The sequence below is a fragment of the Arachis hypogaea genome, chromosome 6 (genome assembly GCF_003086295.3).
Source record: "Arachis hypogaea cultivar Tifrunner chromosome 6, arahy.Tifrunner.gnm2.J5K5, whole genome shotgun sequence".
NCBI classification, from domain to species: Eukaryota; Viridiplantae; Streptophyta; class Magnoliopsida; order Fabales; family Fabaceae; genus Arachis; species Arachis hypogaea.
Genome location: NC_092041.1, coordinates 106,023,732 through 106,084,679, shown reverse-complemented (window position 1 = coordinate 106,084,679; position 60,948 = coordinate 106,023,732). Strand labels below are relative to the sequence as shown.

The 60,948-nt window shown below is 33.2% G+C and overlaps 4 protein-coding genes across 6 annotated transcripts; all 4 read left to right on the top strand.

Annotated features, from left to right (window-relative positions):
- Positions 1-926: 926 nt before the first annotated feature.
- On the top strand, positions 927-2,720 carry LOC112697369 (hydroquinone glucosyltransferase). The gene has a single exon (XM_025750508.3). It carries the CDS (start codon positions 1,029-1,031, stop codon positions 2,478-2,480), a length of 1,452 nt encoding a protein of 483 aa, XP_025606293.1. The 5' UTR covers positions 927-1,028; the 3' UTR covers positions 2,481-2,720.
- A 7,178-nt stretch (positions 2,721-9,898) lies between these two features.
- On the top strand, positions 9,899-16,266 carry LOC112697368 (ABC transporter B family member 11). The gene is made up of 13 exons (XM_029287671.2): positions 9,899-10,090; positions 10,218-10,596; positions 10,682-10,736; positions 10,962-11,137; positions 11,254-11,475; positions 11,555-11,793; positions 11,896-12,421; positions 12,573-12,846; positions 12,926-13,752; positions 14,264-14,530; positions 14,623-14,886; positions 15,202-15,495; positions 15,838-16,266. The coding sequence occupies exons 2-13, from the start codon at positions 10,252-10,254 to the stop codon at positions 16,183-16,185; spliced, it is 3,837 nt and encodes a 1,278-aa protein (XP_029143504.1). The 5' UTR covers positions 9,899-10,090; positions 10,218-10,251; the 3' UTR covers positions 16,186-16,266.
- Positions 16,267-19,481: 3,215 nt separating this feature from the next.
- LOC112697367 (uncharacterized) lies at positions 19,482-22,966 on the top strand. Its single transcript, XM_025750506.3, has 8 exons — positions 19,482-19,619; positions 19,704-19,873; positions 19,959-20,021; positions 20,134-20,153; positions 20,264-20,308; positions 20,836-20,897; positions 21,688-21,824; positions 21,930-22,966. The coding sequence occupies exons 1-8, from the start codon at positions 19,532-19,534 to the stop codon at positions 22,104-22,106; spliced, it is 762 nt and encodes a 253-aa protein (XP_025606291.1). The 5' UTR covers positions 19,482-19,531; the 3' UTR covers positions 22,107-22,966.
- A 635-nt stretch (positions 22,967-23,601) lies between these two features.
- Positions 23,602-33,576, top strand: LOC112697366 (inactive LRR receptor-like serine/threonine-protein kinase BIR2). 3 transcript variants are annotated; one of them, XM_072197530.1, is made up of 3 exons: positions 23,602-24,150; positions 24,247-25,634; positions 26,395-26,696. In XM_072197530.1, exons 1-2 carry the CDS (start codon positions 23,823-23,825, stop codon positions 25,611-25,613), a joined length of 1,695 nt encoding a protein of 564 aa, XP_072053631.1. In that variant the 5' UTR covers positions 23,602-23,822; the 3' UTR covers positions 25,614-25,634; positions 26,395-26,696. The 3 variants fall into 3 exon arrangements, with proteins under 3 accessions (XP_072053631.1, XP_072053630.1, XP_025606288.1); XM_072197529.1 differs by lacking the exon at positions 26,395-26,696 and adding an exon at positions 33,320-33,576 and having other exon boundaries at positions 23,603-25,634; XM_025750503.3 differs by having other exon boundaries at positions 23,603-25,634.
- The last annotated feature ends 27,372 nt before the right edge of the window (positions 33,577-60,948 follow it).

Genomic DNA, 60,948 nt, shown 5'->3' with positions numbered 1-60,948 from the left:
CCTTTGTTCTGTCCAAACCAAGGCAAGTTTGGGGGCTATGATACGTCACCACATACCTCGGCCGCCTAAAAAGCTCGGAACGTAAACAAATAAGATCGGGCCCAGTTATTTGAAAATAAGAAACGTGCTCAACAAATTTGATCACCAAAACAGAATAAGATAACCAACCTATAAACTCGGACTAATCCACAGCAAACGGGTAAAACAACGTCGATAAAGCTGAACTCATATTCTCGGCTAAGGATCAGGTTCTTCTCCCAGTTTCATATTTATTTTATATACTCACTGAAACTTATTACTAACTTGAACGTCAGAATATCTTTTACAAGTATTCTCACTGCGGTGTTCAGTCCTGGCCGACGTATAGCTCTCCCACTCTGACGACACCCAACCCAAAATCACTATAACTCGACTGCCCTAGTGCACGAACGTATCAGTAACTAATGCTAATTATTTATTTTTTATTCTTTTAAAAAATTTTAAATAAATAATTATTAATTAAAATTGTTTAAAATCGATTGATTAAGAATTATTTACCAATACTTTTTCATTACAAAATTGCACCATTTTAATGCAGTTCACCCACTATACTAAGCGTAAAATAGTGATTCTTTACTTAGGCTAAATTTAAAAAAAAAATATATATATATATATATTAAAATTTATTATTATATATTTTTTACATATATATAATTTAATTTTTTATTATATATTTTATATTTCAGTATATATACTACACTAATACTGATTTTGTCGAGTGAATTTGAATTTCTTAATTTGTGTTCGACATCTTGCCGATTTTAGCCATGTGGGCGAAGAAAGTGGAAATGAAAATGAACTATACCTCATTTGAATAACATGATATATGGCTGTTCAATTTGACCTGTCTTGTTAAATAGTAATGAAGTCAAGTCAACTTTGGCCTACCACTATCTAATGACCAGCTGAAGTCATACTCATATATATGTATGTATACATCAACTTCCCCAAAACCTAAACTAAGCAATTAAATAAAACAGATCATATCCATGGCAAAAATAACTCATATAGCAGCAATCTCAATTCCAGCGTTTAGCCATCAAGCTTCCATTCTCGAGTTTTGCAAGAGACTCGTTCATCTCCATCCCAACATCCATGTCACCTGCATCTTCCCCACCATTGATTCACCTCCTCCCGCCACCATCTCCCTCCTCCAATCTCTTCCTTCTTCCACCCCCGTTGACCACATTTTCCTCCCTCCAATCAACAAGCAAGACTTACCCCAAGATGTTCCCCCCGCCGTTCAAATCCAACTCGCAGTGTCCCAATCCATGCCTTCTTTCCGTGCCACACTGCACCAACTGCATTCAACCACTCCCTTTGTTGCTTTGGTGGCAGATACTTTCGCAAGCGAAGCTCTCCAAGTAGCAAAAGATATCAGCCTCAACCTCTCAGCTTACATTTACTTCCCTCCTTCCGCCATGACGCTTTCATTGTTCTTGCATCTGAAAACTTTGCACAACCAAGTTTCGTGTGAATACAGGGATCACAAAGAACTCATTCGTATTCCAGGTTGCATCCCGATCTACGGTCACGATCTCCCTGAGCATTTTCGTGATAGATCCAGCATCTCTTACGATCTCATTCTTAGATTGTCCAAGAGGTTGTTGTCTCTTGCTGATGGTTTCTTGGTTAACAGCTTCTCAAAGATCGAGCGAGTAACCGCCATAGCCATAGAAGAAGAACTCGGAAAGAAGAACACTCCTGTTTATCTTGTTGGGCCAATAATACAAACTGGGCCCAATAGTGACCCAAATGGGCCTGAGTGTGTGCGGTGGCTTGATAACCAAAGGCCCAATTCTGTTTTGTATGTTTCATTTGGAAGCGGAGGCACTCTGTGTCAAGAACAGGTCAATGAGATGGCTTTGGGTTTGGAGCTAAGCGGTCAAAAGTTTTTATGGGTTTTGAGAGCGCCGAGTGATTCGGCTAATGCGGCTTATCTCGGTGCTGAAAACGTTGACCCTTTGAGTTTCTTGCCACGTGGCTTTCTGGAGAGAACCAAAGGACAAGGGTTGGTTCTTGTAAATTGGGCCCCACAGACACAGATCCTTAGTCACAGTTCAACTGGTGGATTCCTTACACATTGTGGTTGGAATTCTACACTCGAGAGCATTGTGATGGGAGTGCCAATGATAACTTGGCCACTGTTTGCGGAGCAAAGAATGAATGCTGTTCTGTTAACTGAAGGCCTCAAAGTGGGTCTGAGGCCCAAGTTTAATAGCAATGGCATTGTAGAAAGAGATGAGATTGCTATGGTGGTAAAGGGTTTAATGGTTGGTGAAGAAACAAATGGGATTCGACAAAGAATTCGTGAGCTCAAAGATGCTGCGGCAGATGCATTGAAGGAAGATGGGTCATCTACAAGGGATCTTTTCCAATTCGGAACTCGGTTGGAGAACCTTAAAAGAGGTCATCAGACATTTGATGGATTAACTTCGTGAAAGAAAACTCTTAGAAGGACAATCGTAGAGTTGCTCGGTATTTTGTTTTCTGCCGGCGGCATAAGAATTTGGAGTTATTATCTATTAGTAATGGCTTTTGAAAAATGATTCTAGGAAATAAAGAGTAATCTCCAATGTTAATTTTAATTTTAATTTTATTTTAAATTTTATAAGATAATATATAAATATTTGTAAAATTATTTATTATAAATAATAATTATTTTAATTTTAATATATAAATTTTATATTATTTTTAATTATTTTATTAACATAATTATATAAATAACATAATTTAGTAATTTTCCATTAAAGTAATATTATATCTTTAAAATAATATCGATTTCATTTTATTAATGAACTCTAATGCAAATTTTCATTTGTTGAGTTAAAAGAAATAAACACACATTGATAATGACCAACATGTTAATTAGGTTAATAACCCAAATAAATTTCTGATGATGTAGTTCAAATATACAGGCCCAAACTAATGAAACCTATTGCACTCAAGGCTGTTGAATGGATAATAATCCACTAACCAAGCCCAAAAACTTTCAAGCAAAAGAGAAGCTACTCGAAGTTGTGAATCAGACAAGTTATTGACCAAAAAAAAAAAGACAAGTTGACTTCGGGTAAGCACACGAAGAAAGAGAATGAGCTTCAGTCTTCGTTCAAACACCAGAAAAAAAAAAAGTTGATCAAGAAAGCAATGTCCAACCAAGTTAACAAAAAATATGTTAAATAAGTTTAGAGATTAAAAGTATTTTATTTTCATTTGCATGCAAATTAATTGCTTTACATCTATTTTTACTCTTTACACCACCATTTTAGGTAACAAAAAAAAGTAGTGGTTGAATATTTTTTTATTGTAAATCAAAGGCTTACATTGTTTCTTAGAATTAAAGCATATTCTTAAAAGTGTAGATTTGGAACTTTACTGAGCAAGTCATTGGCTGCTGGAATCTCTTCCGTTAAGTCAAAATCAAATTTTAAATTCTTAATTTTTGGGGCTAATTGAAGAAAAAGAAGAAAAGATGACATGTGATTCAAGAACTAAGAAGTTGACTTTGAAAGAAACTCTAACCAAGACTTATTTCAAGTATAAAAAGGAAAATATTTTTCATTAGAGTTTAAGGAGAGAGAACCTAAATTGAGAAAAGAGTGAAAATTTTACAACAGAATTTGATGTCTTGGAAGCATTGCACCTACACTAAAGAGAGCACTCCACCAAGATGAAGAACAATGTTTTGTGTTCAGATGTTGGATTCTGCATATAGAATCAAGGTTGTGAATCATCATCTCCTTCATGATTTACTGTTTGTATTTTCTATTTCAATGTATATCTTTCTTTGTGTTCTGTGAGGTAAAAGGCAAGAAAGTGAGACATTGTGAAAAAGTCATAGAGTTTTAAGGTAGAGTGATATACTTGAGAGAAATGTTAAGAGTGATTTTAGATTTCTTTTGGTTGTATTCTGTTTTGTATCAAATATCTAAAAGGTATTCCATGTTAAGTTGGGTAAGCACTCAATGTGTCTAGTTTAAGTAGGTACATAACCAAATCAAGTTTATGTTGAAGCTTAATGTGTCTCAGATAGGATTATGTTGAGTTCTAGAGAATTGGTATATGTAATACTTGAAAGCTAGTGAAAATTTAACCAACGTTGTGGTGAAGACTGTATGTAGGTTGTATTGCACAAGGTAATTGAACTATATCACCTTCTTTTATGCTCAATTCTGTTTTTCTAGTTTTATGAGACAAAACGAAATTGTTTCCTGCATCATCCGTTGCGCAAACTAAACAGAAGTCAAGTTTTAATTTCTGGTTTTAAGGCTTAATTAATCAAAGTTAAAGAAGGTTAGAGATTCAACTCCCCTTCTCTAAGTCTTCTAGAACTTTCATAATTCTAAATCAATTCACTTCTTAAAAATATTAAAAGTGATACTCTAAAAGCTCTCTATTAGAGATGCTCTAAAGTTAATAATGTAATAAAGTGAGAGATTTGTTATAATACGTTTGAGATTAACTCACATATAACTCGTCTTTTTTTTTTGTCATAGAACAACACTTCAGCCTTCTTCAATATGATAATGTGGATACTTATAAAAGATATATCAATACTTAAATGGTGCGGTCTATGGTAACTATGGTTGTTTGGTGGCTATAATGGCTAATTCCCTTGAACCAATTTGTAACTGACATGTGGATAATAGAACTTCGTTGACTTTTGTTTTGAGGTTCTTAATAGCGGTAAATTAAACAAGATAAATATAACTTTATTTGATTGATAGGATCCAACTCAATCCGTTGGCCCGACCCAAAACAATATATCCAACCCATATGCCGACCCGGTTCTTCTTCTTCCTTGAAATGATTCCTACGCACCACTCTATGGTTGGTGAAATTTCCTGAGGTTGTGACCGGAGCTCCGTCACATTCTGGTTCCATAACCTCCGCCATACCTTTCGAAGGGCGCCAATACTGCGACAGAAATTTTTTAACCACCTCCGCGGTGATCGCCTCTGCACCTCTTCGTCGATTCCATCCGCCGCTGCTTGGAGCATGATCCCTAGGATTCCCCATCTAGCTTCCATCTTCTCTAACCACCATGTTTTTTTGCTGTCATAGATTCCAAGTCTCTGTTCCTTGCTTGGTGTGGCCTGGATGAAGTTATTTGTTGAACTTCGCCACCATCTCTTCCTGTTACCCCTTCTCTCTAGTTGAACGTCATCATTGCTGCTCCATGGATCTACTTTCTCCGTAATACTCTCCTTGGCTCCTCACCACTCCGATCCGTCGATTCTTTTTCCTCGCTCTTTGAAGGCCGTTTTTCAATCCGATTCCAAAGACAATTTTACCCCCTCATACATCATCTATTTCTAATGTCATCCATGAAATAATTAAAAATGAGTTTATCATACTTAATCTCTAAACTCAATTTAGCGCTCCATACAAAACATTCCATTTGTCAATATATCATTAGCCAGTTAATTCATAGCCACCTGTAGCCACCAAAAGCACGGCCACCAGAGATACCACCTATTTAAATTAATATATATTCAATAAAGGTATTTAAAGTTTAGAAGAAAATTGAGTTCATCTTTCTTATTTCTTTGTCTTTTTTTTAGATGTAATAATCAAAGTTCTCAAAATTAAATTGGTCATCGAAATATTTTAGTTATTAATTTATTAGTTTAAAAATTTAATTGGTTCAATCGTAATTTAACTATAATAACTAAAATATAATAAAAAATATATAAAATTATAAATAAACACACATAAATATAAATATAATTTAAAGTAAATTTTTAAAATACATAAATTCAAAGTGATAAAAATATTAACCCTAAGTAACTTATTATTATATATTTATCTTACGATAAATAGATAGTCAGACAGATACCAAGCTATCTATCTATTTTTAATACTTGAAAGTACATACTTGTCCGTTTAGAATATGCTTTGCCACATGTATATATCTTTTGAAATTAGTAACGAATAGTTCATAATTTCATGTGATTGATATAATATGTTTCATCAGGAAGAGGCATCCATCACGACAATTAGCATATGTGTAGGAATATATGCAGGAATCTAACTGTGTTCATATTTTATAATGTTTGAGTTGCCTTTAATGCTCCAATAATTACAAACGTCATTTGTCCAATTGTCATAGTCTTCTTATAATTAAGTAGATAGATGCATATACTAACAGAAAATAACTAATATAAAGGGATTAAATAAAACATTACTTATGAATTGTCACATCATTAGTTAGATGGAAGTATTTAATTAATTAAGTCAACAATCATATTTTCGCATAAACAAATTAAATGAGTTTGTGCAGAGGCCGGCCGGCAATGAATTAATTAGATAAATTAATAATTAAAGAGACTCATAGTCATTGCAAACGCATCAAGGAGAAGCACATGAAGCAACACATTGATGGGGAGAATATTATATATCATGCTACTACGCCATCCTAATGTTAGAGAAGACATTACATTATGTGCATTCTCAAATAATACGAAGATAAATCAACCTGTATTGATTAAGGAGTCAGATTAATTTTTTTAAGTTAAGATTTCTCTTTGATTTTTAAAAAATTATAATTTAATTGTTTATTTTATTTTGATTAATATAGTAATATTTTTTTAAGAATTAAATTTTGTTTTTCATCTTAATAATTTTGTGTAAATAAATATTGAGAATTCAAATCTTATCTTATATATATAGTAATTTGTTGACCAACAGCAACAATTTTTTAGATAAAACTTAAATTTGCAACAAATTTATTTTTATCTTATTAGATTAAAAAATGTCGTAAAATTTTTTTATATAATATAAACCTAATAAAACACCGTTTTTGTATAAGATCCCCAATCTTAAAAAACCGGATGCATGCATCTATATATACATATAGTTAGTATCAACTAGTAGGGTTGATCCTTTTGTTAGTGATAGTAATATCAAAGATGGAATAAGTTTATTATTATTATTATTATTTTTTTTTTTTTTTACTTTCTGTTTTTTTGTTTGTACTATTGTTTCGTTCTATCTTGATGTGTAGAATTTTTTCTGCTAAAAGAAAAGTTAGTATCAACTAACACCCATTTAAACAAAGTTATACTACCCAAAATGCTTTATAAAAATATATTTAATTAACAATTTAATTATTAAATCACTGTAAAATAATATAAAAAAAATCATCTATCCCAAATTTTATTGAAATAAATATTAACAAACATGTAATTAAAGAACTAGTTTGTATATGTATTCTGAACATATATATTGTATTAACTTTTTAAGTATATAAAATGTATAACAAACAATTTTAAGTTGACATTATTTTATTTAAAAATAATCTATATACACACACGCGCTTCTACATAAATACACTCCACATGGAACGTTTATAAATAATTCTGGATATATATATATATATATATATATATATATATATATATATATATATATATATATATATATATATATATATATATATATTGTGTGTGTGGAGAATAATAGAATATACTTATACTTAGGCATTTAAGTTAACTGACTTGAAAAGTTATGTGCTATATATCATATATGGATTAGTTGGCAAATCAATGAGCAGATGGTCGTTAGTCATAAACTCAATATTTTAAACAGAAAATAATTAAGCATATATAAGACAACGTACGAATTAAAGAAAGCATATAACCATAGTTTAAATTTATGAGTCGGCAAATCATCACTTATTACATTTAAGTCATTCAACAGTTTTGAAATATGGTTCCTAACAAATTAACATGCATTTGTGTCTTTTTTTTTTCAATATTTTATAAATAAGTATATAATTTTTCAGTTGAAAATAACAAAAGAATCTAACATAAAAAAAATGTTAGGTTATATGTTTTATCATAAGTACGTAGCTCTTTTTGAAGAAAATGGTAGGATTTTTGTTTTCTAAGTGTAAGTGCTTAGGTGGATATCAAATAACTACCTCTAAAAAATTTTTATTTTCTTTTGCGTGTTATCCCTAATATAAACCAATTTTTTTTAAAACAAATGCTAACATGTGTCAACCAAGATGCATAAATATAGAGATATATTATACAAATATAAAATACGAAAAATGTTAGATTGTCAATATTTATTTATATTTAAACTAATGGAGGTCACTCAGATAAAGACGTCTAAAATATATTTTTTTAAAGATATTTTTATGTTGTGTTTTAATTGATTTCTGTATAATTTATTCGGTGTTCCTCATCACATATTATTAAATTCCTCAAAAGATTTTCTTTCCAAAAATAATAAAAAACATTTAATTTGGACTAAAACAAAAAAGGTAATATATTAATTATTAGATTTTTTTTAAAAGATTATTTACATAAAAAAAATATATCACATTCATCAATATATATATATATAACAAGCTCAAACCTCTTAAAATTTTTATAAATAAAAAAATAATTAATTTATATTCGTATAATATATAAAATAATTACTATATTATTATTATATTATAGATTAAGATTCACTAATTTAAATTTTCTTTTTATTTTTAATATAAGCATTAAAAATAAATAAAATTTTTATAACTAAATATAGTGTAACAAAATATATATAATATTAATTAGTTCTTAAAAAATTCTAAAAAATAGTTTCTTTCATTTTAGTAAAATAACTATTTATTAAAGTAGACAAATTAATTATTTTCTTCTCATATACAGTTTTTTTAAGACATAAAAGTAATTAATTAGGATATTGGTTAAGATAATTAAAGTCACTATTTCATTAAATTTTTAATTTAAAGAAAAATCATAGTTAATTTTAGTATAGAAATTTCGAATTTGAAAACATTGATAAAAATTATGTTGAATTTTGATTTATTTGATTCTCATTTAAATTAATCACTACAAAAGTTAAAGTTCTTTTTTGAAGTTATATTCGAGCTTTAATCCGATTTTTAAAGTTTTAATTTACTTAGTTTGATTTTTTAACTTAGGTATCCGTGACTCATATTAGGGTTTTAAGTGTTTAGTTGAAAAAAGGTAAAAAGATTTCAATTGTCACATCAAATAGTCGCTAGAATGTATAATGTAGCAGTCGCTAGTCCATCTCAGCATGTCGTTAACGATTTTATGAGACATTGACAAAAATAAGATTAGGAACCAATATGAGTCATAACTATTAAGTTGGGAGACTAAATTGAGTAAATCAAAATTTTTGAAATTAAATTGAAACATAGTTGTTAGAACCGAATCAGTAATCGAATCGATCAAGCTACTGATTTACTGGTTTACTGGTTCAACCGATAAATTACTGATTGAACCGATAAAACCGGTCTCACGTAAGTATAAAATATAAAATAATTAAAAACTTAAAATTAAAATTTAAAATACAAATCTTCACTAACATTTTATGAAGATTCAAGTCTCAACTTCTAAAAATAACTAATATAAAAAAAATCATAAAATTTTAATACTATAATAATATCTTATTTTGAAACAATAAAAAAATAATTAATTCACAAAACCTATATTTGAAATTCACAAAACTTTAGGCTTGAGCTTGTTATATATATATTGATGAATGTGATATATTTTTTTTTATGTAAATAATCTTTTAAAAAAAATCTAATAGTTAATCTATTATCTTTTTTGTTTTAGGCCAAATTAAATGTTTTTATTGTTTTTGGAAAGAAAATTTGTTGAAAAATTTAATAATATGTGATGAGAAACACCAAATAAATTATATAAAAACCAATTAAAACAGAACATAAAAACATCTTTAAAAAAAGACGTTGTGGCCTCCTAAACTAATACTCATTTAAGTTAATATCTAAGGATGAAAAAAATACCCTATCATGAAAAAACTAATACTATCATATTTTTATTCAATATATGAATAAATCAACTTACCTTGAAGTCTTAAACTATGTTTGTTTCACTGTCTCTCATCCTGTCACCACTTTACTCCAAAAGCGTTGCTCAACTTCTAATCATTGATGCATTTAAGTCATTGGTGATCGTTTATTTCATGCAGCCTCTTTTTTATTCTAGTTCTCTTCTGTTCTATTCTATTCATGAGGAAATATCTTCCGTTACCAGAAGTGTTCTAAAAGGTTGGTTTCATAAGCTAGTTTTCATTGCTTGCTCTAGAAGTTGAGCAGCACAAACTACAGCGCTGCTGTCTCGTTCTCTGCTTTTGATTCTCCGGCATTGATGTTGTTTTCATGCTTCTTCTTGTAGCTTTTTTCCTGTTTACGAATAACAGAATTCTTCCATGAAGAAAGCGGAAGGGGAGAGTAGTTTAGATTTAGACAGTGATGTTATTGCATCTGAGATCAAAGCAGGATCAGTAAGTGATCCACTGGCCGAGGCGGTTCGAGGAACCATTCAAAATGATTCAGAGAAGAGAAAGGGCAAAGATGAAGCGAAAAACACAATCCCCTTCTACAAGCTCTTCTCTTTTGCAGACGCTTTGGATTATGCATTGATGATTGTGGGGACAATCGGTGCTGTTGGAAATGGAATGGCAAACCCTTTGATGACCGTTGTTTTTGGGAGCTTAATTGATGCATTTGGAGGCACCTCAAACTCCCAAAAAGTTGTTCATGATGTTTCCAAGGTATATATAGCAAAGTTTTGTTTTGTTTTTCAACTTGTTCAAGTTTCTGGAAATCAATCTCTTACTGATATAATTTTGTGCTCAGCTGGCTCTCAAGTTTGTATACCTGGCTCTGGGTTCCTTTGCAGGATCCTTTCTTCGTAAGTACTACTTTGGATTCGTGCTTCATATTTTTTTTTTTAAGGAAGGAGCTTAACACAAGAGTGGAATATTATTACAAACTATGAAAATAAAATATTGTTTATAAAAGAATTCAAACTCTGTACTCAATAAAAATGGTACTCAATTCCTGTTATAGTACGTTAATCTTAGGGATATTAATATCCATAACTGACATTCTTTCATAAATATATGGTTTATGACAGAGGTTTCTTGCTGGATTGTCTCTGGGGAGCGACAATGTGCAAGAATAAGAAGCTTATACCTGAAAACAATTCTGAGGCAGGATGCCGGCTTCTTCGACACGGAAACCAACACCGGCGAGGTTGTTGGAAGGATGTCAAGTGACACTATGCTAATTCGAGAAGCCATGGGTGAGAAGGTATGAAGGAGTGAGTCTCTGAAACTGACTATCAAACACAATACTGAGTCTCTGTCTGAAACAGACGCCACCTAAAAGTTTCTCATTCATCATTGTCTTGCCACTTGTTATTATAGGTAGGACAGTTTGTACAGTTAGTGGCATCGTTCGTTGGAAGTTTTGTCATAGCGTTCATCAAGGGATGGCTTCTTACCCTTGTTTTGCTGTCCTGTATTCCACCTCTTGTTCTTGCTAGCGCCGTCATGAGCATCGTTATTGCCAAAGTGACATCGCGAAGACAAGTAGCATATTCTGCAGCTGCATCTGTAGTAGAAGAGACTATTGCTTCTATCAGAACTGTATCATATAACTACCAACCTGAAATTGTTTCTTATTCTTCTTTATATTGTATAAATAAGTCATGAAGATTGAATGCAGGTTGCGTCATTCACGGGCGAGAAGCAAGCCGTGGCTAAGTATAATCAATCATTGTTGAAAGCTTATAAGACTGGAGTTCAAGAAGGAGTGGCTTCTGGATTGGGATTTGGTTCCATTCTTCTCATTGTTTTCTGCACTTATGCCTTGGCCATATGGTATGGTGGCAAATTGATTTTAGACAAAGATTATACAGCAGGGAAAATTATCACCATAATTTTCGCAATTTTGACAGGATCTCAGTAAGTTTCTCTCTTATGCTTTAGAATCCTAAACTGTCACTCTTTTTAGCTCGATTTCAATGATGTAAACATAACATTTTGCTCTTTGACATGACTTCTTAGTTCTCTTGGACAGACCTCTCCTAGCATGAGTTCGTTTGCAGCAGGACAAGCCGCAGCTTATAAGATGTTTGAAACGATTAATAGGCGACCTGATATCGATGCTTACGACACAACTGGCCGGCAGCTGGATGATATTCGAGGCGACATAGAACTGAGAGAAGTTGGCTTCAGTTATCCGTCAAGGCCGGATGAGACTATATTCAATGGATTCTCTTTGTTCATACCAAGTGGCACAACTGTAGCTTTGGTAGGGCAAAGTGGGAGTGGAAAATCAACCGTTATTAACTTGATAGAGAGGTTTTATGATCCGCAAGCTGGTGAAGTTCTCATCGACAACATCAATCTCAAAGAGTTTAATCTGAAATGGATAAGACAAAAGATTGGCCTAGTTAGCCAAGAACCTGTTCTGTTTACTTGCAGCATCAAAGAAAATATCGCTTATGGTAAGGATGGTGCGACTGATGAAGAAATCAAAGTAGCAGCAGATCTTGCAAATGCTTCTAAGTTCATAGACACGCTTCCACAGGTGAACTACTAAGCAGCTTCTAAAATATCAAGTTTTTGGCAATTTAGTATATAAAAAATGAAAGCAATATATGCATAGTTCCATAATAAAAAATACCATGTCCATGTGAAAAATCAGCCACTAAATCAGTTATTATGGAAAACAAATGTAGGGACTGGACACGATGATTGGTGAACACGGAACTCAGCTCTCTGGAGGTCAAAAGCAGAGAGTTGCAATAGCAAGAGCCATTTTGAAAGATCCAAGAATTCTACTTCTTGATGAAGCTACAAGTGCACTTGATGCTGAATCCGAGAAAACAGTGCAGGAGGCTCTAGACAAAATCATGATAAATCGAACCACTGTTATTGTAGCTCACCGCTTAAGCACTGTTAGAAATGCTGCCACTATAGCTGTAATTCATCAAGGAAAAATAGTAGAAAAAGGTATTAAAAAAAAAAAAAACTTGAATTTCAAATATTCTCATTTCTACAGAGTTCTTATACTTTCTTGAATAATAATCAGGTTCACATTCTGAGCTCACTAAAGATCTTGAAGGAGCCTACAGCCAACTCAATAGATTGCAAGAGACTAACAGTGAGGCAGAACAGAATTTTTCTGTTGAAACAGAAAACCTTGAATCTACTACAAATTCTTCAAGGCATTCAAGTCAACGGTTTTCTTTTAGAAATTCCATAACTCATGTATCCGGCGTTGGAAACATCAAAGACGATAAAGTTGCTCTTGCAGAAGACACAAACTCAAAACAACCTCCAAAAATACCGATCCGTCGCTTAGCTAAACTAAACAAGCCTGAGATCCCAGTCTTGATACTAGGGACTATAGCTGCAGTGGCCAATGGCATCATATTACCCTTTTTCGGGTTCATGGTTTCAAAGATGGTCAATATTTTCTATGAGCCTGCGGATGAACTCCGCAAAGATTCAAGATCTTGGGCGTATGTTTTCGTGGCGCTTGGCGTATCAGCGTTCTTTATCAATCCCTTGAGGTCCTACTTCTTTTCTGTTGCTGGTGAAAAGCTGGTAAAAAGAATGAGACTAATCTGTTTTGAGAAAATGATTAATATGGAAGTTAGTTGGTTTGATGAAGCTGAGCATTCAAGTGCTGCACTTGGATCAAGGCTGTCCACTGATGCAGCGTCTATTCGAGCTTTGGTTGGCGACGCACTCGGATTAATGGTTCAGAACATAGCTGCTGCAGTTGCAGGCCTGGTGATTGCATTCCAAGCAAACTGGCAGCTCTCTGTTATAATTCTTGTATTGCTGCCTATATTAGCACTTAACGGAATTCTTCAGATGAAGTTCTTACAAGGATTCACTGCAGATGGAAAGGTTTGTTCCTAACTCCTTCTAGATATAGTCTCTTTTTGCCTCATGCTGGAATTCTAGATTTCTTTGTCATAAAAATCTGATACTATATTATGATACTACTGTTCACAAAAATTTAAGCTATTAAGTAGAGGTATAGCATGGTTATATTATCTAACAATGATATATAATAGATATAACCTTTAGAATGATAAAAGCACAAGAGAATAACTGTCTCAGTCAACTAGTACTTTTCTTCTTAGCTCCAAGTTTTTGACATAAAATCAAAAGGTCTAAAATTTTATCCTTGTCACTCTGCTAAATAAGCTGAATATTTTGTGGTGAAAACTCATATGCGGTATTCTTTCATATGAAGTTAATAGTTGAGAATCATTAGATGATTTAACATATTTGACTGAATTGTCATTTAAAGATTCTTAACTATCAACTTTACATAAAACCGTGTATTATCACCTGCACTTCAAGTCCAAAAATGCGTATCAAACATGATAGATGCAAAAGTATGGCTGTACAGAAATTATACGAGGAAGCAAGTCAAGTAGCAAGTGATGCTGTAAGCAGCAGTAGGACTGTGGCATCTTTCTGCGCTGAAGAGAAGGTGATGGAGTTGTACAAGAAGAAATGTGAGGCACCGATTAAGGCAGGCATAAAGCAAGGGATAATAAGTGGAGTTGGTTTTGGGTTATCATTCTTGTTTCTGTTTTCAGTGTATGCATGTAGTTTCTATGCTGGAGCTAAACTTGTAGGGGATGGTAAAGCATCTTTCTCTGATGTTTTCCGCGTAAGTCTTTCTGTAAATGTTCAATTTTCCAACCAAACGGATTGGATAAGTCTTTCTATACATCTATGATTTTTGGTTTTTCTGATTTTCAGGTCTTCTTTGCCCTGAATATGGCTGCTGTGGGGATGTCTCAAACTAGCACCTTGGCCCCTGACTCAGCTAAAGCTAAAAGTGCTGCTGCTTCTGTGTTGGCCATTATTGACAGAAAATCAAAAGTAGATCCCAATGATGACAATGGTCTGATTCTAGAAAACTTGATGGGAGAAGTAGAGTTTCACCATGTCACTTTCAAGTACCCCACAAGACCTGATGTTCAAATATTTAGAGATCTTTGCTTGACTATTTATTCTGGCAAGGTAAATTTACAGTTTGGAAAAGGGTCGCACTGAAAGGATATAATTTAGTCAATCTAAACTATAAAGCAAACAACTAACTTGGGTTGGTCGAGTGGTCAACTCACTCGTCCGCTTAAGCTAAGTGTGGGGCAGCAGACTCTTAAATAGAGCTCAGATCCGTGACGGATTAGTCCTTAGCTATAAAGCAAACATTAGTAGTTGATTCTACCAACAAAAGTTTATGTATTTTCTCAGGATTAATTTCAAACGTTTGATAGCTTAATACAGAAAGAAAGAATTAACTAACAATTTTGTTTATATAAATGAAAATATCAGACAGTTGCGTTGGTTGGTGAAAGTGGAAGTGGAAAATCAACTATGGTATCACTGTTACAAAGATTTTACGACCCAGATTCAGGTCATATCACACTTGATGGAATAGATATCCAGAAAATTCAAGTTACATGGTTAAGACAACAGATGGGCTTGGTAAGCCAAGAGCCTATTTTGTTTAATGATACAATCAGAGGCAACATTGCATACGGAAAAGGAACACATGCAACAGAGGCAGAGATTACAGCTGCAGCAGAAATGGCAAATGCCCACAAGTTCATCAGTAGTTTGCAACAGGTAATAAATATATTACAGTAACAACAATACTGTGCTCAGTCTATCCTAAAGGAATTTGTTAGTATTGCATGCCAATTTTTGAAAAAATGCATAATTTTATTTTTATGTATGTAACATCTATACTTACATACCTATTGAATCTGAATTATTCAATCATTCTAGGAGTAATTAATGAATGTGAAATAAGATAAACAATAACTAAGAAATGCAAAATAAAGTAACTTTAGGCTGCTTTATGCTGATTTTTAATTGTTCCCAAACATCATTGTTCTAAAATATAGTACTCAACACCTTAATAATACTTATTTCTATAAATAACACAACTTTACTGAATATATGCAGGGTTATGAAACGATTGTGGGGGAAAGAGGATCAAAACTATCTGGTGGACAGAAGCAGCGCGTGGCAATTGCAAGAGCAATAGTGAAGAATCCAAAAATATTACTACTAGATGAAGCCACCAGTGCCCTGGATGCAGAGTCTGAAAAGGTTGTTCAAGATGCACTAGATAGAGTAATGGTGGAACGAACCACAATCATAGTGGCTCATAGGCTATCCACTATTAAGAACGCAGATTTAATTGCAGTGGTTAAGAATGGGGTCATTGTAGAGAAAGGAAACCATGAAACATTGATCAACCATGGTGGCCATTATGCTTCTTTGGTAGCATTGCACACAAGTACATCATAATGTTACATTCCTTTCAGTTTTTTCCATGTTACGTTTACTTTTTGTGATGTATAAGATGCTCGGGAGTCTTTTATATCTCAATTAGGAATCAGACCTGTGTAGTGTATATTAATATGCTCAGGAACCATGTTAAAACTATCATAGGATTTGCACTATGTTAAAACTATCCTATAAAATGTGTAAATAATCTTTTAGAGGTAACTAAAATAATAATTGATGAGATTTCCTTAAAAAATAATGTACACAACTCTTAAAATAAAGAAATTGTGTTATAACAAATTTTATAATATAATATAATGATTGTAGTATAACAAAAATTAATTCTGTCAATTTATGTTTTATATATTGAAATATTTGTCTTACTAAGTATTATTCTTAATAACAAAAAATAGATAAGTAAATACAAAATTAATATATTTATGGATGCCCAAACAAAGCTTGACTGACATAATTTCTACTTCACAGTTCACTAAATACATTTTCAGTGAAATAGATCAAGCAATGATTGTTATTGATGATTGGTGATATGCATACAAAAAATTAATTATTATATTTTTAGATATAAATATATAAGATGTTTAACTCATTTTTATTTTTATTGTGTATTTATAAGTTAATATGTATTTTATATTAATACTTAATTTTTTTGTATATATGTAATATGATTGTATATTAATATATAATATATTAAATATATTCTAATATATGGCTCATATCATATAGGTAGATAGGAGTAAATTCTCAAAGTAGTTTATGAGATTGGCGTTATTTTTAGAAGAAATTGATCTTTTTAATTTTTTTTTCACTTGAGAGGGTAAATTATAAAGTGTGATCTCTCAAACTCTTACTATTAATTTTATAAGTGGAATCAAGAAAAAAACATAAGAGAAAAAATATTAAAGAGTTAAAGATCACATTTTACCTTTTCAATTAAAAAAATTGACAGGATTAATTCCTTCTCTGAAATTCTAATAGTACTAACTACGTCTTTGAGATTGACAAAACTATACCACGTTGATCTCTAACCTCTTTTCGACGATGCAGTGACGTGATGATCTTGACTTTTAGTGACACATGTCAATCTTATGATTTCACCATGTGTAACTATATGACGACAAGTCAATCAGTGATGCGAGCTAACGTGGATAGTTATACTACGTGTCACAATACTATTTTGTCACATGTTGTATTGTGTTACGTGTTAAAATATTATTTGTCCACGTACTATCTGTTATGTCATTTTTGCAGATGCACTAAATTGATCCTGACTTTGTACTAAATAATTTTTTATTCTCTGAAATTAAATGTCGTACACCAAATTAATCTATTCACCAGTTTTTTCTTATTTTTTTATAAGCTCAAAATTCTTAATATATGTAAAAGCACCAATGTTAGTTCTATTTTTTACAAGCTATTTTAAATATAAGTGTTTTTATAAATTTTAAGAGTTAGTTTTAATCATACAAAGTCTTTTTATAATAATTTGATACTGATATATTTTATAATATATAATTATGTTATTTAATAAAAGAATTATAAAATTGACTAAAAAATATTTTTTATTTTAATCCAAAATAGTGTATTTCATAGGAACAAAAAAAATTGATTTTGATTCTTAATTTTGTTAAAAATACATGTATTTTTAGACAAAAATAAAAATGTATATTTAATCAATCATATAATTCTTTTGTTAAAATAATATATTTATATATTACAAAATTTATCTATATTAAATTATTGTAAAAAAAATTTATACGATTAAAATTAAAATCTTAAGAACATTTTATAAAAGCACATATATTTAAAAATATGTAAAAAAAATATAATTAAAATTAGTGCATCCAAAGATATTGAAAATTTTAAATTTACAAAAATAGAAGAAAAAATTGGTAATGAGACTAATTTAGTACACGACATCTAATTTCAAAAACTAAAATTAATCACTTCATGTAAAGTTAGAGACCAATTTATTGATAACATAGAAAATGACTCATAGACAACTAATATTATAACACATGAGAGGAGCTGATACTACTACAATATTTTAGATCTATGGCCATGACTTTTTTTTTTTGTGTTACGGTTATGGTTACAATTTTTTACCATGACAAAAAAAAAAGCTATGGTCACAGTTTTTAAAAAAATGATGGCTTAAAGGGGTCTATAATTACGATTTTGGAGAGTGATTTAAAGGAGTTTATGGTAACGAGTTTTCAAAAAAATGATAACTTAAAAGAGTCTATGGTCACGATTTTAGGAGGTGACCTAAAAAAGTCTATAGTCACAATTTTGAAGATGACTTAAAAAGATCTATGTTAGCAGTCACATATATTATCACACTATTTAACTAAGTATATATTAATAAAATTTATTTATTTAATGTGTATATTAAAAATTTAATTGAAAATAATGATGTTACATAATTAAATTATTTTAATAATTAAATTTAATTAAATTAATCTAATAACTTAAAATTAATAACCAGAAATTTTTGTTAAAAAAAAAGAAAAACATAAAAAAATAATTACAAAATAATTTGTCAACTAGCTAAGAGTAATTCTCCAGCATCTTTAGAGTTATAAAAATTTGTTAAAAACGGTGTGTTTAGTCAAAAATAACTTTTTATAACCAGTTTTGGATTCAAAATTTTTCAAATAAAAACTAATTTGATAATTTAAAAAGAATTAGGTCACATTGTCTCTTGTTAGATTTTGATAATTGTCAAACATCTGATTAGGGCTGGCTACATGTATTTTATCTATTTAAAAATTTAAAGTAATTAACTAATTATTAAATTAATTATTTAAATTATTAATTTAGTATATTTATTTTTAAACAGTAATATTATAAAAACTTAAAATTAGAAGAAAAAGAATAATAAAATATTTATTTTTGTTTATATTATTTTAGTTTTATTAAAAATTTGATGATAATATTATTTATAATTTTATGTTAAAATTTTTAAAAATTATTATTTTTAATTTTAATTTAAATATAATTTTTTATTTTTTATTAATTTAAATAAAATATAAAATGATTGAATTTTATATTTATTTAAAAAAATTAATTTTTGTGAATATAATAAATAGAATAGAATAGAATTTAAAATTTTAAAATGCAGATATAATTAGAATTAAAAGATTTTCAATTTGTAGATAAAATATGGTTAAATTTAAAAAAAAAATTCAAGAGTTAGATAGAGTCCAAATCTTACTTGATGCTACCCATTATCAGTCTTAATAAATTAATTAAAAAGATTAATTTAAAATCCGCTAGCGCATATAAGATTTAAGTTTGAAATTTTCATATCTAGCATAAGGGTTAGAAAACTTACCGAAGAAAAGCAATGTCCATGGCGGGAACGGAAAGGGATCATCCACAGAAGCAACTCTTGAGCCTCATCCGCAATTTTGCCTCCGAGAAATCTCAAGGAGGTATCTCGCTTCCATTTCTACTTTCCTGAACGAGTGCCGAACAACATTTATCATTTGAATCTTTCCGTTCATTGAATGGTGAAGAACGAAGGGTAGTTACTCTGAGAAAGCAAATCGAGAAGCTCACTTCTGATTTGAGCGTTGTTAACGTGGAGCTTGAAGATGCTAAGCGATGCAAAGAACTCACTGAGCAGGAGATTATAGGTTTTGAAGTTCAATTTTCCATGAGTGAAGCTTCAGCTCAAACGCTCGAGGTTAGTTACTTCTCCGTGTTTTATCGTCGCTTTTGGTGGAATTTGTCGTTATATTTGTAAATTGAACTCGAAATTGTGATGTTAGGCAAGGATATCTCGAATTCAATATGAAATCTCTGCTCTGAGATCTGAAGTGGAAACTCTCAAGGTACTTAGAACTTAATCTATTGTTCATGTTATGTGTTCTTGTGTCTAAGGTTAATCTCATTGAATTGAATTGAATCCATGTCTTCTGGAAATTGTGCCTTCTGTTATGGAAGATGGAAGAAGCAGCTTTACGGTAAGGAATTTGTCATGCTTCACTACTCATTTCAATCATTTTGGAAATGGAAAGGTTGCTTTGATAGGTTTACAAGTTTTTCAGGCTTGTTCTCTTACCTGATTGTGCAGTGAGCAATTCATCCACAGCATGCTTGATCTGAATGCCAAGATAAGGTCTGTCTGGATGATGAAACTATTATGCATCAGTTAAAATCATTATGGGAGTTGGGGAAAAGGTATCCTAGTGATTTGTTCCATTCTGTGTCCTTCAAAATGTTTGCTAGAATTTTTGACTACCTTCTGACCTTAATGCTGCTGATCTTTGGTGAGGTTGCTTGTGAAATATATGATATGGTTATAAGTGTTATTAGCTCTCATAAATTTTGAAATAAGATTATATTGTGAATTATTGTATCCTCATAACATTATAACAGTTGTCCAATCCTTTGGCCATTTAGTATCTATAACAAAATGGGTGCATGTATCTGCGACAGAAATATTTTTCCTTAAATGCCAAAAAGGCATCAAATTCCTCCTAGGCAGCCCCCACATTTCCAAATAATAACAATAATAACTTCAGATGCATGGTTAAGAATATATTGAATTTTGCCGGATCAAAAACTCAATAAGACATGAGTCAATCTTTGATCTGAAAAGTCCCAGCTATGTCTCTAACATCCAGTCACTTATATCAAATGCAGGAGATTTCATGAGAGCATCATTAATTGTGATATTGAAGCAGTAGATTGTGAAGCTTATACAGGTTTAATGATTCTTTTAACTGCTAGAGTTGATAATTGTTGGCCTATTCTTGTAAAAATAGGAGATCAGAAGAATTAGGTGATAACTTTTATGAAAGAAAAGAGATTACTTATACTGTTTCCATTCCTTCTGGCAAACTGAATAAATTTGTCTACCCATGATTAAATAGTGTCTTTTCCAGCGTTGATTTCAATACCTCAACCACTAATTTCATTTACTAATAATTTAGTATTAACACATCTCTTCTACGCTCACACTTCACATGTGTCTGACTGGCTGCACAAAAGTAAGAATTGGGAGGGGTTAGAGGATTACACTGGGAGACGATATCAGGCCTAAAGAAGGGATAGTTGCGAGTGAGGAATAGGTAACCATTGGAAGCAAGCTGGAGAGAAAGCAACCTATTAGTAGCAAGCAGGGTTTCCGGATGCAAGTGAGATAAAAACAATCATGGTGTCATTGTTTAGATGTAAAGGAACAGAAAGGTACTAATGTGGCTATGAACAATCTGAGGGAGGGGAATTTCGTCAAGAGGCTCAAGCTTATTCATCCTGATAATTACCTACATGCGTTTTTTTATTCATATTAACTTACTAGGTCGTTTATTTTTACTTTCAGTTTCCCTCAGTTTCATTACCAAATCAATCTACTATCTGTGTATCAGAACTTGCTGAAAATGATTATTGGAAATACGTTTGGAATGGTTACTCAATATGGAGTGTATTGATGTACAAACGGTTTAATTCAAATGCGTGTGTCTAGAAACTGAGGCTGCATTTACTTCGTTTTAGATGCACCACAAGTGAATATGAAAGAGAATGAGAATGATGATGAAATTGTTGCTCTTGAAAGTATGCTTTCGGATATACTATCTCAAACAACTAAAGAGGATGAGGAATACCGAGCAGAAATCGAAACTCATAAGAAAGTAAGTTGAGAATCACCTGTTGGAAAATCCAGGTTCCTTCCTTATCAATATCATGTCTTTATTTACCGCTGTTTCACGGTTTCTTAAGATAAGTACAACGTGCAGGTTCAGCAGGAACTGCTTGATTGTGAAACAAAGGTGTCTTTATTGAACACCATAGTCACAGAAACAAGAGCATTGCAGGATCTAACCATATATCCTTGTGAATATTCAAGTCATATAGTTGCTTTTTTACTCTGTTGTGCGCAGGTTACACAGTACATACTATATAAATTCCGTTGAAGATGTATGCGCCATCTGTCAGATTAATGGTTATGGTTTGTGGTTTATGGTTAATCATATAAATTCTCTTTAACTGATTGGCATGCTCTGCTATTATTAGCTATAGTTTGAATATGTCATGTTGAATTTAACCAGAGAAACTATGAAGGGTATTAGCTAGAAATCGAGATTTTCACCATCTAGATTCTTTTACGTTCTGTAAATTTCTCCCAAAAATAAAAAATAAAAAAGAAAAGTAAGAAGAGAAATAAAATAGAATCAAATTTAGTAAATTTATTAGAACAGAGTAGTATGTTCAGTTCTACCTCATCTGCCCCTAATTATTCAATACAATGTGCTGGTTCTTGTGATCTCAGTATTATTATTCATGTTGATATAATATTCCAATAGAACAAATTCCGTTGTGTCCTTAATTGAACACAAGCAGACTTCAACCTTAGAAGCTACATACAACACACTTGTCGAGGAACTTCAAAGAAGATGCATTTGTCCTAGTTGCCATATGGACAATTTGGAAGCTATTAGTGCACTTCTTCTGCCAGATGAGGATAAGTGATGTCTTTTAGGTTTTCTAATTCTTGACCAAACACCTGGAAGTGTTATCATCCCGCTGCAAATGCAATCATGCCGAACTTTGTTTGCGTTGCACTTGGTAAAATTGAACCTTGCGTTCTGACTAAGCCAAATGAAGTACTTTCTTTATTTCTTTCCTGTTTTTTTCATTTTCTTTTTCTGTTTCTTGTACACATATGCGAAAGAAAATTTTGGAACACATTATTCTGATGGTTCCGTTTTATATTGTTTCTCTGTTGATTGCATTTGCTAGGGAACTATAATATATAATCTGCAATTTTATATCAGTACTCCGGTATTCGTTTGTTGTTGGCTAGTTGTTTTAGACTTGTAGCATTAGAGCTAAGACTCCTTATGTCTTATACAGAGAAGTTCTAAAGTATAAAATGTTACTCGTTTTGTTTTCAGAATTTAAATTACAGACCAAATTATGAAAAATGTCTTGAAAAGATTCAAATAAAAATAATATAAAATGACAAAGAATTTCAAAAGACAGTATGAATTTGATAAAAAATGTCAGATTTAACAATTTATATTTTCTTTTAATAATATCGTATCGTATTAGATAAACAAGACGACTTGTATCAAAATGGACTCTTGTAGAATCTTATGTATTATAAGATATAATAATAAAATAATGATATAATGAGTAATTAATTAATTATTCTTGGAATGAAGAAAATTAAGTTTCTTTGTTCCTTTCCAATGCTTAAGACTGACCCCAGTTATGGGTAGAACTAGCTTGAGGAACAAAACAACGACAGTGTCCAATAAAATACTAACCAATTCATGGTGAGCGGAGCAGAATAAACGAAGCGGGTCAAACACACTCTCCAATTAAACAATTGGAGTCAAAATAAGCTGTTTGTTAGATATCCTTGTCAGTTACTATTCCTAATCCAAAAAATCAGAAAAGAAAAAGAGCAAAACGTTGAAAACAAACAGTCCCATCCCATTCCCATCCGCACTTTCTGCTCTAAAACGAAACCACTCTCTCCTCCTTTCTTTTTGTTATTTCCTCTTACTTTTCCTTTGCCACCAAACGCGTCGCAAAAAGCTAATGGCATCTCGGTCTCCCTGACTTTCCCTTCCCTTAGTTTCCACACCGCAAAAAAAAAAAAAAAAAAAAAAACTAAGGTTTCAATGGATCTGAAGAACTGCTTCTTGCTACTCTTGTTGACGAGCTTCTTGGTTTGTGGTTGTTCGCAGGTTGAAGACGACGTGACTTGCCTGAAAGGCTTCAAGGACTCTCTGAGTGACCCTCAACAGAGACTCGCCAAGTGGAATTTGGAAAACAAGACAGCCGGTTCCGTCTGCAACTACGATGGTGTGTCATGCTGGAACCCGCAGGAGAATCGTATTATTGGTCTTGATCTTAGTGGGATGAATCTATCCGGTAAGATTCCGGAGTCCATCAAGTACTGCAGTAAGAATCTTCAGAAGCTCGTACTTGGATCCAACTCGCTCTCAGGTTCGATTCCTCCCAAGATCTGTGATTGGTTGCCGTATTTGGTCACACTGGACCTTTCTAACAACGATCTTTCTGGTCCTATTCCGGCTGCGTTAGAGAATTGTTCTTACTTGAACGAGTTAGAGATCTCCGATAACGACCTTTCGGGTCCTATTCCCGCTGAAATTGGGAGCTTGGTGAGGCTGAATAAGTTCTCGGTTGCTAACAATCATCTCACCGGCGCGATCCCTGGCTCTCTTTTGCGGTTTGGGAAGGAAGCCTTTGATGGGAATAGTGGGCTGTGTTCCAAGTGTGGTGGATTGAGCAAGAAGAATCTTGCCATTATTATTGCTGCTGGGGTGTTTGGTGCTGCGGTTTCGTTGTTGTTAGCTTTTGGGTTGTGGTGGTGGTACCATTTGGGATCGAGTAGGGATAAGAGAGGGTATGGCATTGGAAGCACTACCGATGGTGGTGATAATTGGGCTTTGAGTTTGAGGGGTCACAAGCTTGTTCAGGTTACTCTGTTTCAGAAGCCAATTGTGAAGGTCAAGTTAGGGGATTTGATGGCTGCAACTAATAACTTTAGTGCTGAGAATGTTCTTATGGCGACGAGGACGGGGACTACTTATAAGGCGGATCTTCGCGATGGGTCCACGCTCGCGGTGAAGCGGCTCAGTAAGTGTAAGATTGGGGAGAAGCAGTTTCGGATGGAGATGAATAGGCTAGGCCAGGTTAGGCACCCGAATTTGGCTCCCCTGTTGGGTTTCTGTGTGGTGGAAGATGAGAAGCTTTTGGTTTATAAGCACATGTCAAATGGGACTCTCTATAGCTTGTTGCATAAGAATCGTGGTGTGTTGGATTGGGAGATGAGGTTCAGAATTGGATTGGGCGCAGCAAGGGGCCTCGCGTGGCTACACCACGGGTGTCATCCTCCAATTATACAGCAGAATATCTGCTCCAATGTGATTCTTGTCGATGAAGATTTTGATGCTCGGATAATGGACTTTGGGCTTGCCAGGCTGTTGCAATCTGATACTAATGAGAGTAGTTTTGTTAATGGGGATCTGGGAGAACTTGGCTACGTTGCGCCGGAGTATCCGAGTACAATGGTTGCTTCTTTAAAAGGGGATGTTTATGGTTTTGGAATTGTGCTTCTGGAGTTGGCTACCGGTCGAAAACCTCTCGATGTCAACAATGTAGAGGAAGAATTTAAGGGTAATTTGGTGGATTGGGTGAACAAGCTTTCTAGTTCAGGTAGAGCAAAGGATTGCATTGATAAAGCTATATTTGGAAGGGGACATGACGAGGAGATACTCAAGTTCATGAAAATAGCGTCTAGTTGTGTAGTTCCTCACCCTAAGGAGAGGTTGTCTATGTTCGAGGTTTATAATTCCTTGAAGAGTATGGCAAAAGATCACAGTTTCTCTGAATATGATGATGAATTTCCATTGATCTTTGGTAAACCCGGAAATGAGAGGGCTTAGCTGCGGCACATGTATTTTCAGGTAGTTTTTATTATCCTTGTATTATATGATACAGTCAACTATTTTTCTGTTTGCTTTAGCTTCTTGGGCTTCTTGAATGAAATATCTGTTTGTTGTAATGAACAAATTGTAAAGTAACTCCCAAGATATTTTGTATGCTTCAAAATTTGAATCACCTATTAATAAAACTATATAAATCATCGGAGGTAGACACTCTTGTGAAGTCTGGAGATGCATATATAGAGATATATAAACGGAAATGGAACTCTACTTGTTTAATTGGAGCATCTTTGATATGTTTCGCAACCTACTCTTCTTATCCGGAGTCTCCTAAATTGCAGAGTCACTAGGAAGCTTAGCTTCAATGGCGAAAATCATGTATTCATATTCATATTCATGTTGAGTTCTGTTCCGTATTGTCATTTGCTGAGCCATCCTAGAAAGAAACAAATGATATTTTATCATTCTTATGTTGAGTATTTGTAATAAGCTGAAAAAAATAAATAAATAGATAAGACGATGGGATCCACTCCTAGATATTTTTCTTCTTTCTCTAATCCTAGTCCCACACTCACTCACCGCTCACCGCCACACACACCCTCTCTCGAATTTGGATAATCTAAATTTTTAATTTTCACTTTACAGAGTAAAGTGTGATCTCTCATTCTTAAATAGTTTCTCTCTCATATTTGTTACGTTTTTTGGTCCGTGGTGTTAGCCATTATGTAGGGCATTTGAACTTATGAAAGATTTTGACTATACTTTTGGGTTCATAATATAGCATATTCGTCACGAGGACAACACAACGAAAGCGATACTGAAGTCACAAGTAGATCAAATACAAAAGCTAACTAAAGTCATAATGGGGGCATGAGAGGGTTCTCGAAGCACTGTTGATGGAACAAAGGAAATATTCTGCTGTTGTTAAGGAAGTCAAAAGGTGCTAAAGACTCAAATGGGTGTTCATCCAAAATCCAATGTATGTGAAAGGATTTTAATCTCCTGCATTTGTTCATCCAAATGGTGGACAAAATAATTATCTTGCTCCTTTTCATTTACCCATATTCGATAAGTGTCCTAGCATTTTCGTTTGGTATGTCCAATATTCCTACACCCTGTGCATTTCCTCTTGCATCCATTGCTTTTGCCTTTGGACACTTTAGGCACCCTTTTTGTCCTCACCCGCACTGGGTCGTGCGGGTCACGAATAAATTTTTGATAATCTTTTGTGTGATTGACTTCTTTAGCATGTCTACATTCACATTTGAGATCCTTACAAAGCTCCCGAATTTCCTTCATGGCATTCTCGAACAAATGAAAGTGTTGCACGCCTAGAAAAAAAAGCCAGTGACATGCAGTATGCAATGCACATGCCGGAGCAAGAAGGAACTATCACCTCCATCGTTTGTCTTATCCACATATTCCTCCAATGCTTTGGCATTCCTTGTCCAGCGTTTCATAATCAGCTGCTCTGGGATTTATTGCAGATGCTAATGCTTCATGACGATAAATAGATGGCGACATGGGTATCCATATTTCATCCAACCCTCACACCCATACTTGACCCTTCCCATATTTCGGTCAAACAATACTAGAATAACTCTCGCAGAAGATTCGTACTCTTCCAATGAGTATACTCTCGTGTTCAGAGATATTCTTATCCGAACCAAATTAACAACCGCAACACGTTCAATCTCCCTTTTTATGTCCGCAAAGACTTCTTTCGTATCGATCAGTGCAGTGAACCGCTCTATTGCATCCAGGCTAGTCGTCATTACTGAAAAAGTGTCAATAGTTTTGAACTGGGCTAGAAGCTCGTTATTCCAATAATCCCGCACCATTAGTTCCAGGTTCTGCACAAGCTCAAGAATAGTATGCTTCAACTGAAGGAAATTCTTTACCACAACATTCGCATCGAGATGTGGTCCTAAATCTGGCACAAAATTTATTCTGCAGATACGCATTCACCCACATCTCCTTCTTACCAAACACCTACCTCGCTCATAGGCTATCTTGAAGTTTGAACTCTTCAACCGCTAGGTCCCACTCAGTCAGGAATTCACGAATCTCAATGTTCGTATATAACCATCGGTTAAATCATGATCGGAGCAACGGCTTCTTCACGTTGGCTATAATATTTTTCTGAAAATGCCATGCACATAGGCAATGGGTTGCCTTTGGGAATACTAAAATCATGGCTTTACGCATGGCCTCATCCCCATTTATAACAACCACTGATGGCTCCTTCATGCACATCACCTCTAACATGTTCTGCAATATCCACTTATACGAATCAAATGTCTCATCCATTACTAAACCAAAACCAAAAATGGTGGTCTTCCTGTGATTGTTGGCCTCTGAAAAGATTACCAATGGCCGCCTATACTTGTTCTTCTTGTATGTTCCATCGAATGCAAAGACATCTCCAAAGTACTGGTAATCAACTCGGCTACCCCCATTGGCTAAAAAAAAATTGTCTAGCATTCCATCATCCGTCAAACTGTACTGTGCCATGGTTGTTGGATCCGATTCTATCTTACCTTCTAAATATGCAAGTGCAACTTTTGCATCGCCTTTCGCTATCGTAACACACCTTCTTTTATCAATGTGATTATAAGAATCATTCTTTAAGAAGCTAACCAAGGAATATCCTCCAGCCATCCTGGCCATATATCGTACAGTCTTCGCTATTGAAATTTCACACTCGTTCAACCCATTTATCTGAGCTTTGGCGGCATCTGTGAGTGACCGATACTTTACAATCAAATGCACAATGCAACTAGGAGTCAACTTATGATTGTGCTTCTTATCAATCTTTCTTACTCGCCACAAAGAAGCACTCTTGTCAAAGTATATAGAGAACTTCGCCTCGCAATTAGTCCTCGTTTTCGGTTTGTGAACCCTCGTCCTATCCAACTAATTATAGTGCTTTGCATCTCCCAAACCTTGCCTATTGTAGAAGAACCTCCGCCTGGTGACAATACCATCCTCATCCTTCTAGGAATCCCCTTTCCTAACTCCAAAGCTCTGATATTTTCCAAACTTCTTATAGATTTCATACACGTCCTCATCACTGCTAAATACCTTCTTTATTATGTCTTCCACATCTATCTCTTCAACGTCGCCAAATTCTCCTATGTCTCGGTAGAAAAAATCACTCTCGGTAATATTGAGAGTCGTATCTTAATCCACATTCTTCGAACCATTTCTGGTACTTACATTCTCTTGACAAGCATCATCATTATCACACATCTTGTTGGTGGTTCCATATGCATATTTCAAGACAAAACAAATCAAGAAAAATACTAGCAACACATCTCACTTAAGTCATATTTCGATTAGACAATACATGAAGCCACTAACAACAACATAAATGCTATTTCCAAACAAACCTATTCTAATGTCCATCATCCCTACTTAGGTAGCATGCATAAACTTTTGCAATTAGAGTACACTGAAATATTAGGAGAATAACAAGTTCTCTGCATCAAATTAGCCTTTTCAAAAATTTCTATCACCTTTAAACTTTCTCTAATAACATCCTATACCCAAACAGATTCAGACACAAACCCACTGCTTTAGCAAACTTAACACTTGCCAAATTATCTACATTTACACTATCCATTTTCACTATCAAAATAAGTCCACTGATTTTGTTTCTCCATACCAACGATATTTAATTGAACCACACCAATCATTGCTAAGAATAAAACTCCATACTTTCCTGTACATACGTTACATACCGAAATAAAATCCCCCATCAAATTATTTGCCAAAAGTATGCCAGCAATTCAAAATTTATTACATCCTTAAATGACATAACTTTCGATTAGACAATACATGAAGCCACTAACAACAACATAAATGCTATTTCCAAACAAACCTATTCTAATGTCCATCATCCCTACTTAGGTAGCATGCATAAACTTTTGCAATTATAGTACACTGAAATATTAGGAGAATAACAAGTTCTCTGCATCAAATTAGCCTTTTCAAAAATTTCTATCACCTTTAAACTTTCTCTAATAACATCCTATACCCAAACAGATTCAGACACAAACCCACTGCTTTAGCAAACTTAACACTTGCCAAATTATCTACATTTACACTATCCATTTTCACTATCAAAATAAGTCCACTGATTTTGTTTCTCCATACCAACGATATTTAATTGAACCACACCAATCATTGCTAAGAATAAAACTCCATACTTCCCTGTACATACGTTACATACCGAAATAAAATCCTCCATCAAATTATTTGCCAAAAGTATGCCAGCAATTCAAAATTTATTACATCCTTAAATGACATAAAATATTGCAGCCACACCTACTTGTCATCACTTCAAATATTCACATTCAACTTTCGTTAAATGACCCAAAAATATTTAATAATGCGAACAAAAATAGTACAAAACTAAATTAATTAAAATAATTAATATATAATATTATCTCAATTAATTTTTAAAAAAGCTTATTTCTCTCTTTTCATTTTATTGAAATTTAATAAGATTAATTTTAACATACATAAATGAAAAAAATTATGCATAGGACAAATACAATGATATAATGGGATTATATACTTCTGGGTGTGTTTGGATTAAAGTTTATAAATGAGAGTTTGTATAAAATTGATTTTGATCAAAAGTGAGTTGGTATTGACGTGGTTTATGTTTGACAATTTTTATATTAAAATAGATTATAGTAAACTAAGTGTTGTTCAAATTATATTATTCAAAATCACTTGTAGATAAAAATGATTGAAAAAGACGTAAATTTAAATAATTATTTTATATTATCTTATAATTTTATTTTAGATATTTAAATAAATTTTAATACTCTTTTTTCTAGTACTCTCAATAATCTTTAGTAGTCTAATAGAATTAATAGAGTCATAATAGAAAGAAAAAAATATTTCATACAAAAAAAATAATAGGTAAAAAATTCATATAAACAAAAATTATAAGAATTCTATAAAAATGATAATATGCATGAGAGAGCATTAGAAAAAATATATTATAAAAAAAGCAACAAAATTAATCATATGAACAAGGAAAGACAAAATTGGTAGATATAAAATAAATTTCAATCTAACGTAAAAAGGTGAACGCAAAAGCTAGTGTTTTGGGTGAACTTGGATTGGAGGGTAGAATCACGTTTGCGTTTAGAAGAAGAAAAAATAGTCAAACAAAAAAAGTGAAACTTTCAAGAAAACTAAACGTACGTTTAATGTGTAGCGACCCTCACTTTTAAAAATATAAATATAAATAAGTTATAATTTATTTCATAAATTAGAGTTTTTTATTTTTTAAAAATTATTTTATTATCAATAATTGAACTAATTTTATAACTATTTGAATTCAATCAAATACATATTCTTTTATATATATATATATATATTATGATGAAATATTTTACATAATTAAAACTATAATTCTATTAACTTATAAGTAATGAAACTTATATGTATATTTTAATTTGAGTAATTGATATTTTAATTTAAAAATAGAAGTTAGTTAATAATATTATTATCGAGTTCGATATCTGTCGATATGAGTAAATATCAGTACTCTTTGCTGAGTTTAACTTTACTAATACTTCACCAAATACCTTTCACCTTTAAGTTATTAATGTCATTTAGATTAATAACTCATATATTATTAACTTTGTATATAAATTATTTTTATTATCATTATTATTATAATTATTATTATTATTATTATTATTATAACTATTTGACTTCCCTATTTCCGATTACCTAGTCTACACTTTCGTTTATATAACTTTGTATATAAATTATTATTATTATAATTATTATTATAATTATTATTATTATTATTATTATAACTATTTGACTTCCCTATTTCCGATTACCTAGTCTACACTTTCGTTTATATATATATATATATATATATTATTCACTAAAGTTCGTTCCTGTGTTATTATTATTATTCACTATTTAACCTAATACTTCAATCATTATATATATATATCCACTAAAGTTTATTATTATCGTTATGTATATATATACATATAATATTAGGTTTTGTAATATAATATTATCTTATTATAATTCATTATTTCTTCTAGTATAAGTATAATATACTATTATAATTCCCTTTCATAAAGTGCATTTATATAATAAAAAAAGTCAAGGCGGCTTGCTTTCTTAAGTCATAAGTATATATAAATGAATATCGTAAGAAAAAAAAACAGAGAGAGAGAATAGCGTAACGAAGAGAAAAAAAAAGAACATAAATTCATTCGAACTTTCGATTTCGATTTCTTACAATCTATAACTCCAATAAAAAATTTAATCCGGTAAAAATATTTGTATCTTCCTCCTCTACACGTTGGCACCACTTTTTATTGGTGGAAGTTGACGGTGACGTAGCTCCTTTATTTCTTGGGTTTGGCCAATGGGAGTTTTAGGAGGCACAGACGATTCTAGACGTTTTCTTCTTCGATAGCTCGGTCAGAAAGCTTCTCTGGAGTTTTGAATATTTTGATTCCATACGAAGATATGGTTTTGGTTTCTCGTAGTTAATGTTTAATGTCACGTGAAAACTTAGACTAGAAGACCTTAAGATAGGAATGAACTGAATGTATAATTGATGGATTGTGTATATGGAATAAAATGTGTGGTTTAGCTGTTGTTAATAATTTGCTGTTGAAGTTGGTTGATTTTGGGAAAAAGATTTAGTATTGATATTTGTTTGATTTTGAAATAGTTTGTTACTGAAAATGATTTGAATGATTGAGAGATATTTGGTTTGGTAGTTGGGACCCTTGAAGGAGATACTGCCAAAATTTCTATAAAAATTGGAGTTTTAATTTGAAGTGTTATTTTAAAAAGAAATGGATTATTATGTGGCTTGTGTATTTGAGACTATTTGTTGATTCTCTGTCGCAAGATATGACCGGGCACTTTAACTCCCCGGATTCCCCTATGGGCATATATATATATATATATATATATATATATATATATATATATATATATATATATATGAATATTGAATATTATATTTGAGCTTGGAGTTTAACTCCATGGAATACTATATTATTGAGCTTGGAGTGTAACTCCATGGAATATTATTGAGCTTGGAGTGTGATTCCATGGAATATTATATTTGAGCTTGGAGTTTGACTCCATGGAATATTATTGAGCTTAGGGATTCGTGCACAGAGGGACTATTCAATGGTTAACTACCAGAACTTGTCGGATTGGCTGTATAACTGACAGATGAGACTCATCAGCCATAGGACAGGCATGCATCATATGCATTTGTTTGCTTTGCTTGAGTGTGTGTTGTTTTAGTTTGCTTAACTGCTAAATTCTGCTTATCTACTACTTGTTCTACTTGCTGTAAATTCTTCTCTATCTGTGTTTTCTTGCTTGAATTGTACGTGTATGTTTTCTGAGAAATCTCTCTTAGCGGAGGTGTGAAGAGGGTTGTCCTACAGGTGATTCACAAGATTAGAAGTGACAGAAAGTAGAATGTAGGTTAAATTTAGATTCAGAACTTGAATACTTTAGATATCTTACCTAATTCTGGTTTAGTTGAATCCTTAAGATGAAGTCTGAGTGTCGAAGTTCTAGGAATGCCTCTGGCTTTCCCAAGACCTTTTATATTAACTATACGAGCACCTTTACCATACTAAGAACCTCTGGTTCTCATTCTATACTATGTTGTTGTTTTTCAGATGCAGGTCGAGAGGTATCTCATTAGGCATCTGGACACCTGAAGCGAAGTGGTTATTGGGTTATTTTGTTATGCAGTGATGTATATACATGTACTTAGCTTTCTCTCCGCATAACTTATTCTTTTTGATCCTCTTAGAGGTTTATGGAGAGGCAGGATTTTGTTTATGTACATTTTGGGTTTTGGATATATATATATATATATATTCTCCGGCCAGCCTTGACTTCGCGGACTGAGTTAGGAGCTTGTTATTTTGAACCTTTGGCTTTCTATTCCTACTTTTATTATCTTATGTTTGATAGTTATAGTTTTCCTCACACGCAAGTTGTTCCGTTTTCGGAGTGTGGCGTTTTTCATTTTGCGATTTTGTTTTACCCATTTTTCAAGGCTCCTAGTCTATTATATTCTTTCTAGTATTATAAGTATGTGTTTTAATTTTTAGAAGTCGTAATACCTCGTCACCTCTATTTTACGACTTTGGCGTAAATTTTTAGGTGGTAGGGTATTACATAATACTTCACACGCTAAGCCAAAAAATCTTTACATGTGCGTCCATCCCTGACTTTTCTCCCAAAAAATTAGAATTAGTGATTATTTTAGCATAGTCATTATTTTAGCAAGCAACAATGCATTCAATCTTTTAGTTATGGTTTTCAACAACATAAAAATTTTACCATCGTAATCAACAAATTCAAATCTAATAATTTTCAGCAAAGAAACATGATTTACAGAGTTACATGAACAAAAAAATTAGCTTAGTCACTATTTCAGCAGGACTACAATAAATTCAATCTTCAGTCATGGTGTTTAGCAGCTAATAATATTAAGTAACTAATTATTCAGTAATACGACAATAAACTCAACTTTCAATCGGTACCAAATTCACTCTGTAACAAACTAATTTAACCTAACTGATTATTTCATCAAAAGAGCCACTAATTAAAATGGGACCTTCAGTGATGTTAATCAGTAACGAATTTCACTAACACATTCAACTTTCCACAAAAATATCAGAGTGTAGTGATGAATGACATCAACCAAATTCAAACAGAGAGAACACGAGAATAATTTCTTAAAACTCCCCAGATCGAGTTGCGCAAAGGAAGCTGACAGCGAGAATGAAGCTGACTACGATGTTCGAGGCAACAATACGACACCAAGAACAGCCCGCCGGGACTTGCTGACTCTGTTACTGGAGATGAACACCGCAACAAAGTCGCTTAGCAGAGGCCGCGTCTGAGTTCGATATGGTGACGAAGATATCAAGATGACGACCAACTCTGGCACCTGCTACATCACTCGCAGCAACGACGCGCGACAAACTTGGGACAATGGGTTTGACATGGCTCGAGGTGCAATGGTTCCACTAGAGTCACGAGAGGAAGCATATATTCAGGCCAAGGTTTTCAGTTTCTGTCCCTCAGTTAGCCACTTGAGATTTTTTTGGGACCTTTTTTATTTTTATTGAAACCTTCTTTATTTTTTATTTACTTTTGACCAACATCACACAGCCCACCACATGATTGACCCATTATAACCATCTATAAATTAGTGATTATCTCTTAATTATTTATTCTCCACGAAGCAATTAAAATTAAATAGAAGCAATAGAAGCACTTCACAGATCTCATACTCAGATCTATTCTCAGCTCCACACATTACCATCTGACCATGACACCACATGTAAGCATGTGATGCTTACAACTACCATTAGCATCATATAATCTCTCTAATTTGATTATTGTTAACGTTTTTCTTCTTGTCCAAAAAATTATTCTTCTTCAAAAATTACTTATTTTTACTCACTTTTCTCATCCTTTCTTCGTTTAATTTTATTTAAAAAAATATCAAATGATTAACCATGACTTATGACTACGCAGAGTTTTTCTTTTAATTTATTTATTTCATGATTGACAACCAAAGATTTCGTAATTCAAAGTTGTTGAAAGTGCTTGCAAGCTATATAGGATATGAAATCCTTGCCAGCATGCAGTTTATGACTAACACATCGAGGAGAAGTTTGGCATAAGATAAGCTTTGACCAGTTCAACGTTATTTTGTTACTTATTTATTTATTTATTTATTCATTCTATATAAGACTTAAAGACAACATATTCAATTTAAGGACTACATCTTAGTCTAAATTGTTTGCTTCGTACAATACATTTGTCCTTGTTACAAGCTCTTCAACAATAATAAAGAGAGGAGCAAGTTCATTATTCCCTTAGTTGTAACTTAATAAGTCTTGAGTTGAGTCTAAAAATGGAAAATACATGTGTTTGTTAATTACAGTCATTTTTTCCTCCTCATATAAGAATAAGAAATTAAAAATCTTAATATAATGAATACCTACTTGAATTGGTCGAAGAATCTCACGACCTAAAAAATGTGCATTTTATTCTTCGGAAAAGAGTATTAGGTGAGTAAACTTAACCATCAAAAAATAATTAGTCTTTTAGTTATGTGAAAAATTAACTTTTTTTTTTCTATCAATAATAGCAACATACATTTTTTTCCTTTATTTTTTTCTGTTTATTATAATAATAATCCCATATTTTTTTCTCTGGTTTAATTTGTTGTCTAATTGTTAACTGAAAAAAAATTAATATTTTTTCTTAATCTTTTATCTTTGTAATCAAATTAATCAAATGTCTGCTAATAAAACTAAACATCAATGAACAAATAAATGAATCAATTTAATAAAATAAAGAAAATAATAATACGACATGTAGATTGATAAAAGGTTTTGTGATAGTCTTATAAATCTTTAAAGATCGAAAAAATAAATTTCAAAAATAGTAACGGATCGAAAAATTTTAAACAGTGGGAGCAAACATATAGTATATAAAAATAATAAAAAAATCTTATAAATATATTAAAATATATACAAAATAAATAATATAAAAATATTAAATATTAAATAATTTTTATTTATTTATTATCAATATTAATATATTCATAAGTAATAATGTGGTCATTAGTTTATCTTTTTATAAATTAAATATAATAATAATAATAATAATAATAATAATAATAATAATAATAATAATAATAATAATAGAAGAGTTAATTATTTAGATAAATAAAAATATAAAATATGTTAATATTTTACTTAATTTTTATTTTAATTTATGTTTGAGAACTAATTATCAAAATAGATATCCAATATAAAATTTTTCAATTTACTAGTAAATATTAAAATGGAATAGAAAAAAAATCAGAGATATAACCTTTAACTAAATAAATTTATTAATTAAATAATGTTACAATAAGATATTCTTTTTTATTAAATTAATTTAATATATATTTTTATCTTATGCTTTTAATACAAATTAGAGTGTAATTTTAATGTATTGATAGTGTAAAATATTTTATATAATTATTCAATTACATCTAATTTTCAGATGATCATTTAAGTGAATATAATCAATATAAAAGATAATTATTTTTTATAATATGATATTACGTAATTGAATATACGTGCAAAACTACTTTATACTAACAATATATCAAAATTTAATTCTAAAAATTTAAAAATATATTCAAAATAAATATTTTGACACAAAAATTAATATGTATTTTTTATTGTGGAGGCAGATACAATTTTTCAAGGGAACACATACATATTTATACATATATTTTCTTTTATTTTTTTAAAATGCTAATGAGGACACTTGCCCCTACAACCTAATACATGCATCCGTCCCTGATCAGAAATAACTATATATTCTATTTTCTTTTCTTATAAGAAAAAAAATCGAAAGATATAATTCATTAAAATTAATTTTTAAAAGATAATTTGTTAAATGTGATAATATTTATATTCGATAAATTAAATTAAAGATTGTTTTCAATAAATACAAATAATAATAATTATATTTAGTAAAATAATTTTTAAAATTAAAAAAAACAAATATAAATATAAGAATAAATTTAAATATTTATTAATATATAATATAATATTATATTTTTTATTTTAATAAATACAGTATACTTTTAAAATATTTAATCTTAAGTGCTGTCAAAAATATTTTTAGTTTTTAAAAATTACAATTACAAATATATAATATTTTTAATTTATCAAACACTAAACACAGTTACTTCTTTAATTAAAATATAAATATTAAAAAAAAAGCTTTGCTAAACTATGCTGAACTAGAATTACTGTATTCATCCCACCAGGTTTCCAGTGTGGGAAACCTATTGTCCCAAAATGATAAGACAGAATGATGATAAATAAATTTCAAACATTAAATAGCTTGCTCAACTTCTGGAACTCTATTCACCTGACGCAATGCCTTACGTTGCGCGATTACGTATGAGTAGGGAGTATTCTTATTTATTTGACATGCATTATTACCAAATTCAAAGGTATAAAAGACTAAAAAAGATAATTCAATTATATATCCAAATATTTTTATATTTATATCTAATTAAGCAGATTCAAACTCAACAAAAATATTACTATCATTACACTTATATGTATACATACGCGTTTTAATAACGCTTCTTCGTCTTTGTTTTTGTTTTCATCTTTTCATTCTTCCTTCTTCTTCTTCGTTTTCTTCTTTTTTTGTCCTCGCATTCCTTCTTCTTCTTCACTTTCTTCTTTTTTCTTTTTCTTTGTATTTCTCCTTCTTTTATTTGGTGTTCATTTTTCTTCTTCGCGTATTTTCTCTCAATCGTCATTCTTTTATTGTTGCTATTGTTGCTGCGTTTTTTCTTTTCCTCCTTTTAATTAAACTTCATTTGGATCCAGAAATGAACCAAATTTGGTTCAGATTTGGCGAATACTTAACAGTAGTATCAAGTGAACATAACTTAATTAACAAATGAACCAAATTCGGTTTAGATTTAAACAAAAAGTGATAAACATTCAATTAGTAAGAAAAGCACATTTCAATTCATTTCTGCATGCAAATGAACTCAATTAAATTAAGAGATGAACCGAATTTTTTAAGGAATAACAGATTTGGTGAATACTTAAAAGTAGTATCAAGTGAACCTAACTCAATTCAAATGAACCGAATTCGGTTCAAATTTGAACAAAAAGTGACAAACATTCAATTAGCAAGAAAAAACACATTTCAATTTATTTCTGCATACAAATGAACTCAATTAAACTAAGAGATGAACATAATTTCTTAAGGATAACAAATTTGGTGAATACTTAAAAATAGTATCAAGTAGTGAACCTAACTCAATTCACAAATGAACCGAATTCGATTCAGATTTGAACAAATAGTTAAAAAATTACTTAAAGAATAAAAAATTTGGTCAATACTTATCAGTAACATAAAGTGAACTTTAATTAATACACAAATAAACCGAAATAAACTAAAAAATGAACCGAAATTATTTAATGATGGCATAGGAAAAAATCAGAACTAATAAAGAGTAAATTTTTTTTTTAAAAAATTATTATTTTTTATTAGATTTTATTCTTCACAAAAGAAATTCTCTTACATATTTTTGAGTATGTTTCAATACAACAAATAATTGAAGCACTGGTAAAGCTGAAAAACGTAAAAGATATATACCATGAAAAAGTCTTTGATCATTCTCTAATAGCAAATATGCCAAAGTAAGGTAATTTTATTTCAATTCAGTGGCTTGGCTTAATAAAGCATTTAATTGACTTTCTAACGTGCATTTTATGCTTTCCCTGAAACCAACAGGATATATATGTAAACGTCAAAGTTAAGAGTCTGTAATCTTTTATTGCTTGCTTATGCTGACTTTGGAAATTTGTAGATAATTGAAGCCAAGTTCTGGCATTTACAACTCAATGCAATGTATATGCTTTTTCAAATTCAACTTTGTGATGTTCAATTCAATGTTTCTAGTCCTCATGACACAGTAATTATGAAAATGATGGCATTGCCTTTGTCAACCATGCATGCACGCTTCATAGTGATATGATGTTTCAGTTCTTGTTTTTATGTGAAGCTCTATATTGGTAATTAAGGAGGATCATCAAGGCATCAGTAATTATATAGTGTTACTATATCTGATTGAAATGAGTAAATTATCATTATTATTATAAAATTTTCTCCATCCATTTCAATATTTTATATCAAATTTCAAGTATCATGAAACTAGTTTTTTTTTTAAATTGAAGTTAACAAGAGAAAGTATATAAATGGTTATATTTTCTTTTTAGTTTGCACTAGGGTATCTATCAGGCTGGAAGTTTAATAATGACTAATTTTTCGAATACTGTGCAGAGGTACAAAGTGGGCAATCCTCCCAAGCAAGTAAATTCCATTTTCATTCTCCAGTGAGTAAATATCAAATTCGGAAGAGATTATTAAAAAATACAAACTCTTATCTATCTGTACTAACTTGTGTTGGTATAAATGGTTATATTTTTAATATGTTCTTTTATGCATGAGTCTGTTTTTTTTCCTAATTAGCATAAATCTTTTGCATATATGTATTCTTTTTTTTATTTGTCTTATACTTAATTTATTTCTTTCGGGATTAACAAAAATCAAACTCTAACTTTTTAGGTTATAAAAATTTTCTACCATGTCATGAAACAAATTTTTTTAAAAGTTTAAGTTGACAAAAAAAGACACATGAATAATTATATTTTTAATATTAAAAAATTTTAATTAAATTTCACAAAACAATATTGTACGTTTATAATATAAAAGTAACATAAATTAATGGTGAAAATTCACGTGCAGTTGTTTTCATATGAAGTTGATAGTTAAAAATCATTAGACGTTAGTATAAGCGCACAAATATATCAAGTAATCTAACAACTCTCAACAATTAACTTCACATGAAAACAACTGGACGTGAGTTTTCAGCTAAATTAATTTATTGACTTAATTTAGGATCATCAAATAATTATTAACAAGGGTGACAATGGGTAGGGTAGGGTAGGGTTTGAACCCAACCCTAACCCTACCCGCGGATTGAGTTTTTAACTAACACTCAACCCTACTCTACCCGCGCTCAACCTGCGGGTATCCGATCCTACCCGTGGGTTGACAAAAAGAAACATTATAATGACACAAGTATCTCATAAATAATACAAGTATCTCATACACAATATAATGATTAAATAAATGAATAAAATTTACAAGCTTATAAATTTAGTTCAGTGGCTAGGAACTTTTAGCACATGCTTAAGGTCCTTAGTTCAACTCACATATGTAACATATAACACATATTATGGGGGTGCGGGTAGGGTTGAGGCTCAACCACCTACCCACAGCGGATCGGATTGACAACCCTACCCAACCGGGTTGGGTCGGATAGGATCCATGCTGCCAAGCCTAATTCTTAACTTCACATGCATCTAATCAAGGTTTATTCATTATTATTATTATTATTTTCTTTTTCTTTGAATATTATATTTTTATTTATTGGTTTTTTTTGTTTTGATTTCACTACAACAATAAGGTCGATTAGCTATTATAAAAATAGTCAAAAAATCATCACTAATATAACGCAAAATATAATTTATGATGGATTAGTTACTGTTTAATAACCAATACTTTTTTTTGTTAATTACAAGTCGCAAATTAGTAAGATAAACATAATAATCACTAATAATATTTACTTGGGGACAAAGAATTTAAAAGATTTGGTATTTGAGTTTCCATAAAACAAAAGTGAACAATTTATTAGTCTAATAATAACCACTCCTAGCTCTACTTATCAAAACGTTTATAATCTCATTTTAATGGTTTATATGATGATCCATGGTTTAAAACGAAGACACTAGTACCCCACAGAAAAAGAAATAATGCCTTGCAAGTAATATAGTCATAATAGAAAGCATCTTTTCCCATAATATATCAACACTAAATAACGTACCACAGCTACCATTTTATGATCTTACCCATTATAGGATATGATAAAGTTTGCATCAAGAATGCACTGTCACGTCAAGAAAAGAAAAAGGAAAGCTATATATGTTGTCCGGTTCAGCAACACAACAATAATAATAACATGAATAGATGTGTAATAATTGTGGAGGATGATGTAGCAGCACCGAAGATAAAAAGATAGACAATAGAGAGTTTTTGAAGTTATTTAATTTAATAACGAAGTAGGAAATTGCCATCAAACATTGTTATATAGATTAATTTTTTAGATGGGCACAGCTTTATTAGTAAGAGAAAAACTTTATTGATATTAATATAAATATATTAGTTTGTTTTACAGTATTAATTTTCATGAGTTCTCGCGAATTAAGACTTTTAGAAAAATTTGATAAGATTTTGAAAATTTAAAAATAATCTCCCAAAAAAAAATATTCCTAGAATATTTAAAGAAAAATAAATTAATATATTTTAATTTAAAAAATTAGCAACAACAAATAGCGACAGTTTTGTAACTGACAAAAATAAATTCAAAAAAATTGTGCGGGTTTTAATATAGAGGCAGTTAATAATCATTAAAAACAAAACTTTATCTGTCGAAAACGAAATTTTATCAAAATTGGTAGTACCAAATAGTGGCGGTTAGTAACTGTCGCAAAAGAACCTTAAAATCGTGTATGTGGCCGTTTAAAACCGCCACAAAATAATCTGATGTAAAATAGCTAAATAGCAGTGCTTATACCAACGACTGGTAAAAACCGCCACAAAATCCAACTCCCGCACCCTAAAGGGTGGCAGTTGATAAACCGTCAGTATCCTGTTTAGCAGCGGTTTAAAACTGCCGTAAAATCCCAAAAAATCGCCGCTAGTATCCGCTTTTCTTATAGTGTATTTTAATTTTTAACAACAAAAATTAACCTTAACAACACACGACTATGTATTTTTTTGTAGTTGGCTACGATACATGTAACACCTTAATTACCCTAAACCTTATCTCATGCCGTAAAGCAAAGGATAACTAAAGGTCACGACAATTTTAAGACTTATACAATAATATATATATATATATATATATATATATATATATATATATATATATATATATAGAGAGAGAGAGAGAGAGAGAGAGAGAGAGAGAGAGAGAGAGAGTAATTCCAGAAGCCCGATGAAGAAATAACGTTCAAAGCAAAGTTACAAAAGCGCGAAACGTTCACACGAAGCTACAAACTTAAGGCACAAGATATAGATACAAAATATCAAGACATATATAGATATATAAGTAGAATAGTCATAAAGTACTAGCCGCAATCCGCGGAGTTTAGGACGACGAGTTATATACAGACATACAGAGTTCTGAAGGTTAAAACAGCATATACAACATCTCTCTCTCAAGGTTAGCCTCTAAGGCAAATAAAATACAAAAGTGAGAATATTAAAACAAAAGTAATCAAAGGACTCCAAAAGATAATCAAGATCCTCCACTATGTCACCATCTCGCAACTCACCGAGGTGGGTTGCGAACTGCATCTGGAAAACAACAACAAAGTATAGAATGAGAACCGGATATTTTCAGTATGATAATAGTGCTCAGTAGTGTAAGATATAAGACTCCGTGATGCCAGAGGCAATCCTAGAGCTTCATACAAATCATAAATATTCAAGCTTATAAAACAAGTAACTAAATCCTTAAACAGATCAACTAACTTAAAGGATTTCTAACTGTTAGTTCACCGCTGTCCCATAGCCTTCACCAGCCTAACCTCCATGTGATCCCATCCCCACCGCCTTCCGAACCTCTTCAATCCCAGTAGAAAACACAAGTAATAGCATGCAAGTAAAACACAAGTATAATCACGTATATCAAGTAATTCAAGAAATAATTAAACATGTTATACAATTAGGCAAACAATTCAAGTTGGCAAAGCAACCAAACAGATAGAATATGCACATGATGAATGCCTGTCCTATTTGGCTGTGATATCACATTGTTGGTTCAACTGCCAACCCGACACATTTCCATGAGAATGTTGCCTTTCGATCACGTATATAGCTACAAGAACCCCCACGGATATAGTGCCGGGCACACTCCTGTGATCCAAAAGGATGCGAGCGGGATACTCAGCCACAGACCTCACTTCTCAACGTAAGCGGGATTAACCATTGTCCTTACGTCGCCGTCACGACCTTGACAAGAGGGATTAACCACCGTCCTGGCCAGGTGCATAGCATTTCAACATTCTCAGTATAAAATAGTGTATCAGTGGTGTTCAGAAATCATTTTCAGTACTTAGTCCACTTCGAGTCCTAGATTTGTCACAACATCATCAATCCGAAATTCACAAATTCATCATTTCAATCGTCATTATAGTACTCTGCCATCTCACTCAACTAATCCATCCTCAATACTCTAGAAACCTAAGTCTTCGTCTTCTAAATTCATGTAGAATTTTACTAAAATAAGTCACAACTCATTTTTAGTAATATTAGAACCTAATTACTAGATAGTATTCTTAAACAGCATTTGAAGGAAGTTTAGAAAGTTAGGAAACCCTTAAAAACGAAGAAAAATCATTTTTCAGCAAAACAGGGCATATGCGTATGCATGCCAAGTGTGCGTACGCACACTCAGTTTTGGACCATCATGTGTACGCATACATGAGTCGCGTACGCAAGGGTGCTGGATAAAAACCATCACTCGCGTATGGTGCAGGAGGCCGCATACGCATTCCCTGCTGTTGGCTCATCTCGCGTACGCATTCATATGGCCGTGTACACATGAGGGCCTGGCAGAGATGCATGCTCGCGTACGCATGCCATCCTAGATTTGCAAAATTATGTAAAGTTGCAGAAATCAGTTTATTTTAAACACCAAAATTTAAACGTTCATAACTTCTTCGACAAAAATCTATTTTCATCAAACTTTATATCAATTTAAAGCTCTTTGAATGAACTTTAATTTAAGACAAATTTCGACTGATTTCAAAAACTGAGGCTCAATTTATAATCCATCAAAGTTTACCAAAAAGTGATTTTTACCAAAATTAGTTAGGTTCTCAAACTTTTGAAATTCACAATCAAACCAAATCAAAGCTTATTCAATTTCACCACAAAACACTACCAATTACTCTACTTTACTCTTCATTACAATCCAATCAATTCAACATCTATTTCAATCAATTCATCCACTATAAACTCAATTATTTCACAATTTCTACATCAAGAATCCAACATAACCAATTTTAACACAATCTCACTACTCATAAGCATTACATACCATACCTCATCATAATTTCACATAATCACAATAATCCAATATCAACATCAATCTACCATCCTCAACATACCTCAACATCAACAAACATCATAATTCATTATCATCATTCACCAAAATAATCACAATCATCGAAATCATCATACATCATAATTATCAACAATCAATTTCAAACCTATCCTAAGGTCCACTAGCCTAAGTGTCCAGAAATATTATATATTACATAGAGAAAATCAAAATCATACCTTGACCGATTCCCAATATGCACAATACACCAAGTTGAGTCCAATTCAAGCCTCCAATCACCAACAAATCACCAATCAACTCTAACAAGCATCAACAATCAAATTTTCCAAGCTATGCACATTAATTTAGCACAAATCAATACCTAGGGTTTCAAAATACACAAATTCACAAAAATAAGAGCAAGCTTACCTTACCTAACAATTTTGGGAGCAAAATCCAATAGCAACCAAGTGCTAGAGTGTACCGAAACACCCAAAATCACAAAAATCTATCAAAAACCAAACCTAAAATTTTAAAATTCTTAGAACAGAATAATATGGATTGAAATACAAAATCTTATCAACAAAGGTTAGATAGAACTAACAAACTCAGCGAGAGCTTCACGTAGCCGCTGACGGCACGCGAATCGAAGCTCTGTAGCTCAAGTTATGGCCATCGAAAATTGGTGGTGAATAGTAACACTCTCTTCTCCTCTCTTCTCACTTGCAGCTGTGTTTGTGTTATTTGGTGTAGTGAATGAGCTGAATGCTCATTAAAGAAGGGTTTTATATGTTGGACTTGGGCCCAACTTGGGTTCAGTCCAACCCATTAGCATTTTTGGCCCGTTAGGCCAAATCCTTAAAATTAGTAATTGATTTTCAACTTTAACTAATTTTCTAAGTTTCTCTATTATTTTTACTGTTCTCACATAATACCGGACACATAGATAGTACTGCCAGCTAATTTACCAGTACATATTTTCATGTAGTTTTCCGCAGAAAATTACATTTTCCAACTCAGAAAAATCTACTAAGTTCAAAAATCATATTTAAATTTTTTAATTCACATTCTAAATTTTTTGATCCTATTTTGGGCAATTAATTTAATTTAATTAAATGGCTAATTAATTGCGATTCTTACAATACACGTAGTTAATACTTATTAAAAAAGTCGATTTTGTTTTTCATTTAAGTGAAATAAAAGGAGCAACTTTGGCATTTCTTTCTCCCTTCCACCACTACTAGAAAAATCACTTTTAGTTGTCATTTATTTTACTTTTAGCGGCAATTAGACATTGGCCGTGTTATGCTATCTCACTCAAAGATTTTAGCGGTAATTATACAGTTATCGGTAAAGACCTTTTTAGTGGTTGTTAAAAATTATAACTTTAGCGATCATTTGTTTGGCAATTTTTATAGCCACTAAAAGTAATTCTAACATAGTAATGTTATTCACTTTTAGTTTCCATTACTATTGCCGCTAAAACACATTTTACCGGTAATTTATATGGCCACTAAAAATAACTCTAAATTTGTAATATTATTTACTTTTAGTTAGCATCACTATTACCACTAAAATCTTAATACCTTTTTTGTTATATTACACTCATTTTCTTAGAAGAAATGAACTATCTTTTTCTAGAATCTCAATTATTTTTGTCAATAATAATAATAATAATAATAATAATAATAATAATAATTATTATTATTATTATTATTATTATTATTATATAATTATTATTATTATTATTATTATTGTTATTGTTATTATAAAATTAATTACTATAAAATGAGATATTTTATTAAACTCAAAATATTGATACACAAATTTTTCTTGAAAAATAATAAATCATATTACAATCTAAACAATAAAAAATGTTACAAGCCTATAACTGTGTTACATCAATATAGCAATACGAGTGTTAGCAATGATCTAAAGTTGCACTTTTAAAAGTAGCCTAATTTTTGTTTTAAGTAATTGATCTAAAAATTTAAAAGTAAACGAGGAAGAAAAATCATGAATCATGAATATACTAAAGAATCCAACACTATAAACTTTTGGCTACTCTTCAAGGAATTGATAGCTTGGCAATGTTTTTCACCTTAACACCAATGATACAGTTCTCCTAACTTTGACGTTGGTCTTTGCTCTTGTTGATTTTATGCTGCAATTTTCTTCCCTTGAATTTACTGAATAGTTTTCGAAATGAAGTGACACATTGTTCAAACCGTAATGCTTTTTTTCTTCCCATCTCATATTTGATTCTATGTTGCATTTTGTTGGTCTTCTTCTCTTTGAACAGATTTTTAGCTGCATCAACTAGAATCAATATTTTGAATTCTTCACTATCCATTCCTTTTGTAAAATAGTTTTAAGATGTTTACCTGTTGAGAGAAAGCATAAGCTAGTCCTCCTTCCTTTTTGGTTGTTGCCTCCATTCAAGAGATATCAAATCAAATCTAAAAACTTCATTTATTTTGTAATCTTTGTGCATATTGGAGTCAAGACTGCTAAGATATTATAATAATCTATGTGAATAAATTGAAGGATGCATCTTAGTGTTGATTCAGTCTAAGCCATTTTCAAATGTGTTTTAGTCAAAGCTTACTTATATTTATCGATGGAGTAATGCTTAAGGGATTCTAGAGTCAAAAGAGTATTTAAAATCCTAAGTAGCATACTAGCCCAATATAAAAAGATTGCTTTTCTCTAAAAATCTAGCCTGTTTAAAGTATATACTCTAGTCAACAAAGTTCTTAATTTCTAAAAGTAATGCAGCCAGCTACTACAACTGTTTTTAGAGATTTAGGAAAGTGTTTGAAATACCTATAAAAAATGTCAGTTCATCTTCACAAAAAGAAATCTGCAATACTGCTAGATTAAGTCCCTAAGTATTTATAGAGTAAAGGTTTTAAGAGCTACAGTATACTGAGCCAAAATACTTTTACTTAACCACACTAGTGCAAAGCTAAAAAGCTTTTAACCACACTTAATGCTATATCAAAAGTGTTACTCCAGAAATTGGTTTGGGCTTTTACTTTTTAGAAAGAGACTCATTTTCTCACTATATTGAATAGTGAATAGTGACTCTGTGTGTGTGCGTGCACGCGCATGTGCGTGTGCGTGAGAGAGAGGGAGAGAGTGAGAAAAAGAAAGAAAGAGATTGAATGGTGAGGAATACCTATAATGAGTTTCTAAAAGAGCAAAGAAACTTTCTCTTTATAGGTCTGCAGGAAGTCCTAGACCCATTTTACAAAAAGAAATAACATAAATCGGCTAAAATAGTATTTAGCTTAAATCACACATAAATAACAAGGCTTTTGGCTAACCAGTGCATTGAACGCCTAATAATCTTCACATATCTATGACCAATACACTAGTTTTGAATCCTTAGGGTCTAATACGTACCTTGAATAGATAACTGATTTTAAGCACATAACTTTCACCAAAAGGAATTTTAAACCTTTCAAATGAATACTTCCTCTGCAAATAGGAGCAGGAAATCAGAATAAAGTCAAAAATAATCATTTACAACAAAATGACACATTGACTACAAAACTCATTTATGCAACCAAAAATTGTTTACATAATAATTTGATAATCATCAAACCTTAACAGGAGCCATACTAAAACATGAAACATTCAGGTTTAGAAGATGTTTTGCAAACTCGTTCTTTAAATAAGATACTGCATCCTAAAATTAAAAAAAAAAAACAATAAAACATGATAAGACAGAATGCATTAGCTCTCTGCTGAATGAATAAATAGGGAAAAAGTCAATATAAATTATACCAAATTATGCCAAAAACATATAAAAGATAACTTACTTGCAGCTTTATATGAAAATCTCTTTCTCAAGTTTCACTATTTCATCTGTAAGATGTATAGGGTGACTTGGAATGACATAGGTACATCTCTGCATATTCTTCACAACACAACAACTCTGATACGAATTTTTAGCTTTAACATAATTCTCAATATTTATGCAAACAACCAATATTATCTTCTCCATTCACCACACACACTTAACAAAAATGAAGTCGAATGACGTGTCTATCTGACTTTTACATACAACACAACTTTCCTTTACTAAAAAAAAAAGCAAAAGTAAATAACTCAACACAGTGTCCTCTTTTTCCTTCTTAAACTTTGCATTCAAAGTAAACAACTCCTTTTTCACAACAATAGATTTTTCCTCTACCTTAGAGTACTTCACAACTTTCTCCTTACCAACATTAACATTACTCAAAACATGCTCAATTGATGCATCACCATTCTCAGAACTAAAATCTTTCCCATTATCCGAGCATTCATTTTTTTTCTAAGTTATTGAGGATATCTAATTCTGGACAGTGCATTTAATTACATAAAAAAGTATACCTAGTGATTCAATCAAAGAAAACAAGTCCTTTTATAGGAAATTTGATGAATTTATAGTATTTATTCACAATAGTCAAATCTAGACTCTGATGGCAAAAGCAAAAGTTAGAACTTAGCATATGATGAGCGGATAATTTGTACGCTTTTTGGCATTGTTTTTAGTATGTTTTTGGTATGATCTAGTTAGTTTTTAGTATATTTTTATTAGTTTTTAGTTAAAATTCACTTTTCTGGACTTTACTATGAGTTTGTGTGTTTTTCTGTGATTTCAGGTATTTTCTGGCTGAAATTGAGGGACCTGAGCAAAAATCTGATTCAGAGACTGAAAAGGACTGCAGATGCTGTTGGATTCTGACCTCCCTGCACTCGAAGTGGATTTTCTGGAGCTACAGAAGCCCAATTGGCGCGCTCTCAACGGCGTTGGAAAGTATCCTGGGCTTTCCAGCAATATATGATAGTCCATACTTTGCCCAAGATTTGATGGCCCAAACCGGCGTTCAAAGTCACCCTCAGAAATCCCAGCGTTAAACGCCGGAACTGGCACCAAAATGGGAGTTAAACGCCCAAACTGGCACTAAAGCTGGTGTTTAACTCCAAGAGGAGTCTCTACACGAAAATGCTTCATTGCTCAGCTCAAGCACACACCAAGTGGGCCCGGAAGTGGATTTTTATGTCATTTACTCATCTCTGTACACCCTAGGCTACTAGTTCTCTATAAGTAGGACCTTTTACTATTGTATTTTCATCTTTGGACATCTAGTTCTTAGATCATATCTTGGTAGCTATCTTCATGCTATCTTAGATCATTGGGAGGCTGGCCATTCGGCCATGCCTAGACCCTGTACTTATGTATTTTCAACGGTGGAGTTTCTACACACCATAGATTAAGGTGTGGAGCTCTGCTGTACCTCGAGTATTAATGCAATTACTATTGTTCTTCTATTCAATTCCGCTTGTTCTTGTTCTAAGATATCACTTGTTCTTCAATTTGATGAATGTGATGATCCGTGACACTCATCATCATTCTCACCTATGAACGTGTGACTGACAACCACCTCCGTTCTACCTTCGATTGGGTGAATATCTCTTGGATTCTTTAACCGGAATCTTTGTGGTATAGGCTAGAACTGATGGCGGCATTCAAGAGAATCCGGAAGGTCTAACCTTGTCTGTGGTATTCTGAGTAGGATTCAATAATTGAATGACTGTGACGTGCTTCAAACTCCTGAGGGCGGGGCGTTAGTGACAGACGCAAAAGAATCACTGGATTCTATTCTGGCCTGATCGAGAACTGACAGATGGATAGCCGTGCCGTGACAGGGTGCGTTGAACATTTCCACTGAGAGGATGGGAGGTAGCCACTGACAATGGTGAAACCCTTGCTTAAGCTTGCCATGGAAAGGAGTAAGAAGGATTGGATGAAGACAGTAGGAAAGCAGAGAGATGGAAGGGAAGGCATCTTCATACGCTTATCTGAAATTTCTACCAATGAATTACATAAGTATCTCTATCTTTATCTTTATGTTTTATTCGCATATCATCATACCCATTTGAGTTTGCCTGACTAAGATTTACAAGGTGACCATAGCTTGCATCATACCAACAATCTCTGTGGGATCGACCCTTACTCGCGTAAGGTTTATTACTTGGACGACCCAGTACACTTGCTGGTTAGTTGTGCGAAGTTGTGTTTATGCCATGGTATTGAACACCAAGTTTTTGGATTCATTACCGGGGATTATTTGATTTGTGAAAAGTATTGATCACAATTTCGTGCACCAAGTTTTTGGCGCCGTTGCCGGGGATTGTTGAGTTTGGACAACTGACGGCTCATCTTGTTGCTTAGATTAGGTATTTTTTTTCAGAGTTCTTAAGAAGGAATTCTAGTGTTTCAAGGTGATGTTCTTATCATCACCAAAGCTGATTGATTTTCATCAATTTAGCTCTTGAATGCAATGTCCTGCTGAAGCTTGGCTAGCCATGTCTAATTTCTTTAGACTGAAGCTTTAGACTAACATTGCATGATTCCTGGAATTCTCATTAAGAATTTTGATACCTTTATTTTTCCTCTTCACTTAATTTTCGAAAAAAAAAACACAAAAAAATTACAAAATCATAAAATCCAAAAATATTTCTTGTTTGAGTTTAGTGTCTCATGTTAAGTTTGGTGTCAATTGCATGCATTCATTCATGTGTCTTAAGGATCTTCAAATAATTCTTGATGATTTCTTACTCTGATCTTTGAATTCTTTTGACTTGAGTGTTTAGGTGTCTCATATGCATTCTCATTAGTGTCAGTAGTATACAAACTGCTAAGTTTGGTGTCTTGCATGCATTGTTATTTGATTTTAGTTGTATTTTGATTATTCCTTATTATTAAAAATCCAAAAATATTTTTAATTTGTGTCTTTTCAAGTCAATAATACAGAGAATTGAAGATTCAGAACATACTGCAGAGGAATTGCACAGAAAAAGCTGGGCGTTCAAAACGCCCAGTGAAGAAGGACAGACTGGCGTTTAAACGCCAGCCAGGGTACCTGGTTGGGCGTTTAACGCCCAAAAGGGTATAGTTTTGGGCGTTAAACGCCAGAATGTGCACCATTCTGGGCGTTTAACGCCAGGATGGCACAAGAGGGAAGATTCTGTTTTCAATGCAATTTTTTTTCAAGTTTTCAAAGTTTTTCAAAATCAAATCTTTTTCAAATCATATCTTTTCAATCATATGTTTTCAAAATTGATTTCTTTCTATTTTCAAAGATACTTGCTATCAATTAATGATTTGATTCAACATTTCAAGTATGTTGCCTTTTCTTTTGAGAAAGGTTTAATGTTTGAATCATATCTTTTCTTGTTGGGCAAGTCATTACTTTTCAAAATCAAATCTTTTTAAATGTTTTTCAAATCATATCTTCTCAATCACATCTTTTTAAAACCAATCATATCCTCTTAACCACATCTTTTTCAAAATAACTTTCAATCAAATCTTTTTGATTTCTAATTTCAAAATCTTTTTCAAAAATCACTTGATTTCTTTCCCACTTTCATTTTCGAAAATTCTTAAAGTTTTTCAAAAATGTTTTCAAATTCTTTTACTTAATTTTCAAAAATTACTTCTCTTCTTCTCACATCCTTCTATTTATGGACTAACACTATTCCTTAATGCAAAATTCGAACTCCATCTTCTTTGATAAGTTCGAATTTTCTACTTCTATCTTCTATTTTTCTTTTCCTCTGACACCTAAAGGAATCTCTATACTGAGACATAGAGGATTCCACATTTTCTTGTTCCCTTCTCTTTCTTATGAGCAGGAGCAAGGACAAAAGCATTCTTGTTGAGGCTGATCCTGAACCTGAAAGGACCTTGAAGAGAAAGCTAAGAGAAGCCAAAGCACAACTCTCTATAGAGGACCTAACCGAATTCTTCAAAGAAGAAGAACACATGGCAGCCGAAAACAACAACAATGCCAACAATGCAAGGAAGGTGCTGGGTGACTTTACTGCACCTACTCCCGACTTCTATGGGAGAAGCATCTCTATCCCTGCCATTGGAGAAAACAACTTTGAGCTTAAGCCTCAATTAGTTTCTCTAATGCAACAGAATTGCAAGTTCCATAGACTTCCATTGGAAGATCCTCATCAGTTTTTAGCTGAGTTTTTGCAAATCTGTGACACTGTCAAGACTAATGGGGTTGACCCTGAGGTCTACAGACTTATGCTATTCCCTTTTGCTGTAAGAGACAGAGCTAGGACATGGTTGGACTCACAACCTAAAGAAAGCCTGGACTCTTGGGAAAAGCTAGTCAATGCCTTCTTGGCAAAGTTCTTTCCACCTCAAAAATTGAGTAAGCTTAGAGTGGAAGTCCAAACCTTCAGACAGAAGGAAGGAGAATCCCTCTATGAAGCTTGGGAAAGATACAAACAATTAATCAGAAAGTGTCCCTCTGACATGCTTTCTGAATGGAGCATCATAGGTATTTTCTATGATGGTCTCTCTGAACTGTCCAAGATGTCTTTGGACAGCTCTGCTGGAGGATCTCTTCATCTAAGAAGACGCCTACAGAAGCTCAAGAGCTAATTGAAATGGTTGCAAATAACCAATTCATGTACACTTCTGAAAGAAATCCTGTGAACAATGGGACTAGTCAGAAGAAAGGAGTTCTTGAGATTGACACTCTGAATGCCATATTGGCTCAGAACAAAATATTGACCCAACAAGTCAATATGATTTCTCAAAGTCTGTCTGGAATGCAAAATGCACCAAGCAGTACTAAGGAAGCTTCATCTGAGGAAGAAGCTTATGATCCTGAGAACCCTTCAATGGAAGAGGTGAATTACATGGGAGAATCCTATGGAAACACCTATAATCCTTCATGGAGAAATCATCCAAATCTCTCATGGAAGGATCAACAGAGACCTCAACAAGGTTTCAACAATAATAATGGTGGAAGAAACAGGTTTAGCAATAGCAAGCCTTTTCCATCATCTTCTCAGCAACAGACAGAGAGTTCTAAGCAGAATACCTCTGACTTAGCAACCATGGTCTCTGATCTAATCAAAACCACTCAAAGTTTCATGACTGAAACAAGGTCCTCCATTATAAACTTGGAGGCACAAGTGGGTCAGCTGAGCAAGAAAATTACTGAACTCCCTCCTAGTACTCTTCCAAGCAATACAGAAGAAAATCCAAAAGGAGAGTGCAAGGCCATCAACATGGCCGAATTTTGGGAGGAAGGAGAGGCAGTGAACGCCACTGAGGAAGACCTCAATGGACGTCCACTGGCCTCCAATGAGTTTTCCCAAGAGGAACCATGGGAATCTGAGGCTCAAAATGAGACCATAGAGATTCCATTGGACTTACTTCTGCCATTCATGAGCTCTGATGAGTATTCTTCCTCTGAAGAGGATGAGTATGTCACTGAAGAGCAAGTTGCTAAATACCTTGGAGCAATCATGAAGCTAAATGACAAGTTGTTTGGAAATGAGACTTGGGAGGATGAATCCCCTTTGCTCACCAAAGAACTGGATGACTTGTCTAGGCAGAAATTGCCTCAAAAGAGACAGGATCCTGGGAAGTTTTCAATACCTTGTACCATAGGCACCATGACCTTCAAGAAGGCCTTGTGTGACTTAGGGTCAAGTGTAAACCTCATGCCTCTCTCTGTAATGGAGAAGTTAGGGATCTCTGAGGTGCAAGCTGCAAAAATCTCACTAGAGATGGCAGACAATTCAAGAAAACAAGCCTATGGACTTGTAGAGGATGTTCTAGTTAAAGTTGAAGACCATTACATCCCTACTGATTTCATAGTCCTAGAGACTGGGAAGTGCATGGATGAATCCATCATCCTTGGCAGACCCTTCCTAGCCACAGCAAGGGCTGTGATTGATGTTGATAGAGGAGAGTTGATCATTCAAGTGAATGAAGAATCCTTGGTGTTTAAGGCTCAAGGATATCCCTCTGTCACCATGGAGAGGAAGCATGAAGAGCTTCTCTCAAAACAGAGCCAAACAGAGCCCCCACAGTCAAACTCTAAGTTTGGTGTTGGGAGGCCACAACCAAACTCTAAGTTTGGTGTTAAACCCCCACATTCAAACTCTAAGTTTGGTGTTGGTAGGTTCCAACATGGCTCTGAGCAATTCTGAGGCTCCATGAGAGCCCACTGTCAAGCTACTGACATTAAAGAAGCACTTGTTGGGAGGCAACCCAATATTATATTTTGACTATTTTCCTTTGTTATTTTATGTCTTTTGTAGGTTGATGATCATGAGAAATCACAAAATCAATGAAAAAAGCAAAAACAGAATGAAAAACAGAAAGAAAAATAGCACACCCTGGAGGAAGAACCCACTGGCGTTTAAACGCCAGTGAGGCTAGCTGTTGGGCGTTTAACGCCCAGTCTGGCACCATTCTGGGCGTTTAACGCCAGAAAGGGGCACCAGACTGGCGTTAAACGCCAGAAAAGGGCAAGAAGCTGGCGTTAAACGCCAGAAACGGGCACCAGCCCGGCGTTTAACGCCAGAAATGGCTAAAAACGCAATTTTGCATGCCATTTGGTGCAGGGATGACTTTTCCTTGACACCTCAGGATCTGTGGACCCCACAGGATCCCCACCTACCCCACCATTCTCTCTCTCTTCTTCCCCATTCACCAATCACCTCAACACCTCTTCCCCAAAAACCCTTCACCTATCAAATCCCTTCTTTCTCTTCACCACTCACATCCATCCTTCATAAAACCCCACCTACCTCACCATTCAAATTCAAACCACTTTCCCACCCAAACCCACCCTCACTTGACCGAACCTTACACTTCCCCCTCTCCTATATAAACCCATCTTCACTCCTTCATTTTCACACAACCTAAACACCACTTCTTCCCCTTTTGGCCAAACCACAAAGCCCACTCTATCTCCTTCATTTCTTCTTCTTCTACTCTCTTCTTTCTTCTTTTGCTCGAGGACGAGCAAACCTTTTAAGTTTGGTGTGGTAAAAGCATTGCTTTTTGTTTTTCCATAACCATTTATGGCATCCAAGGCCGGAGAAACCTCTAGAAAGAGGAAAGGGAAGGCAAAAGCTTCCACCTCCGAGTCATGGGAGATGGAAAGATTCATCTCAAGGGTGCATCAAGACCACTTCTATGAAGTTGTGGCCTTGAAGAAGGTGATCCCCGAGGTCCCTTTTTCACTCAAAAAGAGTGAATATCCGGAGATCCGACATGAGATCCGAAGAAGAGGTTGGGAAGTTCTTACCAACCCCATTCAACAAGTCGGAATCTTAATGGTTCAAGAGTTCTATGCCAATGCATGGATCACCAAGAACCATGATCAAAGTGTGAACCCGGATCCAAAGAATTATCTTACTATGGTTCGGGGGAAATACTTGGATTTTAGTCCGGAAAATGTAAGGTTGGCATTCAACTTGCCCATTATGCAAGGAGATGAACATCCTTACACTAGAAGGATCAACTTTGATCAAAGGTTGGACCAAGTCCTCACAGTCATATGTGAAGAGGGCGCCCAATGGAAGAGAGATTCAAGAGGGAAGCCGGTTCAATTGAGAAGGCATGACCTCAAACCCGTGGCTAGAGGATGGTTGGAGTTCATTCAACGCTCAATCATTCCCACTAGCAACCGGTCCGAAGTTAACATAGACCGGGCTATCATGATTCATAGCATCATGATTGGAGAAGAAATAGAAGTTCATGAGGTTATATCTCAAGAACTTTATAAGGTGGCGGATAAGTCTTCTACCTTTGCAAGGTTAGCCTTCCCTCATCTCATTTGTCACCTCTGTTATTCGGTTGGAGTTGACATAGAGGGAGACATCCCTATTGATGAGGACAAGCCCATCACTAAGAAGAGGATGGAGCACACAAGAGACCCCACTCACCATGAGATCCCTGAGATACCTCAAGGGATGCACTTTCCTCCACAAAACTATTGGGAGCAACTAAACACCTCCCTAGGAGAATTGAGTTCCAACATGGGACAACTAAGGGTGGAGCATCAAGAACACTCCATCATCCTCCATGAAATTAGAGAAGATCAAAGAATCATGAGAGAGGAGTAACAAAGACAAGGAAGAGACATTGAGGAGCTCAAGCACTCCATAGGATCTTCAAGAGGAAGAAAGAGCCGCCATCACTAAGGTGGACCCGTTCTGTAATTTCCTTGTTCTTTACTTTCTTGTTTTTCGAAATTTTATGCTTATGTTTATCTATGTTTGTGTCTTGTGATCATTAGTGTCTTAGTGTCTATGCCTTAAAGTTATGAATGTCCTATGAATCCATCACCTTTCTTAAATGAAAACTGTTTTTATTACAAAAGAACAAGAAGTACAGGATTTCGAATTCATCTTTACAACTAGCTTAATTAGTTTGATGTGGTGACAATACTTTTTATTTTCTGAATGTATGCTTGAACAGTGCATATGTCTTTTGAATTTGTTGTTCATGAATGTTAAAATTGTTGGCTCTTGAAAGAATGATGAAAAAGGAGACATGTTACTGAGGATCTGAAAAATCATAAAAATAATTCTTGAAGCAAGAAAAAGCAGTGAATTCAAAAAAAAACGAAAAAAAGGGGAAAAAGAAAGAAAAAGAAAGAAATAAAGTTGTGATCCAAGGCAAAAAGAGTGTGCTTAAGAACCCTGGACACCTCTAATTGGGGACTCTAGCAAAGCTGAGTCACAATCTGAAAAGGTTCACCCAGTTATGTGTCTGTGGCATGTATGTATCCGGTGGTAATACTGGAAGACAGAGTGCTTTGGGCCACGGCCAAGACTCATAAAGTAGCTGTGTTCAAGAATCATCATACTTAACTAGGAGAATCAATAACACTATCTGGACTCTGAGTTCCTAGAGAAGCCAATCATTCTGAATTTCAAAGGATAAAGTGAGATGCCAAAACTGTTCAGAGGCAAAAAGCTACTAGTCCCGCTCATCTAATTGGAGCTAAGTTTCATTGATAATTTGGAGTCTATAGTATATTCTCTTCTTTTTATCTTATTTGATTTTCAGTTGCTTGGGGACAAGCAACAATTTAAGTTTGGTGTTGTGATGAGCGGATAATTTGTACGCTTTTTGGCATTGTTTTTAGTATGTTTTTGGTATGATCTAGTTAGTTTTAGTATATTTTTATTAGTTTTTAGTTAAAATTCACTTTTCTGGACTTTACTATGAGTTTGTGTGTTTTTCTGTGATTTCAGGTATTTTCTGGCTGAAATTGAGGGACCTGAGCAAAAATCTGATTCAGAGACTGAAAAGGACTGCAGATGCTGTTAAATTCTGACCTCCCTGCACTCGAAGTGGATTTTCTGGAGCTACAGAAGCCCAATTGGCGCGCTCTCAACGGCGTTGGAAAGTAGACATCCTGGGCTTTCCAGCAATATATGATAGTCCATACTTTTCCCAAGATTTGATGGCTCAAACCGGCGTTCAAAGTCACCCTCAGAAATCCCAGCGTTAAACGCCGGAACTGGCACCAAAATGGGAGTTAAACGCCCAAACTGGCACTAAAGCTGGCGTTTAACTCCAAGAGGAGTCTCTACACGAAAATGCTTCATTGCTCAGCCCAAGCACACACCAAATGGGCCCGGAAGTGGATTTTTATGTCATTTACTCATCTCTGTACACCCTAGGCTACTAGTTCTCTATAAGTAGGACCTTTTACTATTGTATTTTCATCTTTGGACATCTAGTTCTTAGATCATATCTTGGTAGCTATCTTCATGCTATCTTAGATCATTGGGAGGCTGGCCATTTGGCCATGCCTAGACCCTGTACTTATGTATTTTCAACGGTGGAGTTTCTACACACCATAGATTAAGGTGTGGAGCTCTGCTGTACCTCGAGTATTAATACAATTACTATTGTTCTTCTATTCAATTCCGCTTGTTCTTGTTCTAAGATATCACTTGTTCTTCAATTTGATGAATGTGATGATCCGTGACACTCATCATCATTCTCACCTATGAACGTGTGACTGACAACCACCTCCGTTCTACCTTCGATTGGGTGAATATCTCTTGGATTCTTTAACCGGAATCTTCGTGGTATAGGCTAGAACTGATGGCGGCATTCAAGAGAATCCGGAAGGTCTAACCTTGTCTGTGGTATTCTGAGTAGGATTCAATGATTGAATGACTGTGACGTGCTTCAAACTCCTGAGGGCGGGGCGTTAGTGACAGACGCAAAAGAATCACTGGATTCTATTCCGGCCTGATCGAGAACCGACAGATGGATAGCCGTGCCGTGACAGGGTGCGTTGAACATTTCCACTGAGAGGATGGGAGGTAGCCACTGACAACGGTGAAACCCTTGCTTAAGCTTGCCATGGAAAGGAGTAAGAAGGATTGGATGAAGACAGTAGGAAAGCAGAGAGACGGAAGGGAAGGCATCTTCATACGCTTATCTGAAATTCCTACCAATGAATTACATAAGTATCTCTATCTTTATCTTTATGTTTTATTCGCATATCACCATACCCATTTGAGTTTGCCTGACTAAGATTTACAAGGTGACCATAGCTTGCTTCATACCAACAATCTCTGTGGGATCGACCCTTACTCGCGTAAGGTTTATTACTTGGACGACCCAGTACACTTGCTGGTTAGTTGTGCGAAGTTGTGTTTATGCCATGGTATTGAACACCAAGTTTTTGGATTCATTACCGGGGATTATTTGATTTGTGAAAAGTATTGATCACAATTTCGTGCACCAGCATACCACTTGTTAAAAGCCATCTTTCACACATGCTACTTCAAACAGAGAAAGAAAACTCAAAACCAACATGGGGTTATATTATTATATGAAATAATAGATTGATACTCTTCAACATTACAAACAACATGAGTAGCTGAGGCATCATACTTATGCATATAATTTGTATGTTTTACATTTTTCTTCCTAATCTTGTGATATGATTGAAAACATGCTTCTTTGCCCTTAAATTTGCTAATTTTAATTCTCTCTTATTACCATTCGACGCCGTAATATGTATGTTCAGTATTTTTAGGTTTTATAGGGAAGGAATGTCTTAGAGAATGGAAAGGAAGCATGCAAAAGTGGAAGGAACACAAGAAAATGAAGATTTGAGAAGCGAGGAGCAACGCGCACGAATGGCTGACGTGTGCACGTGATTTCGCCATACTTCAAGCGACGCGTACGTGTGACATGACGCGTATGTGTGACCTTGCACATTGTTCATCGATGCGTACGCGTGGCTGACGCGTACGCGTGATAAAGCGTCACGTGCTGCAGCAATCAGAATTCGCTGTGGGCGATTTCTGGGCTATTTTTGGCCCAGTTTCAAGCCCGAAAATGAAGATTAGAGGCTGCAGAGTGGGAGGAATGGAAGGAATCAATCATTCACACTTTCATTCACACAATTTTAGGTTTAGATGTAGTTTTCTAGAGAGAAGCTCTCTCCTCTCTCTAGGTTCTAGGGTTTCTTTTAGTTTTAGTTCTTCTCAATTTCAGATTTCTACCTTGTTTTAATTTAGCTTTCTTCTACTTTTATTTGATCTAATACCTTAGTTATCTTCTCTTGTTGATTTCTTTCACTTTGTTGCCTTCATGTTATGCACTCTTGCTACTCTTGATTTTTATTAATGCAATTCATGTTTTTATGTTATTAATTCTTCCTTTAATTTGTGTTATTGATTCCTTGCAATTATTGGTCTTAGATTTTACGTTCTCTTATTACTTTTCTATGCTTTTATTTTGTGCCTTCCAAGTGTTTGATAAAATGCTTGGTTGGATTTTAAATTAGATTTTTATGTTCTTAACTTGGATTGATCAATTAGAGACTCTTGAATTATCAAAATTCTTTTGTTGATTGGTGATTGAGACTTGCTAGTTGGCTTAGACTTCACTAAATCTAGTCTTTGATTAGGACTTGTGAAATTAAGTTGAGTTTGCTCAGTTGACTTTCCTTTATTGTTAGAGGTTAACTAAGTAAAAAAAAAGGCAATTACCATCACAATTGATGATGATAATGAGAATAGAAATTCCAATTCTTAATCATTGTTAGGACTTTTCTTAGTTGTTATTTTATTTCCTTGTTATTTATATTACTTGTTCCTTATTTCAAAACCCAAAAATATACTTTCCCATAACCAATAATAACTACACTTCCCTGCAATTTCTTGAGAGATAACCCGAGGTTTAAATACTTCGGTTTATTTCTATTGGGTTTGTATTGTGACAAACAAATTAAATATTTGATGAGAGAATTTTTGCGTGGTCTAGAAATTTGCGGATAAATCCTCGTTGCAAGTATAGTTTCTAAACCTTCAAAAGTCCTTTCATACAAACGTTTTGGTTGTCACAAGTAACAAACCCCCTTGAAATTGATAACCGAGTATTCAAACCTCGGGTCGTCTTCTCAAAGAATTACAGGGAGGTATGTTCTTATTATTGGTTATGAGTTTGTAAATTATGGGTTTTAGAAATTAGGGAGCAGTATGTTGCATAAGAAGAAATAAAATAAATAAATAACTATAAAATAAACTCTTGGCAAGGTACGAAAACAGGAAGTCCTATCCTGGTTATCCTTATCAATTGTAAAGAGAATTGGATTCTTCTCCCACTTTGTTAACCTCTAACTATGAAGGTAAGTTATGTGGATGAATTAA

What these genes read in the sequence shown, in the direction of transcription:
- LOC112697366 (XM_072197529.1), top strand. Translation starts at nt 23,823, where the DNA reads ATGGATCTGAAGAACTGCTTCTTGCTACTCTTGTTGACGAGCTTCTTG.
- LOC112697369 (XM_025750508.3), top strand. Translation starts at nt 1,029, where the DNA reads ATGGCAAAAATAACTCATATAGCAGCAATCTCAATTCCAGCGTTTAGC.
- LOC112697367 (XM_025750506.3), top strand. Translation starts at nt 19,532, where the DNA reads ATGTCCATGGCGGGAACGGAAAGGGATCATCCACAGAAGCAACTCTTG. An exon ending in CTTCAGCTCAAACGCTCGAG is followed by an intron (nt 19,874 to 19,958) that starts GTTAGTTACTTC and finishes TTGTGATGTTAG; the next exon opens with GCAAGGATATCTCGAATTCA. An exon ending in AAATCGAAACTCATAAGAAA is followed by an intron (nt 21,825 to 21,929) that starts GTAAGTTGAGAA and finishes TACAACGTGCAG; the next exon opens with GTTCAGCAGGAACTGCTTGA.
- LOC112697368 (XM_029287671.2), top strand. Translation starts at nt 10,252, where the DNA reads ATGAAGAAAGCGGAAGGGGAGAGTAGTTTAGATTTAGACAGTGATGTT. An exon ending in TCATAGACACGCTTCCACAG is followed by an intron (nt 12,422 to 12,572) that starts GTGAACTACTAA and finishes AAACAAATGTAG; the next exon opens with GGACTGGACACGATGATTGG. An exon ending in GATTCACTGCAGATGGAAAG is followed by an intron (nt 13,753 to 14,263) that starts GTTTGTTCCTAA and finishes ATGGCTGTACAG; the next exon opens with AAATTATACGAGGAAGCAAG.